This window comes from Anguilla anguilla, chromosome 7 (assembly GCF_013347855.1).
Source record: "Anguilla anguilla isolate fAngAng1 chromosome 7, fAngAng1.pri, whole genome shotgun sequence".
Taxonomy (NCBI): domain Eukaryota; kingdom Metazoa; phylum Chordata; class Actinopteri; order Anguilliformes; family Anguillidae; genus Anguilla; species Anguilla anguilla.
In genome coordinates, this window is record NC_049207.1 from 1,820,435 (window position 1) to 1,887,732 (window position 67,298).

Here is a 67,298-nt window from a genome sequence, read left to right on the forward strand (position 1 = left end):
GAATGCAGATGAACGAAGCCAGTGTCTAATAACAATGCTGTTATGGTTCACCAAAGAAGGCACTGTTTGGTGCCATCCTGATGTGAGGACTGAAATACTATGTACCTGGAGTCTCTTATAAGGTAACTATACTCTTGCCACCTCATTTTCACCTCATGTTTCCTTTCCCCTAATGGAAGAGCAGCAGAGGTAATCATAAGCATTAAAGCGGCTTCCCCCTTCATTATTCTTAAGAGTGAAATGATGCTGGTAATGTCTCTGGAAGCGCGTACATTGGCTAAAAATGTAAGCGAACAAAAGAAAATTTGTGAACGTTCTGCAAATTCGCACAAGTGAAAGCAGCTGGAGGGCGTAGGCGGCAGCTCTGAGGGCCACTCACCGCAGGCAGCCAGTGGCGTTGAAGAAGGTGTCCGGGTCGGCCAGCATGTCGTCTTTGGGGTTCTCCCCCTCGTAGATGCCGGAGCAGGGAATCAGAACGGACTTAGTGAGGGTCTGCGGGGCCTCTTTGGCGAGGTACTCCTTCAGGATGTCATTAGAGGACAGGTTCCAAAGGAGCCCTAGGGGGGAGGGGGGGGGACAGAATCAATGGCTAGAACACCACAGGCCCAACCAGTCTTCATAAAACACTCAGAGCTACAATCATGTCCTGACAGTTCCTACTCACTGCTCACTTGTTTGTGATCTGTCTTTTTGGACAAATGATCTCACGAATGAAATGTCTTTTGGATGAGACGTTAAACGGAGGTCCTGACTCACTGCGGTCATTAAACACCCCACGGCACTTGCTGCAGAGAGTCAAGGGTTCCCCGGTGTCCTGGCTACATTCCCAGCCTGGGTTTCACAACCTGCCACCAAATCATCCCCTGATTTAATTGGCAAAGACAAGAGAAAAACTTCTCTCCCACTCGACCTCAGCTGATGTGTTGTGAGCGTTCTGGTGCAAAATGGCTGCCGTACATCACCCAGGTGGGTGCAGATAACCTCTGAGGGAGAGATGAGCCCAGGTACCCTACCTTCACCACCCTGCACTCATCAAGCTTCTCCGCAGATGCCCCACCCTCTCCCCCCTTCTCCAGTGTCCCGCCCTCTCCCCCCTTCTCCGCAGATGTCCCACCCTCTCCCCCCTTCTCCAGTGTCCCGCCCTCTCCCCCCTTCTCCAGTGTCCCGCCCCTCTCTACTAACCAGTGAGCTGCTTGCGGATCTCGATGCTGCGGTTCGTGTTCAGGAGCTGCAGGGCGACGGGGATTCCGCTGTTATCCTTCACCTCCACCTTGTTGTCGTTGCTCTCGAAAACGACGTTTCGCAGGGCGCCGGCGGCGGCCGCCTGCAGCTGCTCGTTGTCGACCTTCAGCAGGCCGATGAGCTTGGGGACGCCGTGCAGGTAGAACACCTGCGGGCGCGGGCGACGGAAGACTTTCACTCAAAACCGCAAAACATGCCGCACATTCTGTCACCTTCTAATTTCAAGTACTGGCTTCATGCCACCGGAAAACATGTTGTTCCTGCTCGTTTTTTCAGCCGTGCAGCGTAAACACTGCAGGTTCAAGCCTTGGACACAACAGGCTTTGACCCACCAGCTGTGCGATAAGCGCACCTTCACCAGACGTCCATGGGATACAACTACGCAAGTCTCTTCAGACGATGCACCACACAGCTACAGGCTACCAGGTGTGTCAGTTGAGAGACACGCCTGTGACGCGGCTGAATTTAGGAGAGGGAACTGAGGCACTCTGGAGACACGCCTCTTGGCGAAGCAGGCACACACACCTGGGGTGAATTACCTGATCAGTGCCAGGTTTCAAAGGGTACCTCTTTTCAGGGTAGGCACTGAGGCCAGGAAACAGATCACACAAGAGCGACAGAAGAAATGTATCTTAAAAGTTCAGGGTCTGGCGGAAAACCAAACCTTTTGATTTACTTTGTTAAACTGTTTAAATATACTGATTTTTGAAATATATCATTTTGAGCCAGGACCCTACGAAAGAGATTTATTTATTTATTTATTTATTTACTTTTCTTCTTGTGTCCTCTTATAAACAGACAAATATAACAAATGTAATAAATAATTTGGCGCACTGTGCAGGTAGCTTCTGATGCCCCATCTTCAGCCATACCACTCTCATGAACACTCATAACAACCACAGCCTCAGGAATGGCAGGGATGGATCTTAAGAATCTGGGATTTGACGATCTGATTAATATGCACAGTCTGCGGTGTCGCTTCCGTGTTCAGAGTGTAATAGTCGCTCACGGGCGCGCTCTAGTTACCATCCTCCGGGCATCGGCGCTGCCGAAACACTGGTGCTGGATGTACTGGGCCGCAGAGACCTGCAGATCCGTGTTCTCCTGGTTCAGCAGACCCATGGCCTTCTCCAGGGTCAGCTCTGTCGCCTGACCCTCCGATTTCCTACCAGGAAGAGAACAGGTGCAAGGCATGGATAAGGGCATACAGTATAACCAACACCTTCACAGAAGATAATGAATATCAATGACACACATTTCTGCATTAAGGAATGAGTCTGGAGCTCACAGATATTCAGGTTTGTTGCGAACAAACTGCAAGCAAGACTGACGTTTGGGTTTTTGTAGAAACGCTGGTCTTGCCTGCGGTTTGTTCATAATAAAGCTGAATATCTGTGAGCTCCAGACTTGCTCCTTCATCTCAGTTTGCTGGCCCGTCTCTGAGAAGCACCGGATCATCGTGTTATTTGGCAGATACTCTGTGACACATTTCTGCATCCCTGATTCATTCTTGAAAAAAAATACCACACAATTCTTCCCCTTGACTTTGATTTGAGAGACACAGAGTTACTGTGTAAGAACAACAGTCAACCATCAACTATTCAATGAATGTTCCTGGATGCTTTAAAGTCTGTGAGAAGCATTGAAATGAGCATGAACAGTTTCCACTCTAGGAAAATAAAGTTTATGTTAAAAAGAAGACCATAACACAAAATTCCTGTAATCCTCTACGGTGGAGAATCTTGTCTGTTCTTCAGAACTCTTCAGTTTTTGTGTGGAATCTAAATGGGCTTGAGCTTCTGAGAAACAGAAAGCAGCTGTGAGTGAAGAACGGGCCTTTGATTTGGGAGAGAATTAGAGTCTGGTTTGCTAATCCTGGATGTGTGGGCGCGTGATGGGAAGTGCCTAAGGGCCCAAATCTTCGACAAAGGCGTGCTCCTTTGGAGACAATATGAGCCAATGGGACAGCCTAAGCCCCCGCAAGTCTGTGTGGGCACCCATGTGATAGGGCCAAGGCCTACGGCATGCATATTCCTGCATAAGACACAGCCGTCACAACAAAGAACTTACTGGAAATTATATTAAAAAACACAAGACATATTATAGATGTATCCCACCATCGGACCGATGTGTCATTTGGTGCCTCATCAGTGGGGACAGTATTAAAAAGGTAAACTGACCTCACGGCTCACGGATATGAGAGTTTGCCTTCAGCGGCCTTACCCCTGGACGATGTTTCCGTTGGCCATCGACTGCTGGGCCTGGAGTCTGGTCACCGGCTGTATCCGACCGGCGTCCACCTCCATGCTGGCCATGGACGTGGAGTACGAGATCGGATTTGTGGGGGGGTGCGAGTTCTGCCTCATGCCCTGGACTTTGGTCGCCTGGCGGACTCGTTGGAGCATGGCGTACCCCTCCGAATGCTGCCGGCTGAGGAAGAACTGATGCTCAGCCTGCCGGCTGCTCGCGAACGCCTCCTGGTGGTGGCTGTTGGCCATAACGGGGCTGGTCGGATCGAAGACCGAGTCGTTGAGGAGGACCATGGGCTTTGGGGCCTGCCCCAGCCTCATGCTGTGGATCATCTCGGAGCGGGCGGAGCTCTGGGACAGCCCCACGGCCTGGGACCGAACCGCCTGCGCGTTGCGGCTGCTGGACAGGCTGCGGACGGGCAAGGTGTAGGCCCCCCCGTAGGACATCCCGTAGCGCGCGCTCCCCTGGCACGGACGGGAGCCCAGCGAATTCGGCTGGCCAGCGGCCTCGGCCCTCACGGTCATCCTCTTGGTGCTCTCTTTCCACGCGAATCGGCCGGACGAGCGCTCCCTACCCCAGGAGCCCCCGTTCATGTGACCTGTGGAGGAACACTTCGGCACGGGAGGAAGAGCAGAGAAACGACAGCAGTCAGGAAGCATCTGAGGTTACGCTAGGAGGGACTCATAGGGGCTGCTGGGTGGCTCATCATAGTAAAGCACCGGTTAAGTGCACGGACAGGCCCTATGGTCTGGTATCAAATCTGGACTGAGCCAATCCTGACACATAACTGGCTGTAGCATTGCCCAGGGATAGAAGTGATTCACTTGGCTGACGTGACCACGTATCAGCATTCACCAGCAACCCCTACTGCTCAATTGGGCATCTTAAATCTGCCTGCTACACAAGCTATGCAGGAAGATATGTTTTTTTTTTTTTTTTTAATGTTTTGAAATTTTTTTTCCCCATTTATTTCAAAACTTGATCAATATGATTGGTAGACCTTGTGGAATAATATAAAATTGCTGAAAAACAGAGTAAGTCCAGGGCGGGAGTTCACCAGGGACTCCCGTTCATTACGGCTACCCAGTTGCACGTTTTCAGCTTCGCTGTGATTGATTTTGTATTCTGAGATCGAGCTGAAGTCATTACTAACTGGCAGGGCACCTGGAACCGATATTTCCGGTTTGAAACCAGAAGTACGTTCTCTGCTTATAATGCTACTCTGAGAAGCGAATCACGTTCGCCAAGTTAGGCACCGCATGGAGAAATTACTGCAGCGTATACTGCTTAACCTGCGTCAAGGCCTCACTTGGCCAGTTTAGATGTAATATAGTGCAAAGCCACAGTTCTAGTGCTAAAGTACGACCACAGGACAAACTTAAAAGAGAGGGAGCACCTGGAACGACTGACATATGAAACAATAACATATCAAACAACCATTTCCAGCCACTTCAAATGTATCTGCATTTTGGCTTCAGTTTTTCCCGGCCTTGGCACACAGAACCAATACGCAGTAAAACCAGCCATTACATTTTTTTCCCCAAGTGTCCCCTCTTTTAATTCTGTCTTGTTCTCCTAAGGGACCGTGCACATGCACATTGCTGTCTTCGAGTCCTCTGTAGCACCAAAGGACACTGCTTCTGTTTCCTAAACACGATCTAGCAGCCAAGAAGCCAGTGCACACTGTGGACGCTGACTCAGGGTGAAATGTACACCACGTTTTAGCACTGTCCATTCAGCTCCATTCCCTCCTGAGGTGATGGTATTTCCACCAGTGTCTCGCTAATTAATGTTCCTAGCACAGCAGCAGTCAGCCAGAACAATAAAGGCCCAGATAGAAAATGTACGAGAGCAGCTTCTCATTACCGATAACGTACTCTCTGGTAAAGATCACCGAACCATCAGGAAATGTTCTGTGAAGACTCCAAAAGCTGGCACCCGAGTGAGTTTCAGTCCCTGGCTTGTCCTGGGTGCCTTTGAGAGTACAGCAAGTGCCTAACCTGCATATACCTGCGGTACATGTGGTGATTGATGCATGACAGCACCTTATTAGCCGAACCACACATTTCAATGCCTCAAGTTGAGGTCATTCTCTTTTTGCACTCACTTATGAAAATTAATACAGAGCTCCCACCTTAAACTGGCAAAGAAAACCAAAAAGGAGGCGGGCGAGATGTGAGACATTAAAACAACACCTGGAATCTGCCACAACCATTTGACAGACACTAAGACACACAAGATTTTGTGACTTTTTTTTTTTGGCCCACAGCAGTAAACCGGCCATTAGTACGATGTATCTTAATATGACACATTTTTCCAGAAGACAACATAGAAACAAACTAACTAACAAGATCCCCACTAAAAAAACATTTACTATTATTAACCATTCAAATAAACGATTCAATTACGTACAAGCGGCGTGATTTCAGTTCACCATCAAGGTTACGAACATCTCCCCCATACACAAAGAGACGTGTGTCTCCCGACCCGGTCCCCTCTGCCCATAGGGCAGGCATATCATCGCTTGCTGGTGACACGCAACGCTCTTTGCGTTTCCTGTCCCTCGACTGACCCATACATAAAATCGATATGGCCACAGTGCACCCTGAATGAGGGAGAAAAAAAAAAAAAAAAGTTCCCAGTCCCAGCTGCTGGAAATAATCCTCAACATTAGTTTTTCGCTGCACATCAAAGTGCCTCTGTTTGGCAGACGGTATGACCCCATCCAGACAGCCTCGAGCTGTTGGCAGAGGGCTTGTTACTCCCCGCTTTTTTACGCGGTGCTCTCCAGCGTTCTTGTAAGCCAAACCGTGCGCCGACTGTTTACTGCTACATCGACCGGGAAGGCTGCTGGAACAGGAAAGTATTCATTAAATAAATCCTTGAGGTAAACTTTCCTATTCCTGTTGTGAATTTAGCTTTTTTTATTAGCTAGCTACATAGCTGTAAATAGTAGGCTAGTGTTGAAAAATAACTGTTTACTCTGAGGTTGACTTGCAATTCTTTGGTGTCATCTATCAAAAAGCATTCACTAGCGAGCTAACGTTAGTATAAATTGGCAAACTAGTATAGGTAAATAAATATACATCCACTATCATTTGTAACTTTTCAACTCATGCTTCCCCAACATTGCGTCAATAATAAGAGTGAGACTCTGGCAGGGCTGAATCGGATAACCTTGCCTGAGCATTCAGTCACTTAGACTTGTCTGGCTCAGGAACACTGGTCTACATGTAACTTCACCATTAGGAAATCCCTGCTTACTATATTCTTCCAGTGATACCCATATTGAGGGAAAGGCCATAGCATCTGGTCTTATTTTATTTTTAAAACTCTCCCACCAGTTAATCCCCCCCCCCCCCCCCCCCCCCCCCCCAATGTAATCAATGGCTCTCTAGTTCTTACACCTCCCCTTGAAGCATTGTACAAGGTAATCACTTGAATCCCAATTAATTAGGAAGAAAATCCTGTTTAGGCAGGGGGCGGGCAGGGGAGGGGTGGGGGGGTTGCTGCTTGCCAAGACTGCACTGGCAAATTCAGAATGAAGGGCACAGTACACAGCAGGAAGATTGTGTAGTGGTCCAGGAGCTAGGTTTTACAGGTTCTATTCTCATACAGGGAACTGCTGTTCTTCCTCTGAGCAAGATAGTATAACCGTGCACCGCTGCAAGATATTGTCAGGTACACTAATGGATTACAGTATCTAATCTATGGTGCTGGATGTGGGTATGGGCATTTGCAAAACAAACACTGCACCTTGAAGTTGCGGTTACAATGCCAGACTGCTAATGACGAACGTGTGGGTTTGAATCGAGGATGACTCTTTTTTGTACCGGGCTTTGGGGGTCCTTACCTTCCTGTACAGGAGTCCGCTTGCCGAGTCAGGTGCGGACGCGGTATCTGCTGACGTCTGATTTCTGGAGGGGTAGAGATTGCCTGAAACGACACACTTCCACTGTTAACACGACAAACGTCCGAATGAGCCTCTGCACACATTTAAACCTGTGAAACTTTTATTTTCGCCAGAGGACAGATGGCTGTCTACAAAAAAGAGTCAGCCGTTTTTGTTTATTATTGTTTTATTGTCAAGTCAAATAAGATTGGTGAGAAAAACGGTAATTTATCGCTTCATGACTGTATTTTCCAGAGGGTAAAGTTCTTAAGTCATACTTTATGGCAGTCGATTTCAGGATCGTAACAAGTCTGTTTTCCAATTATTTAAATTATAAAAGAATTACAAGGCCATGTATGTACATCCAAGGTTGGGGTGCTACTTCCCACTTCGTCTCCACTTATCAATATAATGACAGTTCCATGGAACTCAGGTTCACAATTACCTGTAGACTATTCTTATCACCTGCTAAGGCCAGTATTGATCCATGTGAGTTGTTTACCTCTCTGGCGCCGAAACGTATGACTAAAATATTTGGCATTATGTCAAGGCCATTAGAAATGTCTCTTGAAATCCTGCACACGGTGTCACCGAAACCTTGCTCATGTCCTGATGTAAACACGGCTTTTTACAAACCAGAAGCTAACAGTAAGAAATCATTAAGCAAGTTCAATTTCAGAATTAAAGTACTTTTGCAATGTGGTGACGCAACCATTACAATAAAATAAGTGATCGAAATGGAGAAATGTGTTTCATAGTTGTCAGAAATACTTGCAATAGCCAATGTACACCGGCATTTTATGGAACAACAGCAAAGCAAAGGTTTCAAATATTCACACTGTATTTACGATACTAAATCATAATCTATCTATCATCCATCTATCCATATGTTATTATGGAATTCAAATGGTATTGCTAAACAGACCCTTCATTACATACACGTGTATGCTGCAATATATTGCCCGTTTATGCGCGAGCGACATAGTCGGCAACTGAAACGATCCAGAACAGAAATTCCAAACATTCCTTAACGATTTGTCATTTACAAAGTGGTCTTACATTTCTCACAGGATAAGCCATTTGAATTTTAAGTTGGTCATAAAGACAAGGCTCGATAAAATATGTCAAAATGCAGTTCGGCGGTTCAGTGAATAGTAGCCCTTAAGTCAATCAGTCCCTATAGTTTATCAGTTTTTTTCTGGTTGCTGTGGGCTGTTTATACTATGTTAAAAGACAAATTGAAGTTAAAAGACAAATATTGCCTTTTGTGTCGACGAAGAAAATTTATATTTCTTCCGTTGCAATAACAGGCAAGAGAACAAAGCATGATTCACCGGTCATAAAAAGTTCTGTAGCCTACTGTCGCTTGACAACTGTAACACCTGGTAATTGTAATTAGGGAACACGTTGATATCTTATATAAACCATAACTGTCATCTAATGAGCATGAGTTTCGAGAAGAGAAAATTACAATAAAAAGCCCTATCAAATGTGTGGGTCCGTTTAATTTAACAACACGTTCATTATCCAGCTGAACGACAGGCTCCTCGCTCTGCACAGCGCATGCGCAGTACTATTGCATATAAGATTGCAGGACTGAGGCGATCACTGGGCACATTGGTGTACGTACGATGTCTTACCGTTTGATATTGTCCGTTTCCCCTTCCGCGCTAGGGTGAGCTGCACTTGCTGCTGAACTCTGTCTCCTGAGTGACTCTGCGACGTGGTTACCTGTCCCTCCATTGGCAACGCCAAACTGGTGTCTTCTACGTCCCTAAGAAAAAACTCTTCCGCCGGTAAAACCGATTTGAAAAAATTTTTCTTTTTTACTGATGCCATGTTTCCCAAATCCATCTCTAAACTCCTAAACTCCGTATCCTGTGTGTGCACGCGACGCTCAAAGCGCGTATCCGCTGAAGCGAAAGTCGTTTCCAGTGAAAGCGGTTGAATGGGCCGGACTTTTCAGCTGAGTAGGCAAAACAGCTTTGCCCCACATTCGCTTACACTTCGCTGAGAGCGTGAGGGAGGGAGGGAGGGAGGGGGATAAAGAGAGAGAGAGAGAGAGAGAGAGAGAGGTGGGTGTGGCCTAAACTGGTAAAACCTCACCTGCGGTCGTTGCGATGACCTCACCTTTTGTTGCAATGTAGGAAGTGTTTCCTCACAATAGACACGGGGATTTGTCCTAAACTGAGAAGAGTTCATGTTCCCCTGTTGTAGACTTGAACACCGTCATTATTGTATCAGAACAAATCATTATGCGTAGCTTCAACAGAGTGAATGAAGCACACTCCTGCGTGAAATATTTCTGTAACCAGACAGGAATTAATTTATGACCATAACAGAATAATTCACAGTATGTGTGTATTTGTTGTACACATGCTGAATGAAAAGGGTGTGGATAAATCACAGGTGGTTAACTGGTCCCGGGCCGGGGAGGGGAAGATAAGCTTTTTTTTTCTTTATTATTCTTCTTTATTATTGGAGTAAAGAAAAAGTTACTGTTTATTGTCTCGTCAATGTGACAGATTTTTGGGTGGCCATTCGTCTGCGATGAGGGAGAGTCTGTAAACATGCCTCTCAGTACACCCCGCTATTGACCGGCTTATTACTGTGAGGCAGCTGCGCTGCAGGTGAGCCAGTGCGCCGCAGGTGAGTCGGCGCTGCAGGTGAGCCAGGGGGCCGCAGGTGAGCCAGTGCGCCGCAGGTGAGCCAGGGCGCCGCAGGTGAGCCCGGGCGCCGCAGGTGAGTCGGCGCTGCAGGTGAGCCAGGGGGCCGCAGGTGAGCCAGTGCGCCGCAGGTGAGTCGGCGCCGTAGGTGAGCCAGGGGGCCGCAGGTGAGTCGGCGCTGCCGGTGCGCCGCAGGTGAGTCGGTGCGCCGCAGGTGAGTCGGTGCGCCGCAGGTGAGTCCGGGGGCCGCAGGTGAGTCAGTGCGCCGCAGGTGAGTCAGTGCAGGGGAAACACTGCGATGGTGGAGAGCAGATCCTGCGGGGAGAGAGACATTCGCACGGACCTGTCTGAGGAAGAGGAGGAGGGGCAGAGGCAGAGAAGAGGGGGGTTTCTGCGCAGAATCTCCTGCCCTGAGGCCCCACCGTTTTGCGCCATACTGCATGTGCACGGCATGTCATGGTTTATATCTTACTCATGGATATGTATGAACAGTGAGCTCCGTAACGTTTGGGACAAAGGCAGTGTGGTGCCTTGAGATGTCGGGGGGGGAGTGCGCTTTAACCACATGGTGAACTGTTTGATTACAAGCAAGTCACGTGTGACCACAAGTTGCCAGCCATTTTAATGAAACTCTTCATTTGTTGCCCGATTTGCAATTTTGTGCTATTAATTGCATAGTTTCAAATGATTTGATTAACTCTGTGGAACTGTCTGCCGTTTGTCATTTAGAGGTTTATGGCACTAGTGCGGATTAGTGCTTCCCTAATTGCTCATACCTGTTGAATGAGACGCTTTCTGCCGGGTGTGTCTTCATTTCTTATGCAGCAGAGATAAAAGCCCAAAGCTGGAACTTTTTCTTTTGTGCACTTTAACTTTGTGTGAATTCATTTGTTTTTTTCCCCTCATGCACCAACCAGTTATAAAAAAAAGGGGGGGGGGGGGGGGGGGGTGGCGTGATACCATTTGCCCCTTTGCATTTTTTGGAATTCAATATTTAATATTATACGTGTTCATGCTTCATAACTCAGGAATGAAAGTGGTGTTGTTTAAAATGCATTTGTTCTGTTTGCTTAAAGTTTACTGTCTGGAGTCCTTTAAGTGGAGAAATGCTTTATCCAGCTGGACAGACATCCTACGGGTGCATTCCTGGCCTGCCTGAGGGCTTGAGTTTAATTATACAGGCAGTGAAAAAATCACATTTTATACTTCCTGTGAATGTGGTTATTATTAGTGCTTAGAGTTGAGTGGCTGGCTAAAAAGACACTTGTGCACTTAGTGCCATCTAGCGAAAGTGTGTGAGAACTGCCAGTCTGTTAACTGTGGGATTACCCACAAGTACCCTTTCATTTCAGTGTAAATTATTACCTCCATTACCACTAGGCGGAGTAAACTTCTACGCGATTGCTCCTGTGCTTTATGTTTATGATTAAGATATTTCACAGTTTTGGCCACATTTGAATGAAAAATGTTTTAGAAGTTATGTCAAATTCTAAGGGTTGTGCCCTCTACTATGTTTCGGTCTATATTTGACCTGGAAGCTTTCTTGTTGCCTGGTTGAGCAGAACAGCTGCAAATATGGATCAGCTTGGGATGGAGTCGGCTTGGCCAGTCAAAACTGAGTAACTGCATTCCTAAAATGGCACCCTCCCCCTCTGTGATCTCTGCATCCTACCCCATTTTATCTTCCCCTCTGAGTAGCTCCGCCCACACTTCCCCCACGAATAGCTCCACCCACACTTCATCTGTGAGTAGCTCCACCCACACTTCATCTGTGAGTAGCTCCACCCACACTTCATCTGCGAGTAGCTCCACCCACACTTCATCTGTGAGTAGCTCCACCCACACATCATCTGTGAGTAGCTCCACCCACACTTCATCTGTGAGTAGCTCCACCCACACATCATCTGTGAATAGCTCCGCCCACGCTTCATCCATGCATAGCTGCGCCCACGCTTCATCCATGCGTAGCTCCACCCACATTCCATCTGCAAGTAGCTCCACCCACACTACATCCACAATTTATTTTTTAATATACTGATAGTGAATTGTTTTATTCAAAGTCGTCAAAAATTGTTTTATGTTTTATATTGGAGTTGATTAGAGAGCCTGGCAAATGGTGTGGGTGCAAGTTTTTGTTTTGACCCAGAACTTGTAGCACTGGGCTGAAACAAAAATCTGCTCCCACTCTGGCCCTTTGGAGACTGGACACACCATGGGTTACACCAGGTGACATGGATGGAATGTCAAAAAAAAACAAAAAAACAAGACTTAGCAGGTGCAACAGTACCCTCCTGGTACGCTACACACTGCGAAAGTCAATATATTTTACAGTTTACAGGGAATCCATACAGGCACAAAGACTACAATAGACTGGAATTTATAGAGAGAAAGATCAATCGCAGTCTGAAATAAACAAGGAGGGCAGAAGCTCTGTCACTGACAAGCACATGACAGCCCAGCAGACAGATGCCATCTGAGGTTTGATTGATGTGTTTGTTCGCAGAAACATTCCACTTGAAAAAGCTGACAATCCTAAATTATGCGCATTTTTGAATTGGCATGCAGCAAATGATGGGCATATTCCTTGAAAACAATTTTTGCAGAAGTATATGCCGTGCATGTTTTTTTTCAGATTTTATTTGTTCTGCAAGGAAAACCAATTGCATCTGATTTAAATCTTTTTTTTTTTATTGCCTACAGTGTTCCTTGAAGCCATAAAACACAACTCAGTCAAATCAAACAATGCCTATTATAGGCTGATTTCAGCAATGTACATGCATTTGTCTCGGATAAAGCAAGTCACATACAGTATATGTTTGTTTTTTACATTTTTTATTTAACCTTTATATAACCAGGAAAAACCCCAATGAGATTGATTGCTTCACCGGCTTGGTATCTGTTGCGTTTATTGTTTTAACATACAGCCCCCCTGCACCCCATTATTTTCTTGTTTTATTTGGTTGTTTTTGTCACTATAAGTGTAAATAATGAAACAGAACTGGCTGCTGCTAATGCTGTTCTCCATGTACAGCCTGCAGAGGGAATATTGTCCGATGATCCACGAGCACCGCTGGCATTTCGTATGAGTTCCAGCTGAGGTCCTGTTCATTCGGGCGCCATGTCGTCTGGTAAGCTCATTACCAGCTCCACGCAGCCAGCTCATATCTGGGATTTTGTTTTTTTTTTACTAATTTATGCCAAAGTATGCCATTCCAGTGAGTCCTCCTGTGAGATTATGTGTGCGCAACAAAAGCACAGAGCCGAATGCCCTCAGCGTGGCACTTCGTAAATGGCATTTGGACTGGCAATTTTCCATAAGGGGGCACGTTCGTGTAAGTAACTTTTAAAGTTTTACACGTTACCCAAGCAGAAAGTTGTACTACATGGTGCTTCTCAGGAGCACAACAGAGCAACGTTCAGGCTTGACCGCAAAACTGCACAACACTGCACAACACTGCACAACACTGCACAACACTGCCACTGGGTTCCAGGAGTCCATGAGCACTGTACTTCTTAACTGGTGCATGAGAAACTACAAGCACACGCACGAGGCATTGCACAGACATTCTGTGAGTTCTGGGACCGCCAAAACAACTCCAAGTATTGCACAGGCAGCAAAACAATGCTTTGTCCATTCCAGCTAACGGAACTAGCCAAAGGATGACAGAGGAGACTGACCATGATGAAACTTAAGCACATAGTTTAAATCTGGCATTTGTTTTGTAATTTGAGTCCCTCTGTTCTAGCCATCTGTCTATAAGCCTACACCACTGCAAAATATTATGATTAGATTAACAATCTGTGCAGGTGCTGTAATTGCAATTTGTATGTTTACTTCCCAGTGCTTACAAAAAAATATGTTTCTGTCCTACACTAAAAACATGTCTGCAGCATGCCTGTGGTGTAATGCACTTGGGGAAAAAGTGACACCTGACTGACCAGCAGGCTCCATCAACCTCTATCCAAGGGATGACAGAACTGCATGTGAGAAAACTGCCCTAGATCTACAGGTGTCTGTATTATTATAAATGGTTCTTTGCACCTATTAAAAAAAAAAAAGATGATTTCAATTACACAGGATCTATGAGGTCCTTCCTATATTCACCAGGCGTCCAGCTCGGACATTTTGATGGGGAAACGTGTTTCCAGCTGTCGTCTGAATGATTCTTAACATGGCGGAATTGAGCCTCTGCTGTTTCCATGGGAATACCCATATGGGTATGGCTGGGGCTAGGCTGGAATAGCAGGGGTAGCTGTTTCCATGGGAATATCCATATTGGTATGGCTGGGGCTAGGCTGGAATAGCAGGGGTAGGAACTGCTGGGAACTGGCCCTCACATTCTTTAAATTAGCATATGCTAATCAGGCGGCGCGTGAAGCGGCTCGTGTCACTGGGGAAGCAACCTGCTGACTGACAGCTGAACATCCAGGGGGATTCTGATAGGAGCCAAGCAGGGGGTTAATTAAAGGTGACACAGCATGGGGGTATAAGTGAGTGGGGTGGGGGCGGTTGGGGTGGGGGGTGGGAGTGGGAGTGGGGGGGGGGGGGGGGAGGGCGGGGCAGTCCGGTGCAATAATCAGAGCAGCTTCCTGAACAATGAAGGAAATTGTCAGTTGCGGAAAGCCACAGACACGGCGGGTGCGGTTTCTGAATGGAAATAAGATTCCTTGTGTGCTTCTGAAGCGCAAGAAGTCGAGCCTCGTTAAAGTGCTCCTGTTCCCCTGCAGAGCTCCCCCACCTCCCCCGAGAAGCTGAATGTGGAAACATTTTTCTTTCCCACCGATGCCTGAAGGTCAGCTGTTGATAAAACAAGCTGCCTACATATGCTCTGTTAATTCCAGGGCCTACACCTCCCACAACCCCCCACGCCCAGTGCACTGGCAGCCATTTTAATAATAGTGAGAATATACCACAGCAACAGGAGGCCCTGTGAGTTGTTTAATTTGATTACGTAAGAAAATCACAGTTGTGTACATGGTTTCCAGCGAGCCGTAGTGCTAACAACACACCTGTACCTGGATTAATGCAAGTGAGGTTTTTCACTTGGAGATGGCTGATATCATACAGGTATGAAGTGGCAGCAAAGGCACCATATGGATCATTTGGTTATATGTTATATAAACGCTTCCTGCTGCAGAGGCTGACATCATTTGTTAAAAAGTATTTTTTTAATCTTCACGTCGCTGAATCGACACGCTGGGGTTTCTGTCTCCTCCCTACCAAGTCAGCTCGGCGGGAAAAAGCGGCGGCCATCTTGAGAGTGTCCTGCCCCCAGCGTGGTGCTGCTTTTTCACGGGATTAATGAGCCGCAGAATCGACGCCTCAATGGGGCCTCGATGGCTTTTCCGAGTTTCCTCCAAATAGTGCCTTATGATGAAGACCCTCCTCCTTAACCATGCTGGGTGTACCGCACCTAACCAGCTGTAATTATGTTAGGTTCGATTTAACACAGCTTGCGCTGCTCTGTGTGAAGGGGAACACAAATTAAAGGTGTGGGACCACTCCTAGTTACAGAGATCAGCGGGGCTTTGCGTCGAGGACGACTGGGATCAATCTCCAGTGCTCTCTAAGGGCTATTACGGGTTCCAGAAACACTCAAAGTCAGAACATGATGTTGAAACCTGGCTCCGGAACAGGAGGGGAGACGCCACGAAACGAAAAAGATTCAGATCTCAAGACGACTCGGTAAAAGAAGTGACCGTACTGTACGTCGCTTTGGATGAAAGCGTCTGCCGAAGAAACGCAATGCGATGCATAGCGATGAACAGAAAGGGGTATGAAGCCGGCCGTGTGGACATCAGCAATCAGCCAAGTAGCTGAGCGTATACGCAGAGCAAAATTACAGGCCTGATTTATGACCACGTCTGCTATGTCACTATGTCAGCGTTTGTTTTACAGCGGTAGAGTAGGTATATATGTATGTATATTGAAATAATTTTTCCCGCGTAGATTTTTAATTATTTTTCTTAAGGAGTGAGAATAGCTTGGGTGCAGGCCCATAGCGAGACCAGACCGCGACTGAACTCCAGCTGAAGGTGCCGGCCGCGGTCTCCTCAACCGAAAAATAAATCGGCACATTTTATTTAAACCACGGCCGAAAATTCATGTGAGATCGGCAATTCATTCTAAATGTATGGCAAAATTACTTTTTAATAAACCTGTCCATCAGATAATTTCTTCAGACTTTTTTGGAGTCTGAAACTAGCCTTTCCAGTTCACATTAATTTTCAGTCTCCCTCATTTTGAATGATATATTTTGTCCCCTATCTGGGAGCTTTGAGGCTGCAGATGGGGAATTTCTGTCTGAGTGGCTTTACTTTTCATTTTCATTTTCTGATTCATTATATTCGACAGCCAGCCTTTTCTGTTGGTTAAAAGAAACTTTTCTTCAGCCACCATGTTGATGAACAAAAACCTATTTTACATGATTCTGTTTCCTGAAGATTTTATAAAAGGGCCCAGGATATTTGGCACATGCCCCAGGAGATGCTTTAGGTCGCGCAAAGCACCTGCATTCTGCCATATATTTAAAAATTTCGAACCTGCTCTGACAACGTATCAGTGCTCTATGAGCCACAGGGTAGCAGTGAGATCGTGGACCAATGGCACGACCGAGCCACCAGGGTCGGCATGTTCACCGTTCACGCCGCTAAGTCTGAGCGTGTAGAAGCAGATGGGGAAGCTTATTTTGCACAGCCCTGAAAGGAATGGATGCCGCTCCATACCCTGGGCGCTCTGAAGCGATATTATTAGCGGCACCAGGCCCCAGTGTTTTGGGCCTTCTGGAACGTTTTACCGGCCCAAATTCAGAGTGGAACCTGACAGGTCCACCCCAGGGAGTGCTAAGGCTGTGTATCAGCTGCATCCAGATATCTCCACTGTCGATGCTGAGGGATAGAATCAGAGAAAGGAGCGGCTAACTGGCTAAATAGGCATCACGGGTGTATATATATATATATATTTGTTTATTGATGCAAATAATAGTTGGCTGGTGACCAGCAAATACCTGTTAGCTTCTATGCACCTACAGCTAGTGAGGACACCGCAACCAACAGGGAGACCTGGAGAAATATAGTCTGTAAAGGAGCTGCACTCTATGACTCTAACGACCTCCGCTGTGCTGCACAGGACAAGCGCAGACTCAGAAAGGAGAGATCTTCCACCAAAAAGGCCCCAACTACACACACAACTACTACCACTCACCCCTGCCCACACTGCACCAAAATATGTGGTTCCAGGATCGGCTTCGTCGCCCACCTGAAGACCCACAAGGACCCTGAAGGAGGACAGTCACACTCGACCCCAAGTGATCGCCGATGATGGCAGCTGGTGAGTGCCGTGGCAGTTCAGCCCTACTACAGAGACGTCAAAGGCCCTCGCACACTGAATCTGCGGCGCAGAAAGACGCACTGGGGGACGCTTGTCTCTGGGAACGCCGCCTGTCAGACGGTGTTTAGGAGACGAACGACGTCCGGGCTCCTGAAGAGCGTGGACGGCGCTGCTGGGTCCGCTTCCGCCGCGAACGGAAATTGAGCTGGGATCAGGGCCCGGCCCGGCAGGATAACGCGGGCTTAGCGGCGCTGACAGGACACCAATCCCGCCGCCGCCCGGGACGTCTGTAACGGCTCCGCGCACGTCCCGTAGGTCCCGCTGCTGGAACGCATGTCCCCCTGATATGCATTTAAAACAAAATATCTGCTTTCTCTGAAGCGGGGGGGACACTGATCAGCTTTAACCCTTTCAAGAGCAGGTCTTCTGGAATGTGGAACAGGCTAGATAGTATCTAGCACTGCGTCAAGCCTGGTCTGGAAAACCCCCAAAGTTTCTGCCTCTGCTACGTGACCTGGCCATTCCACGCAGCGACTGCTTTCTGTGTGAGGAAATGCTTCCTGATGTCTGTGCGGAACTTCGAATGAATTTGACATCACGTGCTCAGGAAGTGAGCATGTGCTTGCCTGCACTCGACTGAACAGATAGCTGAGGGCCCAGGTTTTGGCACTGCTATACGATTGGTTATTCCAAGAAACTAGGGGGGAAAGTAAAAATAAATGCATTAAAAGCCTAAAATCACATACGCAATTCAGACAGATGATGTGGTTAAACTGATTGCTTGGTAATAACAGTATTGCAACAGATTTACATCCAATAGCATCTACACTTGGCCAGAAAGACAGAGGAGTTGCACATATTTACATCTAACAGGTTACATCACCACTGCTGCCACCACCACCATCACACAGCTGACAGAACAGGGGGGAGAAAAGGCTGCTTGAAACAATTATAAGAACCTGGGCAAATGGCTGCTAAAAAACAAAATGGAAACCAACTCACAAATGGATGCGAACACAACAAGCACATTATGTTTGAAAATGCAGAGGATTCAGATTAAGATTCAGATTTACCAGTGCTGCCCATATACAGTTCTACTTTAATTTTCTGCAGCTTAAACTTGGAATGATCTTTGACTGAAAGAGAATAGACGCAGTCTGAGACTCAACGACCAATCATAAAAAGCAGGTAATGAACCTTAATGTGAATTCACATGCTGCAATGTGACTGCAATTGGTGTAACCATAACAACTGTGTGTAGCACCAAACAAATTGTGTTTGCTGCAATAACTGCGCTCATCGAACAGGTTTTACTGGACGTTATTTACCACCATTTCATCCCAGATGTCTGATTATTGGCGATCACAATGGATCGATCATGCCGCTGATGTGAATTACCTTGCAGAGTTTAAAGTCTACATGCTATAATTAATTCAAAATTTATTTCATTGCCAGAAAAGCAGCAACCACAGCGGGCCTCTTAGCCAGCTAACATCTTAGTCACTGTTGTTAATTTGTTTGTCTCATAAAATATACACTCGTGTGAAGTGTTCATGGGACCATCAAACCTACTGATGAAAATGCTATGATAATGTAATGCCTTGAAGACTACAGATTACATATATTAGGCAGATGCTTTTATCCAAAGCGACGTACAATAAGTGCACAACGAAGGTCATTGGGAAATTGGTCATTACAGCAAGATCTGACTGTTCTTTTACCAGCACTTCATGTCTATTTCAAAATGTCTTTTTCTTAAGTGTCAGACTCCTGCTCTTACCTCCAGGAATCCCATTACGTGAAGACCCAATGGTGGCCTTCATTTCTGCAGACGAGTGAGAGATGGAGAATGTATAAATAAAAAAGTGGTGAAATTAAGAAGAGGAGAGATTATATCCAGATCTAGTAATAATAATAATATTAATAATAATAATAATAATAATAAAAACTTTATTTATGTAGTACTTTCAAAACATGGCACTCAAAGAACTTTCCAAAACTATTGAGAAAAGAGACTTAAACCAAAATGAACTAAAGTAACACAAGCAGGTAAAATTTGTCCAACAAAACATAGACAGCATTGAAAAGGATCATACAAAAATAATAAAATACACAATAAAAATAATTTGTCCATGAAGGCTTCATGTCTATTTAAAAATGACTTTTTTAAAGTGCTAGTTTCCTCTATCTTGGAGCAGTTAAAGCATTTACATTTTTCAGGCCCCAAACTTTAAGCGATCGGAACTCACGCAGGAAATCACACCAGTACTGTATGTTGCTCCAATTACTGACATTAAGGATGAGGACATACATAGCTTGCTCTCCCACAAGAAGAACAGGGTTGTGTAAAACACAATGGTACTGATGGAATATTGTCTCCAAGTAAAAGTCTCAGGATCCACTCAACTGACAAGACAACAAAACATTTTGATTTTGTGGAGGTTCCTGCCGTTGCCAATTAAAAGCTGATTTGGTTAACGGAACAAATTTGCATTTCACATGAATGTTACATGTGCTTGTTTCATTCTTGTTTTGAGAACAAAAGTTATTACAGCTATTTTTGGTTCAGCATTTGTTATACAAACACGGTTAAGGCTAATTTTTTTTAGCCTTTGCTAATGCTTATTTGGAAACAATGAATAAATGTTACCAGGATTCTGGTGAAAACCCGAATGAATAAAAAAACATATTACAATGTTGTCCAATGCATATATTTTGAGATGTTATGCAAACAACATGACATTAAATTCTCATTTTCTCCCATCTCTGTAGGCTGCAAGTGATCATGTCATTCTGTTACCATTATTCCATTACCACAGGATACTTTTGTTAATGAGCATATACTTAACTGATAATTAAGTGTAATTTAAAAGCACTAATACTTTTTTTGTCAAATACTAGGTGTCATATTATTGCTTAGACCCCAAGCCATCAATAAATAACTTAAAAATATAGATTTTTTTGTTTGCTGGGAAAACACAGTCTACATGAAAACCCCTTGTCTGTTTCTGAGTCATTCTGTTAACTGAGCTATATATTTTCTTACCAAAAAGTGTTTTTGAATGAAAGATTTAAGCTCAGGAGTAATGATATACATATATATATCCAGTATTTGCCTATATACATTTATCTCTATGGGTTTCTTGACACTGCGGTCAAAATCCTGGTTCTACAAATGTTTGAAAGTTTAAACTGTGCTTCAGCATAAGTCCATTACTGTGGAACTGGCCTCATGTGAGCGCTGCTGTGTGAAAGGACTGCAGTGGGCATATTGGCTGTATGGGTGGTGGTGGTGGTTCTGGTGTTGCCGGGGGAGAGGAATGACTGTGCCTGATGGGTCGGGCGGAAAGGTAGAATGCTCTAATCAGTTGGCTCCTTTGGTAAGTTAATGTGTACTGTCAGCGTGACCTTCAGACGCACAAAATGCCCAAGGACATGAATTTCTTCTAGAACAGAATGCCGAACAATCAGTCTCCCCCTGGATGACCCCTGGCTGGCCTCTATCGGAAGGTGGTTTGCAGGATTTTTTTTGCCAGTCAGAGCCGGGGAGCGCTAGCTTCATTAGCCTGCTGGACATGCGCGAACAGGCCCGGAGGCCCGGCGGCCCGGCGGCGGTAGTGAGAGACTACGGGACGATGGGACGACGGGGGGAGGAAGTGCGCGCGGATCATTGAGAAAGCGCCCACGCGATCGATCCTGCTTGATTAATGCCAGCATTAGGATTCACACGCGCGCCCCTCACATCCTTCCCCTTCCCCCTGTGATTTATAGTAATGGTTCCACCTCCCTGCGTGACATAAAACAGGACAGTGGTAAAAAATTGCTGCGTTTTTTTGTCTCAGCCTGTACAGGCAGATGGCTTTCTTTGCTCTGGTGTAGTGTTACAGTGCCCTCCGAAAGTATGGGAATGGCAGAGTGAAATACGTTATTTTAGCTACATACTTAAGACATGTGGGTTTCAGGTCGAAAGGTAACCATGAGACAAAGGTACAGACAATCACGCTTTAATGTTGGGGAATGTACACATGTATGTGTTTCACCATTTTACAGAAACAGCTGTTTTTGTGTTGAGTCATTTTGGTTTCACCATGTTGACATTCCCCCGCCCCCCCCCCCCCCCCCCCCCCACTTGATTCACTTGTTTCAGGTTTGGGCATGTATGGCTGCCACAGGTCCTGGCTCACCTGTCTTCATTTATGACGTAACTGCTGATAGCAGCAGCAGCAGAATGAATTCTGAGATGCACAGGCACATCTGCTCAAGTTACAGCAAACACCTCCAAGCTCATTGGACTGCGCTTCATCCTACAGCAAGACTATGATCCCAAAAATACTGGAAAAGCAGCAAAGGAGTTTCTTAAAGACAATAATGGGAAAATTAGCATTAAGGAGCAGGTGTATGTAATAAAGTGGCAACTGAGTGTATATGTGGACAAGGAAACCTGAACGTGGAAAGATATAACGCATTCTGCACTTCCGCATATTTGACATGCATTTATTTGTGACTGTTTATTCAACATTAGCACACTTTTGTTTCAGTTGGTTTTGCATGATTTCCATTAACTTATCATTACTTGATCATTAAGATATTCATTTTTAAGTGACCATTTCATTTAATCATATAAGTATGTAATGTGCTAAAAAAAAATTATTTAAACATTGAGCGCGAAAAAGTAACTCTTCATTTTGTCTTTGAATATGCAATTAGCATTTTCAAACACCGTCTCGATGGAGTTAACATCGTCTGCACATCTGAAGTGCCTGGTATGTTGTGACACATGTCAAGATGAATATCTGCAGACAGAGGTCTAATGAAAGCTGATTTCATTTCTGAGTCCAGGAGGTACGACGTCTATTTTGAGCCGGTTTGCATTGATGCATTTCCTCCAGCATCAATCCATTATTCTGATGAATTATTCTGACTTGCAAACCCAGCTTAATCCAGAAAAACTGGTTTTACAGCAATATAAAACAGCAGAATTTGTCGACACAAAAAATTGTCGCTGAGTCTTCACAATGCAGTTTACTTCAAGTTGTTGGCATGCATCAAACATTTTACAAAAACATGTCCAAGAACACATACTGGACCGTTTTACATACCATTAACATTAATTAGCCTGTTTCGTATTTTGATATCATTCACTTCTAGATGTAATTTGCGGTTTTCACACTGGGTGGTGTATTGAGAAAGGTGTATTCCTATTTTGGTGAGCTCACAGGAACAGGAAGTGAGGTGTTGCCGAAGCGAAGTTTAGCGAACAGTTTTTTTTAACGTCGCCGTGCTTGCTTGTGGATGTACCGCGCTACCGCGCTTGTGTTTGAAAGTTTACCGCACTGCCGATTGCATCGGACCGCTACAATATGAATGTACAGCCTGGATTTCAGCTGCAACTTTCTGCGGTGAGCACTGTAAGTAAATGGACACAGCATCCAATAACACGCGCTGTTTGGACACTGCTCATCTGCTTAGAACGGGAGTCCTAAATCTTATCCAGAAAGGGCCGGTGTGGGTGTAGGCTTTTGTTTCAACCAAGCAGTTACCAGAGGTGGGTAACCCGGCTTCAAAGAGTAAAAAGACTGACCATGTATTTGCGCCACCAACATGCACTAAACCAGCTGATTACAATAATTCGTTCTCCTACCATGTTGAAGAGTTATGCTAATTAGAATCAGCTGGTTTAGTGCATGGTGGTGGAGCAAATACATGGTCAGTCTTTTTACTCTTTGAAGCCGGGTTACCCACCTCTGGCAGTTACACGCCTGATTTTGCTAATCAACCACTAGAGCTAATGACCTTGTTCATTAGAATCAGGTGTGAAACTGCTTGGTTGCAACAAAAGCTTGCACCCACACCGGCCCTTTCTGGATAAGACTGAGGACCCTTAGCTCATTAGCACATTCACCAGAACATTTCACAGTCAGTGTTTTTCTCTGGTTTATTTGGAGGTATGAAGGTAATTTGCAAATACGTTTAAGCATAAGCGACACTGTTCACAGATGAGTTGCATTAAGAATGGTGTCACAGTTATTTTTTTAAGGATCACTGTAAAACCAAAGTGCAAACCAACGACACCCAGGGTGCATGAAACACATTGCGCAGTGCACTTTGAGGTGCATTGTGCATGTATATTTGGATAGTATGGCAAATTGGTTTATTCTCAGATCTACAGATCTATCTGCCGTTCCTCAATGTACCGATGAGATTTTTCTTTTGGAGCATGTGGCAATGGAACTGATCCCTTGTTCTATGTGCAGCGATATGCCCAATTGAGTCATGAGCAATCAAACTGACAGGACATATCAGTGATGGACTAATAATTATGAGAGGGTACAGGGAACAGAAAGAACTGTTTAAAAAGACAGTTGGCTCTATCACATTTATGTGCCTGTCCTGCTCTTCTCAACAGATAAATTGTTAGCAAACTTGTTTGTGCAGCCATCTGAGTGCCATTGATTAACTGGCACATGGTGTTCAAAGACTGCTAACACTCATGACATGAGAATACAAAAGACAAATACTTCTTGCTTGTGTGAATCGGATGATTGCCCCGGGGAACATGTCGCATAACACACCGCTACTCGGCATGTGAACAAAGCCACAGAATCATCTGATAAAAATCTAAACACTCCAAAAAAAAAAAAAAAAACCCTGAGGGCCAAGGCACAAACCAACACAGTTGACCATTTAAGGCATGAGGTCACATGCGTGATTAGAATGTTCCTTAACCAAGCATTCTAATGCTGATGTCACAATCACTGCTGGTGACTGAAAGCAGTGGAGTTCTAGAACACTGGCTTAGAATTATGAAGAAAACAAAAATCTCTTCGAAGGGTTAAGAAACGTGCCATTTCACATTTGTTCTTTTCCATCCATCTGTATAATAGCTCTTATTTTTTAATGCACTTCACATCATGTACACCCTGGTTCTCATTGGTCCTCTGTAATGTGCTCGGTGAAGCACACAATTACTTTGAGGCTGCTGTGCATTGTCATGCTCGTTTCAAACCACACTGTGAAAAGCCTTTCTTTAATTACAGAGTGCCTGGATATGCTCATATTCAGCCCAACTCTATTGGTCTGTAAACAAACTTGTCAGTCTCCACTCAGCCTGAAGTTGAATACATAAATATGTAAATAGCTGTGTTTGAAAATGCCATTTTGTATGTATTTTAAGCACTTGCATGAATACTGCCCCCAAACAAATGCATTATACTTTACATTTACATCAATTGGCATTTGGTGATTTGGCAAGTGCTTTGAATTATGACAAGATGCACTACATGGCCAAAAATGTGCACACCCGACATCAAACATCTTATCTAAAACGATGGGCGTTAATATGGAGTTTGTCCACCCTTTGCTGCTATAACAACCTCCACTCTTCTGGGAAGGCTTTATGTGGAAGCACAGAATCATCTAGAATGTCATTGCACGACGATTGCATGATTTTCCATTACTGCAACTGGGAGGCTTAGCCGAAACCATTAAAAAACAGCCCCAGACCAAAGGGTGTACAGTTACTTTTGGTCATATAGTGTAGCTTTGTATCCAAATATTACAATGTAATTCCTGTCCAAGCAATAAATAGTAAGGTTTTTAAGACTAAGTGCAAGGCCTATGGTGCTATGCTAGCAAAAAAAGAAACTTATCCCTGAGCGTCAGCTCCGTTCTCGTTATAAGGGTATTGTAGTTCAGTTTTCTGCTTGATGAACCTTAACTTTTATATTTTGATACTATTAGTTTGCCATCACTTTTATGTAGTTATATTATTTTCTGTATGTGAAGTGTATGTTCTTTATTACATTGTTTACAAATTTTAACATTATTTAAGTGGAGGCTTTAAATAAGCCCACTGTGTTTTCTGCCTCTCCCTGCACTGTGTATTATTTATGTGTCATTTTTGTGTATTTTTTAAATTGTGCAAAAATAATAAAACTGAAACTAAAACTAAACCCTTAGCTGATATGTACCACCACAGGCTATCTGTTCCCAGTGCAATGCAGCAACATTTCAGTGAAAAATTGCCCCAATTTGTTCTGCCAGGAGATTAACCTTCTCAGGAGAATGAGACAGTGCAGGGCCAGTCACAGGCCAGACCACTTGTCTAATCATTTGGGACTGCGGGAATGGGGGCATTGGGACTTTGGGAATGTGACACTGGGACTGTGGGAATGCGACATGGGGACTTTGGGAATGGGGGCATTGGGACTTTGGGAATGTGGCACTGGGACATTGGGAATGTGGCATTGGGACTTTTGGAATGGGGGCATTGGGACTTTGGGAATGTGGCATTGGGACTTTGGGAATGTGGCAGTGGGACTTTGGGGATGGGGGCATTGGGACTTTGGGAATGGGGGCATTGGGACTTTGGGAATGGGGCATTGGGACTTTGGGAATGTGGCATTGGGACTTTGGGAATGTGGCATTGGGACTTTGGGAATGTGGCATTGAGACTTTGGGATAGTGGCATTGAGACTTTGGGAATGGGGCACTGGGACTGTGGGAATGTGACATTGAGACTTTGGGAATGGGGCACTGGGACTGTGGGAATGTGACATTGGGAATGGGAGTGCTGTCTACGAGCTTGATGCCATTGTCTTTGCCCTGTTCTGCGCCTATGTGTCCCACAGGAAGGCTTTGAGTCACGCCTCTCAAACACACAAGATCCGCTCACCCACTCTTGCCTTGACGCATCCTACTGAGTCACTGCAGATCCAAATATATTCACGGATTTCAAGGGCACAGGACCAATCTTTCATGCTTTGGGTACAAAAGCTAAAATAAGGCAATGCGCTGGGAAGTGAGAGGCCTGATCAAAGAACACCGAGGACTGAGGATGTCTCAGACAAAAACATGTTGGGCTTCCATGTCCACAGATATGTTGCTAAGATACTTACTGTATGATTATTTTTTATTTTTTGGTTTGAGTGCAGACTCCCGTCTTTCTATTTATAGAATCACCTTGAATAGCCTACACACCGTGTAACTGCATTTATTTAATTTGTTTCTTTAGCGTAGGCTGATCACTTTCATTGTTTTATTTGTTAACCAAACAGTTCAGAGTGCCTGGTGTTCTAGTTTATGCTTCAGCTGTGACTATGACACAGTTTATTTGTATCCTGAGGATAGATACTGTTGCATCATCAGGATGGTGATATGGATCTTCGGAAAATAAAAGCAAAACTGTGCGTAGAAAGATTGAGCAGGGTGGAAATCGCAATACTGAAGTTTATTTTTGATGTTCTCATTAAAATACATAGGAATTAGGTACATTTAAATCATATTTCAAATGCTTACTTGTTACAAAAGTTATCACAAACTGTACACTTTTGACTGCTCTTGCTGCTGCTCAATATATTTATATGACAAATATTCACACGATACACATCAAGAAGCAGAAACTTCAGCTTGGAATGTCCTGTGTGGCATAGTGCAATATACATTTAAAATTCAACAAATTGTTTCTCTATAATGTTCACAAAGGCGACAAACTGTGTACAAAGTAGGTCCAAAAACACATGGCAAAAGTTATCATTAAACAATCCAAAGAAAAACAGTACAGGGTACATACTGTTCATGAACAGAACATTTTCAATGTTAACAAATTTTAATGACAATTTTCTTAAAAGTCGCTATTAAATACATATATACATCCATTAATCTATGACTATATGCATACAGTACAAACACATATTGGCATATGACATGAAATATGTATCCTCTCATTGCACATTGATTTCACTGACCAGGAAACATACTCAGTGTACTTAAAGTACGTGCTACATTTTTAAAAAATAACAATCTTTTAAAATTATTTATTTATTTATTATTAATAGGGACCAACTAGAGTTATACAACAGCCCTTTTGAATTTGTCATGTCTGTTTTCTCAATTAAATTTTTTTTTTTTTTTTGCATAATTACTGTAAATAAAGGACTTGGATTAATATTTTGCAAAAATGAATGTGTCCAGATGACTGAAAGTAAACAAAACTGAGCAATAAAGCCATTAACTCTGGGAGCTGTGGTATGTGAATGCACTGCCTGCATTATGGTATTAGTCTCAGTGCCTTTTCATCATCAGTGCATATTTAAACCACCCTGTTTTGCTTTTGGCCAATTTTTTTCACTAACTACTGTTTATTAGTACCTTATTAGTATATGTTCATTTTCTCTTTGTACACTTCCTGTTATCATTGATTGGCTCAGTCAAGTAACACAGAGGAAAAAAAAAAACATCCCCCCCATTGGTTTTGTACCACTGTGTTTATTCTTATTTAATGTTTTGTAAAAACAGCGATAACACCGGTTTCAAAGCACGCAATGTACCCTGCTACATTTCTTGGCTACTATTTCTTCCATATTGCTTCACAAAAAAGCAGTTGAGTGTAAATTTAGTGTTAAAAAAAAAAAAAAAAAACCAATTAAAATGTATAGAAGCATCAGCACCTGCCCAGAAATGCCTGTTTTGCATATGGAAGTTTAACTACAACAATCATAAACCAGAATGCCAGTTCTGTATTGGTAACACTGGAAGTTCTGTTTCTATAACACTGAAGGACAAAATCATCTGACTTGCTTCTTTATTAATATATACAGTGCAGCTCATAAGACAATCTTTGTGGTTTTGGCCCTGTACTCCAGCACATTGGATGTGAAATGAAACAATGGGTACGAGGCTACGCTGCAGACAGTCAGCTGTAATTTGGGGTATTTACAGCCAAATCAGGTGATCTGTGTAGAAATTACCTTTTGTAAACCATTTGTAAATGTAGTCCCCAATTTTATAGGACCAAAGGTAATTGGACAAATAAATATAATCTGAAAAGAAAGTTTCACGTTCAAATAAAGCCGACAGCCTATATTTTAACCTCATTTCCATTTAACCTCATGTCCGTTTCACTTCAAATCCAATGTTCTGGAGTACAGAGCCAAAACAAAGAGAAATTGTGTTACCGTCCCAATGTTTACGGACTGCACTGTAGGCCTATATACATACACATCTATATCTTTACAAGTTAACAGATTTTACAAGGGTTGTAAATTTCCAACGATCTACAGTTTGAGTAAAAATAGCTTTGTGACTCAAGGAGTAGGTACATAGAAGGGTAAAAATATTTTAGGTGGACTAAATTGTTTTCCGGACAACCCGGTACTGAAGGTTAAATCAGAAATGTATAGCATAAATAGGCACACTGCTTAAATTAAATATACCTTTACTTTCATAATTATTATGAAACAAATCTAAACTAAATCCAAAATTTAGACTTTGGTACATACATATGAAACGAATCCACAATAACTGAGCTTTGTACAGTCCACACACAGTAGCACGTTATGCACTATGTGCAATGCATTGAAGATTGTGCAACAACCCAATCTAAACTTCTGCTTCAGACAACTTGTATTAAAAATATTTTCCAATACTTAAATATTTTAACTGGAAACTCACTGAGAAAATAGGAGAAACCAGACATTTGTAGGGTTTAACTCTGCTCAAATATAGTTTCTCTAGATACATAACATTTAAGATTTGCACAGATTACCAAATAAACATGCACACTGAAGTGAATTCAAAGTTACATTACAATGTCCTGTGTAATATAATATCTTATTCATTGCAAGTATTACAAAGAGAAATAATTGAATTCCTCGCCCCATCAGCTACAGTACATAACTCAATAGCATGTTACCTGAAGATCTTGAAGTAGATGTCCCTTATTTACCGTATTATGTCCACATGTGTAGGACATGTACACACGTAAGAACTCTTTATCTCAGTCGCTTATGACAACTGATATAAAATGTCATGATGCCCAAGGCTGACCAACATAATTAATTTAGTCCTATTGACCATAACCGGTCGTCATGAATGGTTATGAATATTCATATTCTTTCTTTTGAGAATGTTCTGGAAACCACAACCCAAGTTTACACTTTTCTTGGATGTAAAACGATATAATTCTTGTCGCTGGAAATGCTCACTTTCCTCTTTTACAACGAGAAATCAATAACACACACTCCCCAAAGGAAAATCTGTATCAAAATAACATTTATCTATTTGTTTGATAGGGACAGTGGGCAGCCATTTTGCTGTCCCAGAATTAGCTATCAAGCTAAATTTCATCTGTTGTCCCATCACACAGACGGGAGGCATTCTAAACTGCTGTTGCTCACCTCGAGGTAACAGTCCAGCATTTGTAATACTTGAAGTCGGTCGATATTTTAGAACCAGCAATGCGATTTCAGCCAACACAAATCGAAAGTAAATAGTTTGACTACCACCAAGAGAATATCAGAGTTTTTTTGGGAGCAGCGGTATGGTTCTTGCTTGAAGTTATCTTCAGATGGTGCTATGGTGTCAGTGGAGGTTTGGGAGATGGACAGGATCCCTGACTGTCGAAACTGGTCGCTCTTCCTGCCCACTGTATGAAACAAAACGCAAACCAAATTAGCGCACAAATCACCAATTTCGGGATTTCCTGGTTTTTTAAAAACTCTTGTCTTCAATGTCACAATGTCGTAGGAAACATGACTGTAGGCCAGTTATGTCTAATCAGCATATGCCACAGCCGTGGTGTCCACACATGGGTTCGAGATGCAAGGCAAGAGACAAACTGCTGAACATGAGCCGGCAGTTTCATAAAGAACAGCTCGTTGGGAGGTATATTGTGGTCAGTGTTTTACCATGTAGCATCTTAAAATTTTATCAGTGTAACCTTTTGACCGTTACAACCTAATTGGATTTTGTAGACTATCAAATAGTGGCACTACTGTATGTGAACAGACTGTGCCTTGTTTTTTTTTTAACACTTCCAAATTTTCTGAAAACAAAACCCCCCCAATTTCTGTTGAATATCTCAGCCATTGCTGACCTTTCCCTTCAACAACAACCACACATGGTCATGGCTGATCAAGGCGGGAACATCCTGTGACACCTCCACAGTACGTCTGGAAAATAGTATGGAGGATACATTTTGCATACTGCCTACACAGAGCACAGTGTTCTTAGTAGACAGTACACACTTTGAGGACACAGTGGCTAGCAGGCTGCTTCGGACACATCCAAGGTGAACATTATAAAGTTTCAAAGCTGTAGGAAATTTAGGCTGAAGGAGAATAAGCCTAATAAGTATACAAGAGAACAGGTAGTGTGTTGCTAAAGCAACCACACTAATGAGGTACCAATCTAACTCTCATACAGCCTATAGACTGAATAAAAAGCACATCCCTAGTGCTGCCTGAATGTTTAGTTTTCATCTGATTGGATGTGCTTGTTTTGTTTACCTCTTCACAATCTCACAAGCTAAAAGCAAGCAATCTGAAATCAGCTCGTAATTGAACACTTTCCTAGAAAACCAAATTTTCTCCATAGTTACGCGGGCAGGACTACTGACCTAAAAAAAAAAACTAACAGAAACAATGCCTCAAAGTTGTCAAAAAGCACTCAAAGCTCAGTGGAAAATACTGCTCTGATAATTATTTATTTATTTTTTTTACATGTACTCTAGCACTTTAGGGCTTAACTTTGTCCCTCAATATATTGATTGTTGAAGAGGCTGCTGTGTGGCTTATCTGTCTGGAGAAAATGTTTTGGTGTGTGATGCACAGTACTATCTGTTACTGATGTCATGTGATGCCTGTGAAAGCTGTAGCCAACAGCCGCACTTCACTTCTTCACTATTCATTTTAATACATTAATTAACTCATTTGTAACTGGCCCCATGTTTGCGTTTGACTGTATGCTATGGCTCTTTTCAGCCGGGGTCGTATCAGTAGCTTGTCCTGTTCTCGTCAGCATCGTCGGCAGTTAAGGAGTTAGGCAACAGTCTGGGCTCCTCGCTGTACTTTAGCCCAATATCCGTCTTTTCACACTTAGGCTGTGAAGTGATTTAGGACCATTTTCGGTTTAAGCTGAATTGGTCCCGCACTTACGTTGAAGAACTTACGATGTAAGTTTTTTCTTGCCATGGTTTCAGGGTTTTTCTCCTCACTTAGGAGTTTTTTTTTTTTTAAATCTTTAAAAAAAATTTTTTTAACCTACCTCATGTTCTTGCTATTTGGGAGTTCAGGCCTGGTTTTTACACCTTTATGCTACAATGTAAAACATCTTTGTGGCAGTTTTCGGTAAAACAGCACTATAGAAATAAAATATATTTGATTTGATTTAAGACCCCAGACGCCGCCCTTCACACGGGGGGGTCGTGCGGTGCTGAGGGAGGTACGGGAGCCCGCGGTACCTCTCCGAGGGCGTGCCAGTGCGTGATTGGCTTGCGAGGGTAGGCCAGCATCTCGTTCCAGTGGTCACGCCCCAGGCCTTCCGCATCCGGGCCCGTCCGGCACACGCCGATCACCTCGTTGTGTCCCACCCTGTCACAACACAGAGGCCCTGCCCTCAGCGCACGGCGAACAGACCGGACCACGTTCACCTCTGGCCCGAGAAATAACTTCAGCTAACTGGCGCAGAGGACGCGTCTACATGATAGACCAGACGGGTAACGAGCAATGCAGTGACAAAGTATGTATGTTAGGACATATTTAAAATCAACAGTACATTGTGTGCTAAACTACAGTCACAAAGCAGATACGCATCATTAGCTCTCTGTTACCTGATGGGTTGTAAGATGCAGCATAGTAACGGGTATATAGCTGAAAATGCTCTTGTGTTCTCAAAACAGAAAATATTAGGCACATGCTGATATTAAAAGGCAATAGTATGCTTTTATTGGCCAACATTTACGCCATATACAGTATTATCTCAATAATTACTGAAATTGAAAATTGAGTTCTTGAAGTTTTTGAAACGGCATTAAAACATACTTCAAACATTCCTTTCAACAAAATAACATGCAACTTATTGGAGTAAATGTAAACACAGTTTGGTGAATTCAGCCAGCACTAAAACAAAGCTTGTGAAACACTTGCATTTATAAATCAAAGCAAAGGATGTATGTGCATTGAATACAGGCCCAAGTGTGTTTGATTGAATCTAGCCTGCAGGTTCTGTCACTCAGAACAGAAGGAGCTGGACCACTTCAGCAGATCTCCTAACAGCAAGCTTCAGAGACTCCATACGTCTCACTCAGAAAGACAGCGGTAGACCGCGGGAATTGGCAGAACGCCAGGGCACGAAAGGGAATGAAAAGAGGCCGTTCTATTGGCTACGATTTAATCCAGCCTGATGAGTTATAAAACTGGTAAAAATCTGGTTGTGCGCTAAGACACACAGCTGCTTGGAGTTTGTTGGACTCACGGTTACTTGTAGAACATGTGGATGTTCACAGAGAGCACTGGTCATGGACGTACAGTCACATTTGGGCTTGTGAAATGGCTGCGTGGCATTAGGGTTTGTGGGAGAGCTGTGTGAGGTCACGTTGCGGTCGAGGTGCTCACCGGTCGTAGTCCATCACCATGATGGACAGGCTGACCTGCTCCACGTTCTCGGGCGGGATGTCGAAGATGATGGCCTCGTTGTACACGGGATTGAGCGTGCTCTTCTTCGTGGTCGTCTTCCGTTTCTTTAGCCGCCGACCCTCGCATATCAGGGACACCTTCACATACGGGTCTGAGAAACGGGAATCGGGCCGAACGTTACCCAGAATCCTCTACTAGCAAACATGAAACATGTCTACATGCTGGTGTCCTGTCGTTATGCAAGAAAGAGGCTTCACAAACCCAAAAATGTGAAAGTCTAACTTGAGTAATTGTGTAATTACTTAGTGTTGCTTGAACAACTTTTCGTATTAGACTTGGATATGTTTTCACTCTTGGAGATAAGTCTGTACTCTGCATTTTAATAACCTCCACTACCAAATCGAAAGATCGGTGCAGTTTGGCACGGCAGCGGTTACCTGAGGAGCCGGTGATGTCCATGGCTTTCAGGTTGCGGCACTTTATGACGGTGAGGGTCATCCTCCCGGCCGTGGGCAGGTAGCACAGGGAGTACATGATCTCCCCCAGGTCCACGCTCTCCTGCTGGACAAAGGAGCGAGAGCACTGGAGAGGGGCCCCCGCTACGTACTGCATCTCAGGGCAGGGGGTCCCCACTTTAGACCCAGTACTAGGGCGGAGGGGGAGGGGGTCTCACTTTAGACCCAGTACTAGGGCAGGGGGGTCCCACTTTAGACCCAGTACTAGGTCGGGGGGGGCCCATTTTAGACCCAGTACTAGGGCAGGGGGTCCCATGTTAATCCCAGTACTAGGGCAGGGGGTCCCCACTTTAGACCCAGTACTAGGGCAGGGGGGTCCCGCTTTAGACCCAGCACTAGGGCAGGGGGGTCCCGCTTTAGACCCAGTACTAGGGCAGGGGGGTCCCGCTTTAGACCCAGTACTAGGGCAGGGGGGTCCCACTTTAGACCCAGCACTAGGGCAGGGGGGTCCCACTGTAGACCCAGTACTAGGAAACAATTTTCTCCCTCTCAAATTCATAGAAGTGTTGAGAAATCGAATTCTCTTTTAGACCCTACATGTAGCCCGAGAGTAGTCCTCTCTGGGCTGTAGGCGGAGATTCTGAGCAGACGTTCGCGCAGGAGAACTCCGACTCACCGTCGTGGCGCAGTGGATGTCCTTCCACACGATGGCCTCCCGGGAGAGGTCAGACAGCTCGAACAGGTTGTCCACGACCACCTCGCCGATCATGTCGTGGCTGGTGAAGCGGTCGAAGTCGTAGACGCTGAAGTGCAGCTTGCGGTTGCTCAGCTGATCGTACTCCACGGGGAACTGGAAGGTCTCGTTGAACACCGGGTTCAGCGTCTTGCGGTGAACGCGCGTCTGGAACTTCTTCTTCCTCTCGGGCAGCAGGTAGATCTTCACGTAGGGGTCCGAGGTGCCGGTGAAGTCCTTGGCCGGCAGTTCCAGGGCCTTCAGGATCTCCACCAGCAGGGCGCCCTCCTCGTGGTCGTAGCGCAAGGAGAAGCTCAGCTTGCCGCAGGTCTCCACCTTCTCCTTGGCCTCCTCCTCTGAGTCCACGGACTTCTGCTTGTAGAGCTCGGGCTTGATGCGGCCGATGCTGGTGGACGGCTGCCGGATGGGCAGGCTGTCCATGCTGAAGTCCACGCTCGACACGTGCATCTGCCGGGGCAGGTGACGCCGGAACGAGTTGTGCCTGTGCAGAGAAAGATTGGCAGGCACTCAAAGACATGCATGTTAGGTGCGCCCCTGCAGGTGCCCTTGACGAAGGCACTGGCCACAGAACTGGAGTTGGTCCCCGGGCACAGCACAAGAGAGGCAGCTCCCACTGCTCTTAAGTAACAAAGGATGGGTCAAATGCAGAGGAAAAATTACCGCATGGGGTTCAGTAAAAGTGTATCTTATCTTAGCCCTGGGCCCAGTTACCCAAACTGTGGGTTGCAAAAACCCACGTGGGGCCACCTGAAAATTTTGGGGGAGAGTCTTCCTCCAACTCATGTCCGTGCAAGCTCAACTAGTGAACTGCAGTGTGAAATAAAGCAGAAGCACAACCTGACGTTTTTTTTTTTTCCCAGAAAGCACAAGTTCTCCAGCTGATGGGCGAGACTGCCGTAATGAGCATGCCTGGAGAACAGGGCTGGAAATTGCACATTTGGAGAAAAAGTTTAAAAAAGAGAACGCATTACAAAATGTGTGCTTCGTGAATAATTGAATTTGAATGGCAACAAAAACATTTCAGTTGAAAAGAAAATGGTATTGTGGTACTGGAACTGTCTGCCTACTGAATGATCAGGGATGACAGCACGCCATTGTTTGACAAGATCTTCGGAAAAAGATGCCAAGGTGAGAACATCGTTATCAACAATGATTTGGACTCTTTTATCCACCCTTAGGGTTTTACTTTGTCTTGAATTTTTCCAGAAAGGTTCGAGCTCTTCTTTTACTGATCAGAGCGGACCCACAGTCCAACTGCTTATTTCAGTGATTATGTTGGATACCCAGCTTTCCCCTCTCCTTCTCCCAAAAGACCTATGGAAATTGAGGCACACAGTCACTCTATAGAATATAGCACACTGATTCACTATGGTATATGGCGCACACTGAGTCATTCTATGGTATATAGCACACTGAGTCATTCTATGGTATATAGCACACTGAGTCATTCTATGGTAAATAAAAAATAATCTGTTCTGGTGGCCACTGTTTCTGAAGAGTTTAATTATAATAAACACTAAACTATTTATAATAAACACTAAACTATTCAGATTATGACTGCGTCACCTTGCCATTTGGAATTACATTCTGAGTGCCGTTGGGCAAGTCACACATTTTAGGGTACGGCAGCTCGAGATCCAGCTCTCTCTGCTATTAATTATCCCCTCTTAAGCCCCCCCCCCCCCACCGCATTTAAATGATGTAAAGGAGAGGAAACAGCCCAGACCTGTATGCTTGGATAAGGGTCGCAGTGTAGCTTTTAATTGCCTGAGGACATTCCCTTTGATGCTGAGAGAGTGAGAGAGTCTATTGTCACGGAAACCAGAGAAGGCCACGTAATAACAATGTAATACTGCGTGGACCACGAACAAGTTCATCATATCGATTATATCGTCTCTCTCTCTCTCTCTCTCTCTCTCACTCTCTCTCGAAGGCCATAATGTGTACACTAGATCTTTCATCTTCAGTGCCCTGAGATTGTTACAGAATTTTTAAAAAGCTGTGACGTTCAACTGAAAATATGAATCGAAGGGCAAGGGCTTTTGAGAATTCACAGTTTAGAAATTGCATTTTCCAGATAAAAGTGGTGGCGTAAATGCAACAACTTTCCTTGAGACATGGTAGCCATCTTCTTTCCCTGAAAATAGAGATTTCAATATTGAATTGATTTCAATAATGTGATTTCAATAATGTGCTTTTATTTATTAAATGAATGATAATTTTATGAATGAATAATTATTGATGCAAGACATTTAGGAATCTTCTTTAATACTGAAAAACAGCATTAAAATGGGCAAATCGGCGTTATTTGGTCATGTTTTAATTTCAGCATCGTGTTTTTATCCGATGCTATTTTTGAGGACCACGTGTGGGTTTCTATCTGAATTCCACAGACTGATTCAGCGTGGATCTAATCTCAGATTTCACCCCCGCAAGTCTTTTGTGTTTATTTGAACCAGCATTTTGCTCTTAAATCCACACTTTTTTGAAAAGAGACCAGCTTCGCTCGAGGACACATACAGGTTCACACCAGGTCCACTAACACAGTTATTATTTTGAAACTCCTGCGGTGATATTTAAAACAGCCTGAAAACACACCTTCAAGCAAATACTCAGGAAACTGCTTGAATGTGCAAAACACTTTTAAGTGTACAAAGCATTTGAATGATAATCCTTGATTTTCTTTATTCATTTATTTTTTTTGCAAATCCACCTAACACATCCCCTGGGGTTCTTGTAAAAATACTTTAAATTGTTTTTTCTTTTGCAGTTGATGGCATTCAAATGATGCAGATATAATGGATGCAGGCTTTGGAAAAACATTGGCAGCAATGCTTTGGAAAACGACGTGCTTAATTTCAGGGAACTTTGGTGAAAGCTCAGCTGTAACTTGGCATCATCGACATACAGAAAGAGAAACACGAAACAAATTCTCAAGTTTATCCACAAGCTGTGCGTCGCACCCAACTTAATTACACCAAAGGAGGGTTTTGAAGAAAGCTCCCCTTTGCCTGAAACGGCGACCGCGCAGACGATGCTCAGTTTTAGTTGCGGCTCATAATTGTGCTGAAAAGCACAGCCCAAAATTCATTCTCTATCAGGGCTGAATAGGTTCCACCAGCAGATGGTTTTCATTATCCATGCTCCGCCAAGAACACTGTGACAAGCACTCCTGACATTAACGCCAAGACTCTTTAACACTGCGATCCACTTGACTTCTCCTGCAGTTGTGCATGCAATGGAAATAACCCAAATGACTCTGGTGTGCTCTGAGCTTTATTGAGTTTCAAAACCTGGATGATTGACATTTTTAGCTCCTGTGCAGTAAAGGTTTTTTTTTGTTTGTTTTTTTTTTCCCCCACTCTGAGTTCCCACCGATGGCTGAACATTTCCTAAAGGGCAGGATGGTGTCATTTCAGCTCCGCTTCATCGATATGGAAAATCCAAATGAGAAGCCACAGCTTAAGGACCCCTCCATATCATTCAAGCTGGCATTTTTCTGAAATCAGGTACTTCACTGGCAATACGTGGAACATCCCAGTTCATCTGAGACAGCATCACCTGAATGTGCCTACTGTGACTAGAAGAGGGCGTGAGTTTTAAGCATATGCATACCTTTAATCAGACTACTGGTGCAGCAATATTGAGCATCATGCCCTGACTCCACAGTATTAACAAGCACTTCATGCTATGAGGTTGACATGAATGAATGAATACAAAAACAAACTCAAGCTCATGAAACAGGGCGCTGTTACTGGTATCCAAATCAAATAGCTTCTATGTGTACAACGCATTTAACAGAAAACTGTCACCAAACGCGTTTGCAGTAAAAAGAGCAAACAGCATTGCGCAATAGCAGCACTCCAAATTAACTTGCCTGCAGCTTGATAGCAAGCTAAAACAGATGCTTGTTCTTGCCTGAAAACCCTTCAGAATGATATGCGCTATTGCTACGCTCATAAGAATCAATTCTGCTGCTGGCTTTTGGAGATCTGGTGATCGGGCGAGTGCGCATGTGGTCCGCTACCCAGATGACACGCAGATCCAGAGACGTGCCGAACCAATGAGTCGACCCTTTAAATGGAAGCCTGGTACGCCCCTTTCTAATCACTGACGTCTCGAATAGATTCGTGTGCCCTTTGCCGGCGCCCGGCTGAAGCGCAGATTACGCCGAGATCTTGACCTTTAAGAGGCCCTAATAGGGAGCTAAAAAAGGTGTCTAATGGGCCCGCTCTGGGAGAGGGACGCAGCTGTTTGGCAGGTCCCCGTAGGACGCACATCAGTTCCACTCGGCCCCGTCTCTAATTGCGAATGTCCTCGTTAAGCACAGCCACCAGAACAAAGAGATAAGGCACTGATTGTTTAATTACTGGGGTCGTTTACAATCGTTGCCATGGCAGCGCGGCTCGTTTACTTTAAATAGAGGGGGCGGCCTTCGCAGATTATAGGGGACCCGTGGCAGCCCTGGGGCTCTTGTCTTCCTCTCCCCAAACGTAAGACGTAAAAGACCACTTGCATCCTCGAAATTCCAAGATACCAAGTGACTTCTCAGAGCCATCTTGATGGTGAAATTGATGGTGCGTTTTTTTTTTCTCCTGTAGACAAATTAATCAGTGATTCTAGGGACGGTTACATCAGAATAAAAGTCTTTATAGTCCTGACTGTGCTGTTCTACAAAGAAGTACTGGATAAATCACGTAAACTGAAGACAAATAAGGCAGTAGGTTCTGATAGCATATACCCAAGGGTACTCAAAGAGTTAGCAGAGATCATCTTTAAACCACTGTCAGGTATTTTAGACTGCGCTTAGAAACTGGAGAAACACCTGAGGACTGGAAGCAAGGTTATATAATACCAGTATATAAGAAAGCGGACCGTACTGATCCAGGAGGCTACAGGTCTGTCAGTTTAACTTCCATCACATGTACAATACTGTAATCTATCATTATGGACAAGTTAGAAGTGTTTCTTGAAAATAACATCCTAAGGGATAGCCAGCATGGTTTTAACAAGGGTAGGTCATGCCTGATACACCGTCTGGTATTCTTTGAAGAAGCTACCAAGTGTTTTGATTATAACAAGGCTTATGATTTTATATACTTAGATTTCCAAAAGGCATTTGATAAGGTACCACATGAGAAACCTGTTAATGAAATTAAGACCGTAGGAATTAGAGGAGGTATTTCAGAGTGGATTTGGAACTGATAGGAGGGATATTATCTGATAAGGGAACTGTGGGAAGTGGAGTCCCACAAGGATCGGTGCTGGGACCACTGCTCTTCCTCATTTATATCAATGACCTCGACAGGGACATAGAAAGTACATTAGTCAAATTTACAGGTGATACAAAACTGGGAGGCCCAGCTAATAGTTTGAAATCTTCTAAAGTAATCCAAGGAAACACCACTGTGGGAAAACACCACTGTGGGAAAGCAACACACACACGTGTTCAACACAGATTCACGCCTAGTGTCTGTTTCCCAGAGACGTCGCAGCGCTGTCTTTGAGCTCTTCTTTAATGAGCCGCTAAATCGCCCAACTGGTAACTTGTTGCAAAATGTTTTTCGGACGCCCTTTTCACACCCTTCCCTTGTTTATACAGATGTGCCCCCGGTGCTCCAAGTCTGTCGAGATGTCACAACTCTATTTGCACAACGGACTCATTCGATCACTTTAGGTATCAAACTCAAACTTCATTAACCTAGGAATGTTCTTATGAGAGTAAAATGCCCTTTCTGTTGCCTCTGTGCTTATTCAAATTTAAAATGACCTTGCAGAAATATTGCTGTCAAACAGCGCTTTTAAAAGCAGCCAATTCCGTTTAATACAGGCAGACATAGTATCGCTTTTTATTGAGCACATAAACAACATACCATTCTAGCAGAGACAACCCGGTTCTCATGATTTTTCACTGGTGTTTGTGCATTTAAGCCAACCAGCAGATGACTTTTAGGCTGGCTGGTTGCATCCTTAAAAGATTCAGGGAATAATTATGAACGTCTAGGCGACATTCGCCGGGCCAAAGCATTGATTTGCATTTTGTCTCTAAGATATAGTTTGCATTAATGTTTATTGTACAACACTTTTTACCCTGAAAAAAAGGTTCTGTACTAGATTTTAAAAATGCACGCATTTCTATGGTGTGGATTCTGTGCATTCAAGCCTGTTCCACATCCTCACCATCACTCAAAGACACCATCAGGGCATAAGATTATCAGATTCAGTTTCAGAAAAGGTAACAATGCTTCATCAGTCAAAGAAGCTGGAATACCTGCTGCAAATTGTACGTATGTTTTTTTTAATTTTTACTTTACATTCAATTCATCATACAGCAGGTATAGCACCAAACCATATTTTTATAAAAACAATGTCCTGAAGATTATCCAGGACACGAATGTTGAAAAAAATTCAACATTCAGAAAAAAAGAAATTCATTAAAAAAAATTTAATTAATTAAAACATTTTTAATGTTGAATGTTGAAGGCAGCTGTCAAAACCTCAATTCCCAGGAACTGATTTAGAAGCCATATGGCATCGGACACCATGCTAAATCTTTTAGAGAGTCTGAGATTTCTGACAGAGCGTCTTTTTTTCCATCTCTAATAATCTTATGTTTGATAATTTGTGATAATTTCTCTGTACGGCTCATTTTGATGTTGAACATATAAAGGTACCATTAAATCACTGCGGGATAAAACAATGAAAACCAGGGCGTTAGTGGCGTGGAGGGTTACACCTTTGACTTTCATGCATGTTGTACCGAGTCATGATTTATGACTGTTTGTCTTGGGCCCACCAGACACAAACTCCAGTTCACTGGGCAGCTCACCCCAAATTTTTCCACAGGTACCTCACCCCAAATTACCAGGGCTATACGTTCATAGTCCATAATGAAAACGGCTGTGCTGGGTGTCTGTTAATGGCGGGGTTAAATTAGACAAGGTATCGCCCTGCTCATAACAGCGCAAGGCGGTGAACGGATATGCTTTAGAGACCAGGCCTTCAGCCTGCAGCGTGTGGACTCTCTCAGCTTCCTCACCCTGGAGCTCAGAGCCATGTCCGCTGCTATGAAAATGCCCAAAAAAAGGGTTCACCCCCCCCCCCCCCCTTTGGAAACACGGCCGATCACCAGCATTCCACCCGTCCCTACCCACCCCCTCGTGCTACCCGTGTTAATGCTATGCTGGAAAATGAGAGGGTGGAATAGATGCAGTGGTAGGCTACCTTTCAATAAGAGATGTCTGAGTACTGTATTAATGACCTTTTCGTTCTGACAGAGGCACGCCCGAGATTCAGCCCTGAGGAACTCAGCAGCCCCAGGCTTGACCCTTTTCACAGTGTGGCGGTAGCTTCGGTGTACAGGAAAAAAAAATTTCCTTTCCACACCATCTATTCAGTGGCTGAAATATTTGATTCAGAAGGAAAAGGTTTCAATCGAACCTGCTTTGAATCAGGCCAAATGTGTGCTTCGCCTATGAAGTTGCTCAATGTTTTTATCAAGGATGTCTGCAGTGTTTTTATGCAAACACTGTTAACCCATTAACAAAACCGTCTTGTGGTTCCACGCATACTCTACAGCTGCAAGACATTACAGCCATGTGTTTATAGGGGCCTTTGCCCCCACTTATGCCCAGCTCGAGCTTTGTTCTGCCATGGATAAATTGTGAGACAAGGGCCTTTATCGTGATACTGATTCTGTACTCCTCGTGAGTCGACCACGTGACTTGACCCCTCGTATCAGTGAAAAACACCGACCTTTGCCCTCAGCCGCTTCCTCCTCATTACAGCGCCTGCTGAGCTGTGAACTACAACAGCGAGGGGTCATGCCGGGGGTCAACAGTGAGGGGTCATACAAGGTCAACAGAGGGGGCATATGCGAAGTCAACAGCAAGGGGTCACTTGAGGTCAACAGTGAGGGTGTATGCCATGTCAACAGTGAGGGCGTATGCCAGGTCAACAGTGAGGGTGTATGCCAGGTCAACAGTGAGGGCGTATGCCAGGTCAACAGTGAGGGTTCACATGAGGTCAACAGTGAGGGTTCACATGAGGTCAACAGTGAGGGTTCACATGAGGTCAACAGTGAGGGTTCACATGAGGTCAACAGTGAGGGTTCACGCCAGGTTTGCAGGTTGATGATGTACTTGTTGGTATTGCATGATCTGACCGTCTCACCACTAGAATCATGCGACTTCATAGCTCTGTGACCCTCGAAGGAAAAGTGTGTTCTGCATATACGTCCGCAGTTTTTACTCAGCTTTGATTTGAAAGGCCAGGCATTTGATTTAATTCTTTACTGAAACAGGCTTTTCAATAAAAAGATTTACACCTACGGTCCTTCATTTTGCAAAAGGCAGTTTAGCAGTAGTGCCAGATATTTGGTATACCTGAGAACCCTTTCAAGGATGTAAGACCATAACAGTGTTGGTCCTCAAGGTAAAAGAACACGTCTTTTTGAAAAGACATCACTCTGCACAGCACTGACTTTTAACAGTGGCTCAAATCTCAATCTTTTTTCAATCAAATCTTTTCAAACTGTGTCTATAGAAAAGCCATCTTTTCCGGCAGACCTAGGCCAGTAGTGGCGTCCTTTGCAGCCTACAACATGGTAAATGTGGTTTTTAAAAGCTATAACAGACAAATAGCAATGCATGTTGTGTTCTTGCTTATACCTCACAATGCAATGTTTCAGTTTCTTTCTTAAAATATACCTCTTAAGACATAAAACCTGCACTAAGTCTACCATTAGGATTCTGAACTATTTAAACCACCTTTTATGGTCATCAAACCACTGTGTCTGCGACGTGCACCACACAGCCTACAACACTTCTCCTCCCCCATTTTTCAAAACACCCAACATCGATGTAAAATGTCAGCCAGCCCATTAGCAAAATCTCAGTCTTCAGCAATATAACCAGCATATGCCGCTGATGCTTATGCATATGCACACCCTTTCTGTCCAAATATTTTAATTGTTACTTCATAATAGAAGATGAAAGGCATATAGCCAAAAGCTGCAGCGCTGTCTGTGCAATGCTGAATAATTATCTGAAAACAAACAGCATACTGTGGGTCAGAGGCAATAGATCTAATCACTCTCCCTCTGTCCTGTTAGCCGACAGGCTAGACATCTGCATGCAACATGACGAGGTTTCAAACAAAGGTGTCTCAATGGCTGCAAAGGCAGGAAGCAATGAATAATGCAAACCTGTTAAACAGTGGCCTGAGAAATGTGCTGGTTTTGGTGCTGGTTTTATGCCATGATCCATACAGATGAGCACATCAGAGTCTTTAGGGTGAGGCTGAGTGCACGATATGAAAACTTATCCCAGCCCAACACGTCCATTGCACCAATCAGAATGCAAGAAGCCTGGGCCCAAAAGTTTTTCAGATACTCTTTTCAGCGAACTAACATCTGGAATTGAGATTTATAGCCAACGAGCACCTGTTATTGAGATTTATAGCCAATGGGCATCTCGTATTGAGATGTATAGCCAATGAGCATCTGGCATTGAGATGTATAGCCAATGAGCATCTGGTATTGAGATTTATAGCCAATGAGCAACTAGTATTGAGATTTATAGCCAATGGGCATCTGGAATTGAGATTAACAGCCAACGGTTGCAGCTGCAGCTGCATATAAGTCAGAGGGGAAGAGGAATATGAAGAGGAAGAGGACCAAGCAGCTGAGTTTTCTGTCTGCTCAAACAATATTACAGAGTATTTTACAGCACATTACATTTTATTTGGCCAACGCTTTTATCCAGAGAGATGTACAATAAGTGCATACTCTGAAGGCCTTTGAAAAAACTGCAGAACACAGGTCAGGCAAGGTAAAATTCTCATAAAGTCTCAGTTTTCCATAGCCATGAACATCGAGTCTACTTCACACAGTAAAGCAAAGGCCAAGTCAGGAAAGATATGGCAAGTCCTAAACTAGAAGTGAGGCATGATTACAAGAGATATGAGAAAGAGCTACAACATCAAGATGAAGATGCAACATGAAAGTGCTAGAAGATCAAGATACAAGTGATACATGAGACTGATACTAGAGCAGGGTTACCCTGCAGAAGAGTAGTGTTTGAGTTAGTCAAGGCACAGTCTGAATGTGTCTTCAGACCACGGCGGAAAATGGGCAGTGACTTAGCAGTTTGTAGTGGAATGGGGAGCTCGTTCCACCACTGGGGAGCTAGGGTAGGGGGATGCTCTTATGTAAGAAAGATTTATGCAGTTATCTGCTTGTTATTTATTTGTTTCTAGCTGTGTCCGGATCTGTGAAGGTCACCCTCCCGTTGTCTTGTAGCTTCTGAGAGTTCCTTGCCTTTTCCCATGGTGATGGACGACACATAAATTTTACATGTGTATTACCTCATTTCCACACCCCAGTGAAATAGGAAGCAACAGAAGGCCAAAATACAGCTTGAGGTTGAAACAATCTTCAAAAGGAGGATGTCAGTGCAATTTATTTACAATTATTATAGGGCCTGTGAATAATTGCAAGACGTAGCTTTTTGAAAAAAAAATGTCCGTACAGCTGTGTTTATATAAGAGACCATACAACATAGTTCATTACCTTCTTGCTCATCTGTACCAAGGGTGTGAGTAATTTTGGAGGCCACTGTATCTTTATCTGTATCTTTCTGTGTATTTAGAAACCTGCTTTATGAATGGAAAGGCTCTGTACTGAACATCTCGCTTTGGAACACATTTACTAACGCTGCTGATTCTGTGGTGTTGTCTAATGTGTGACACCAGGCTAATTACATGCTTTCAGTGTCCCGTCTCCATGACACGCTGGTTAAATAATCTCCTACGGAGCGTTACAGAACCTATCAAACCACTCCGAGCGAGCTTCCTGAAGCTCACTTCCCGTTTGAAATGGGACGGAGCACATTCTGCCTGTTGAAGCTGCTCGTAGTGAAACGCATCATGGTCAGCACGGCCATGTTGTGGAGTGGAGAACACTTGCCCAGCTCCTCCACACTCTTCCCTCGATCGTTTCACCGGCCACGGTTTGCAGCCGAGACCAGCTCAACAACAGGGCAAGCGCGCACCGAACTCTTCATAATTATTCAGTCATTGGGAGAGAGCTACCCTCTCCAGTCCCTATGTACACTCTATGGCCTGGCTCCTCCTACCCTCTCCAGTCCCTATGTACACTCTATGGCCTGGCCCCTCCTACCCTCTCTAGTCTCTATGTACACTCTATGGCCTGGCCCCTCCTACCCTCTCTAGTCTCTATGTACACTCTATGGCCTGGCCCCTCCTACCCTCTCCTGTTCCTATGTACACTCTATGGACTCTACTGGGCGATGGGTAGTCCCTATGTATGCTCTATGGACTCTACTGGGCGATGGGTAGTCCCTATGTATGCTCTATGGACTCTACTGGGCGATGGGTAGTCCCTATGTATGCTCTATGGACTCTACTGGGCGATGGGTAGTCCCTATGTATGCTCTATGGACTCTACTGGGCGATGGGTAGTCCCTATGTACGCTCTATGGACTCCTGGGCGATGGGTAGTCCCTATGTACGCTCTATGGACTCCTGGGCGATGGGTAGTCCCTATGTACGCTCTATGGACTCCTGGGCAATGGGTAGTCTCTATGTATGCTCTATGGACTCTACTGGGCGATGGGTAGTCCCTATGTACGCTCTGTGGACTCTCCTGGGCGATGGGTAGTCCCTATGTACGCTCTATGGACTCTACTGGGTGATGGGTAGTCCCTATGTACGCTCTATGGACTCCTGGGCGATGGGTAGTCCCTATGTACGCTCTGTGGACTCTCCTGGGCGATGGGTAGTCCCTATGTACGCTCTATGGACTCTACTGGGCGATGGGTAGTCCCTATGTACGCTCTATGGACTCTCCTGGGCGATGGGTAGTCCCTATGTACGCTCTATGGACTCTACTGGGCGATGGGTAGTCCCTATGTACGCTCTGTGGACTCTCCTGGGCGATGGGTAGTCCCTATGTACGCTCTATGGACTCTACTGGGCGATGGGTAGTCCCTATGTACGCTCTATGGACTCTCCTGGGCGATGGGTAGTCCCTATGTACGCTCTATGGACTCTACTGGGCGATGGGTAGTCCCTATGTACGCTCTGTGGACTCTCCTGGGCGATGGGCCGTACCTGGAGGAGGACGTGGGCTCTGTGGTCTGCCTCTGGACCTTGGCATGCTTGACCAGCTTCTCCTTCAGGGCGGTCTGCACCTCCGCGGGGATGTCCGGGGAGGTCTGGCTGATCTTCATGGCGGCCTCCAGGAGCTTGACCGTGCTGCGGCCGTTGGCCTTCACCTCCACCGGCTCGGGGGGCTTCTTCTCCTCCGGGGGGGGCGCCTCCGGGAGCAGGGGGGGCGAGGCGTCGGGCGGGACGACGCCGCTCGCATGCGCAGAGAGCGCCTTGCTCCTCCAGAGGGGCCAGCATAGCTTCCAAAAGACAAACAGAGAGACTACCAACAGGGCCAGGCCACAGAACGCCACCACCACGGCCAGGAGGCTGACAGAGATGTCTACAGACCGCCAGAGCAGCCCCCCCGCAACAGACAGACACGGAGAGACAGAGGGAGACACAGGAGAGACACAGGAGAGACACAGGGAGACACAGGAGAGACACAGGAGAGACAGAGGGAGACACAGGAGAGACACAGGAGAGAAAAAAGGAGCAGTCAGAAGAATGAGATGAAGATGCTGTCTATAATCCAGCACACCCTAGGTTACCTCATGCTGTACCTGGAAACACAGTGATAAGACCCCGCCTTCAGAATTTCACTAATCCTTACAAATGACTATAGCGATTTGTACCACAGCTTTTGTGTTAGCATTATGTCTTAAAATAAATAAAAAATGTTTGACTGATGAAAAGCAAAGCTGCTGAAACTCTACTGTTTGTAACATAATTTCAATTAATGCGTAATGTAACATGGAGTAATACTAATAAATATTAATAATCGCACAATTATTATTATGATTGTTATTAATATTCTAATAATAATAGGTTAATTGAAGCAAATCTTCATATTGAAGAGTTGCATAGAATTTACTTGCGATTTGTAAATTCTGTGCTACTCTTCAGTTTAAAGATATTTGTTCACGTTTCTGTGCATTATGCAGAAATTAGAAGAATATTTACTGTTTCACATCCAAAACAATCGATGTCTGGTTTTTGGTTAGGGAAATATTAACCAGCCAAAGTGGGGCTTATTGGGAAAAATTACCGTGTGGTAAATCGGTGCAAGTGTTGTGAGAATTGGATGAAGGGTCGATGGGTAATGACCATTAATGTGATGGGCCACACCAAATCTGATCTCTGATTGGCTCACACCTGTCATAGTTACTCTCCAAAATAGCTGGTTTATGGTTACCTAGTACACTAAATCTATGCATCACATTTGGTACTAATTGTGAACAAAAAAAAGCTTGGTGGAAAAAACTGTTTTACAATATTATGCAAAAGTTCATTATGGTGGACTTTCATGCTCCCTGGCCTCCTGGTATGTTCAAGTCATTCCAAGCAACATGCTGACCAAATTTCAGAATTTGTTGAAGGGATTACCAGCCACAGAAGCTGTCAAGCAATCAACTACAATGAGCGTTTATGGGAAATGGGTTCTTACGGAATACACCATGCCCACCATAAATTTCAAGCAAACGTAAAAATTGTGACTCATAGAGGGTCCTGGAATATATATATGTCTAGTGAATTCCATAAAATTTTATCAAGCCGTTATAGAGAAACACATTCAAGTTTTATGGCACCCCCTGTGGCTCAGTCTCAAATTCATTGTCTGGCTGCCCCCAAAGTTATTGTCCAATATAGCTGGTTTATGGTTCGCAGGTATTTTTATTTATTTATTTATTTATGCTTTATTTTTACCAATGAAGTCACATTTACATCTCTTCTGCAATAGAGCCCAGGCCAAGACAGCACCATACATTAAGTCATCACACTATATTAACGTGAAATACAGACAAGACAATCAGAAGACTTAAAAGTAGAACATCATTAGAAGCATTTACAGGTATGGTTAGGTGCACAAATGCTATGTACCACGTTCAGTACAAGTTGGCCAAGAAACACCTTAGCGCATGAAAGGCTATAGCGAAATGACAGATTCATATATTATGCAAATTAAAAAAAAAAAATAAAAAAAACCTAATGGCAGACATTTTATGATCATTATCGTGCATGAACAGGTCCATCCAGGAATACTTACTCCAAATCTGTCAGGGCTATATCTGACTAATGAGATCATAGATAACGCTAGGCTAGAGAGCTTTATCTATGATCTATGAGAAACTTACTTAGCTTACGTAAAATCCATGTGTAAAACAGATAGTGTATAGGTAGCATATTTTCCTTGAATATTACTCAGGTGTGTAGGTGTCAAAATTCACAAATGATAGCAAAAAAAAAGGACCAGTGCTTCAATTTTTTAAATCGCAATGGTAATACATTCTGCCCAGATATTGGTGAAATATTGAAGCAAATATTAATGGAATGAATGTGGTAGGACAGACACTTAGATATTTCTCATTAAATGCTCATTAAACTACTTTAATTTCAAGTGCCATTAATTCAGAGATGTGACAAATCCCTTTCATGCAGCATTTAACTGGTTTGTGAAGATGTACGGTCACAGGAAACTCAAACAAACAACATGAGCAAAGCGCTTTTAAGCCAAACTGTATGCACAGACCCACTGGCAGAATGAATATGACAGATGGGTATTTGACTTTCCAGAATATTAGTCAATGTTTAATTTTAGTATTGAAAAATACACTACTGAGTTCAGCTTTACATTATGTTCCAGGGCTACGCATGAGACACTTCTTGTTTTAACCAGATGTCGACCTCAAACACTGCTGAAATATAATCATTAGCTACAGTCTTGATTTCTTACAAGTAGCCATAGGTAACATGTTAAAGGGGAAGTTCACCCAAGCGTGAAATTAAGGTGTTTCCACTTACTCTGTGTCGTATCTGCAGAAGACGGAGATCTACATGAAACCGTGCACAAATTAAGCTCTGTGGATGTTCTTAAGTGACCACGACATTATATTCAGAAATTGACGTTGCTGTTGAATTTTTTTGAATGTGATGTTTTGGTGCTTTGATGGCACACAAAGACCCGCGAGGTGTGCGTTTATTAGGGTGAGCTGCAGTGAAAAGCTACAAAACTCAGTACATTTCAGCAGAACTATCTGGATGGATAGACACTGCTCCAGGTAAGCGGAAACATCTTAATTTCATATTTGGGGTGAACCGCCCCTTTAAGTCCGCTCAGTCTGATGTCAGAGTCGAACTAGTGAATAATACCAGACCGGGGTAACCAGCCAAACAGATTCTGGCATGGCATCAAGCCATTTAAGCAATGAACTTTGGCAACACTGCAGTCTCAAGCATCTCAAATCACCTGCTGTTTTGCACCAGCCGCCCAAATTAAAGGTGAAGTTGGCGTTTTTCAGCTTAATGAAATATCATTATACTGCCCTTCCTTTCAACTGCGTTTTTTGAGTGAGTGCTTCAAGCAATCGACGTCAGTCACTCCTGCTCCTAGACCTATAGTCCTGGCACTCATCGCCACGGCTGGCTCAACTGCTGCCATTTTGGGCTCATAACCTTAGTTAGCTAGCAGTTTTTAATGGGCATGTTTGCATGTGGCGCTCACAACTTTCGCTAACTTATTTTAGCTACAGTGGCTGAATCATGACTGACACTTGGCTGTCCAGGACACGTTAGGACACGTTACCATAGCAACACATCCAGCAGGATGGGTCAAAGCTCAATCTGTTTTAACTCGAAATGTCGTTGTCAGAGACCGCTACACAGACCGCTACACAGACCACAAAGAAAACTGCTTAAACAAGATGTCATTTGATCAGCAACGTCATCTGTATTATTATGAGTATTATTCAGCCTTTGGATTTCCTGCCAAAATTCTCAGTTACCACTGTAATTGTTGCCAGTTTGGTAAGTTACCAGAGTTTGACTAATGTTTAGTCAACTGAGACCTTTTTGTGTAGGCTTTATAGGCGAAAAAAAAAGAAAAAAGTTGCACATTGCAAAGCACAAGCAGAATGGATGGGGAAGATTATGGTAATGAGCGTTGGTATGTTTAGCTTAAAGACTGTAGAGGACACTAAATCCAACACGAAAGATTTGCATTTTTGTAAAAAAACAATAGTAGTTGCCACAACGCTAAGCAAGCCAGCTAATAAATTAGGCATTAGAATTTCACACATTAGTTAAATTCCACTTCCTTTCATTTTAATTCAAATCCTCAATTGTGTCATCATTTGCAATTCAAATTCTAACCCAAATTCAAGAACTCATTTTGAATTTATCCGTAATTTCCAATTAAATTCTCCAATTGACTCTTTCTGGAGGGTTTGGCTGAACTGCGAATGCCCTAAAAGGGTTAAGTGGAGTTGATTGAAACCCCCTGTTATTCCTCTTTTCGTGGATGTCTAATGATTCCTCAGATAAACTGCGTTAAAAGGTTTAGCTCTCCTCCCAGCAATGCGGCTGGCTAATGTGGTGCAAGACGACGCGCGGTAGGAGAGGGGCTGTGGTGTTGTGCCTTATTTACAGACAGTTACACTCCACAGCGTGGCACTCTGTGTTCGGAACTAATTTTAGCCATTTCAGTCACCGTGGATAAGATGTCTGCCAAGCAAACAGTGCAAATATTTGCTACCAGGAAAATTCAAGAAGGAACCAATATAATCTGATCGGGCACTTCTGTGTCACTGCAAATCTGTCATGCGCAAATCTGGCGCATCACCTTTATTTAGAGTACAACGCAGCCGGAGGTCAAATAGTTTTGCACTGATATACCCGTTAGGTGGCTTCTGTGCTTTATGTCTGTCACTTTGGGTTTACATGGAGAATGACATTTAAGGAGTTTACGTAATAGTAGCCTCAACCGCGCTCAAGGTTTAATACTTAGTTAACCTTTGGTGTTACTTGGCCGAATTGCTTAGGCGTTTTGTCTCTCTTTTGTGGAATTTAATTAACGCTACCCAGATTTTAATGCGTTTCATGACTTTAATGTATTTAGATCGTTAATTTGTATTAGCATCTATGCTGAGCGCTTTAAGATCAGTCATTCACGGCCAAGGACAAAAAATGATTATAATAAATGTCACCATTAATCAGTTCAGCAGTTGTTATTATGCATGGAACGCAGTTTTCGCGAACATGCTGGTCCTGTCATTATTGCGAACGGTATATAACAAACTGTAATGTTTTCATGCACGGTGTAAAAACAAAACAAAACACAGGAACGGACACTGCAGCGATATGTACATGATTCTATGAATGAACACCCACGCTCATTCATATATTCTTATTGAAACAAAGAGGAAGACCGTTCGTCGTTTCAGGAATTCGAGTGGCTGACAAGAGCATCAGTACGCGTAAACAATTTAAAGTAAAATTCTAGTAAAACTATAGTTAAAATGTATATTTTTACATGTTAGATATATTTCCAATTTCCCGGCACAAGTATTCTCTCATGCTGTAATATGATACTCGTTTTTCTGATACCTCAGCAAGCATACGTCTTATAAACAGCCAAATAAAGCATGCATGTACAGGCGTCCAGACACCTGTTGCGTAACAGCCGTAAGTTCCGCTGTATCTCATATTTGAATATAATACGGTATGAAAAACAAAGGATAAAATGTTCCTTTATCTCTGCACAGCAAAACCAAATCCCGCAAGTTTGGATAATACAAAACTGACAAACGAAGAAATCGAGCGATATCAAATAAAATGTTTTTCTCATGTATTCTTTAGATAATATCAAGTTTTGAGCTTAATTAAAATTAAGGAAGTAAAAGCTACATCCGCTGCATGATGTCTTCCGATTACCAACAGACTGGCATTTTGGCGTAGGTATCCCGCCCCCCTTAAAAAACAAAAAGTTATTAAACTCAGATTTTTTGAAAGGCTACTCCAGGACCGAACGAAGTTCGTCTTTGACGCGCACATTACCTTCTACAGAGTAAGAGAAAAGCAGCAGAAATAAGAGAAAGAAGCAGGGGTTAAAAGGCAAACATTCTGTCCAATTTACCTTTTCGGCCTTTACCTGGTATGGAGCTCTCCAGAGGAAAGATGTCCGCGCATTTCTCGCGGTCTACGTGCCCCCCGAGACAAAGCTCCGTGACAATCTGGAGAGCCTTTTTGCACAGGCTAATACTGTCCTCTGTGTGGATACTCATGTCTCTCCCGTTACGCCATGGTTTGCTGGAAGATTCGTATGGTAGATGACTTTACTCCATATGTGCGGAGTCGCATAGCATCCGCTCTGTGCAAGAGAAGACAGCGCGCAACGCATCCACATCCATTACTCGCCAGAGAATGCGCGGCGCACTCGCCTTCGGAAGCCTGTTCTACACTAAGAGACGTTTGGCACCTCGCGAGCTTCAACACCACCGCCGTCCAATAGGAATACAGTTCTGGTGATGGCGAGACAGGGGCTTGGTGGCTACTCAACTGAGGCCTTACATTGCCGGCGGTTTTATAGTGGTATAGCCTACAAACAAGCCGGTTAAGTTCTGCTATTTAAGCGATTTAAGCTTATTAGTCGTTTATTGAGCATCATCTGATGTTCTGAACAACACTTTTGAAGTTATTTTAAAATACATATAACACGATGCATAGAGATAATTTAATTCTATTTCCAACTTTTAATTTCATAAATCTTAAAGTACCTATCACAACATAGCTATGTTCAATCTCGTTTTAACAAGAATCATGGAGTTCCTCAAGTTTGGATGTTTTAAAGGTCAGCCAGCAGCATACACCACTGTGGCATTTAAACATACAGAGGGAGGCAGGGCTATTACAAAGTGAGGTGCAATCACGACTGCATCATTAAAAAAACAAGAATGGGCTGATCTGTGCTCGTGCGCAAATATAATGTGGTCATTGTAAGTCAAAGTGTTATTATGTGAATTATGGCGATAGCACTGTGATTACAACCCCCCCTCTCTCTCACACACACGCGCGCGCGCGCACAAACACACGCAGGCACAAACACGGATATATATATGCGAATGTTGAGCTCAGGAATGAGAGAATTACGCGGAGCCAGTGGGTTGCTTTGTAACCGGACATCCATTCAGAGTTTCCGTCACTGTCCACCGCTCCGTCAATTCCTGTTACAATATTTGTACTGATAAAAGCTGCAGAATTTGCATGCACCATGATTCAGTCCTACGAACCCCTTCGGTCTAAGTTTTGTAAATGCTTCTTCGTTTTTGTCTCCTGAGTTTGGAACGTCAAAGTGCATTTATCAGAACTCCATGGCCTCTGCAATCGATTCAGGAGCCTGCATAAAAGTTCAAGTTTAAATTCTAGTTCAAGTTCAATTATTTAGCACATTTCATATACATGGAAATCCAATGTGTTTTACACAAAGTGCATGCTTGAATATACACACATATAAAATAAAGAGAAAAAAATAAAGGGGAAGAAATGCATAAATTATACATTGGAAAGCAAACACACTAGTCAAAAGCAAAAAAGAAAAAAAAAGCAAAGTTTTGAGCCCCCTCTTTAAAAAAAGGCAAGAGTTGGAGGCCAGTCTTACAGTCAATAATCCGTAAGGCTGTTCCAGCACTTGGGCACATGATAGCAGAAAACATTGCATTTCATTACATTTAATTGGGAGATGCCTTTATCCATGGCAACGTACAATAAGTGAATTCTGAAGGTCATTGGAACATCCACCCATCCACAATCTATACTCGCTTATCCTTGGCTGAGTCATGGGGAGAGCTGGAGCCTATCCCAGCATGCATTGTGCAAGAGGCAGGAATACACCCAGGACATTGGAACATTGGGGCCATAATAGCTAAACATCATAAGCCTAAAAGCCTAACTTTCTGATTTACATTACATTACATTTATTTGGCAGACGCTTTTATCCAAAGCGATGTAAAAAAAGTGCATTTCATGGTCATAGACAACTGCTAAACACAGGTTCAGTAAGGTACAATACTTACTTTGTACAGCTATTTCTAGCCAAGAACACAGTTTAGTTCACACTGAACACTATTCAGACCTAACCTCTGCAAAGCCAACTAGGCAGAAGAATAAGCTACAGTATTAGGACAAATACAAATTACCAAAAAGTGCTGGGATGGGGCAACATGTAACAAGTGTCATGAAAGGGGGGGGGGGGAGGAGAGATTTAGAGTGAAATATACAGCGTGGTGGTGGTTAGTCTAGGTATAGTCTGAAGAGATGAGTCTTCAGGCCACGGCGGAAGATGGGTAGTGAGGGGGAGGTTCGGAGGGGGACGGGGAGTTCGTTCCACCACTGGGGAGCTAGGGTGGAGAAGCTCTGTGATCCCTTTGGGCGGGTGGGAGGGGTTACAAGGCGTCCTGCTGCCGCAGAGCGGAGTGATCGAGCAGGCACGTAGAATCGAGTCATGTCCTGCAAATAGATGGGGGCTGTCCTGTTGGCAGCAGTGTAGGCAAGTGTCAGTGCTTTAAACCGGATCCTGGCAGCGACCGGTAGCCAGTGGAGTGATCGCAGCATCAGCAGATTTAGGAGAGGGGCCTGAGGCTGGAGAGGGGTCTGAGCCTGGAGAGGCTGGAGAGGAGTCTGAGCCTGGAGAGGCTGGAGAGGGGCCTGAGGCTGGAGAGGCTGGAGAGGGGCCTGAGGCTGGAGAGGCTGGGGAGGGGCCTGAGGCTGGAGAAGGGCCTGAGGCTGGAGAGGCTGGGGAGGGGCCTGAGGCTGGAGAGGCTGGAGAGGCTGGGGAGAGGTCTGAGGCTGGAGAAGCTGGGGAGAGGTCTGAGGCTGGAGAGGCTGGGGAGGGGCCTGAGGCTGGAGAAGCTGGGGAGAGGTCTGAGGCTGGAGAGGCTGGAGAGGGGCCTGAGGCTGGAGAGGCTGGAGAGGGGCCTGAGGCTGGAGAGGCTGGGGAGGGGTCTGAGGCTGGAGAGGCTGGGGAGGGGTCTGAGGCTGGAGAGGCTGGGGAGGGGTCTGAGGCTGGAGAGGCTGGGGAGAGGTCTGAGCCTGGAGAGGCTGGGGAGGGGCCTGAGGCTGGAGAGGCTGGGGAGGGGTCTGAGGCTGGAGAGGCTGGGGAGGGGCCTGAGGCTGGAGAGGCTGGGGAGGGGCCTGAGGCTGGAGAGGCTGGGGAGAGGTCTGAGGCTGGAGAGGCTGGGGAGGGGTCTGAGGCTGGAGAGGGGTCTGAGGCTGGAGAGGCTGGTGAGGCTGGAGAGGCTGGGGAGGGGTCTGAGGCTGGAGAGGCTGGGGAGAGGTCTGAGGCTGGAGAAGCTGGGGAGAGGTCTGAGGCTGGAGAGGCTGGGGAGGGGCCTGAGGCTAAGGGAAAATTGGCTTAATGCCCTATTACCTGTAAAGAATATCCTACCAGTATTTCTCATATTCATTGGCAGTTCTGGACAGAAGCGGAGAAAGCTGCATTTGTGTGGAAGCATATCTTCCCACACTTTTTTCTTGGCTTTTGAAATGATTCCGACTTAATACAGAGTTTCCCCTTAATAATAGCCTTCCTTTCATGAACCACTTGGGTAAGAAGTAAAAGCTGTTCTCACATCCAGTTTGGTTTTCATTTCTGTTTGCAGGCTGATGGAGCCTCACACTAGTTGCTGTCACAGCCATGGGTATTCCAGCCTGATAATTAAAAGGCTGTTCAAATGCATATTCGCTAATTATTTTACAAGCTTCCAGACATCAAAGAGGCTGACAATCAGCCAAATATGTACTTAACTAGTCAGTATATTATTTTTGGTGTCATGCTAAATCAGCATCACTACATAGATACATAGATTTAAAAATCTTTATTTGAAAAAAGCAACAGGTTTTTATTATTATTATTTTTTACAGGCTTTTATTTGCCTAAAGACATTTCTGTTTATGCCTGCGGAGAGGTAGAGAGAGCCACGTTCCTACAGTCAGGTCAGACAGAGCAGGTCACTGGACAATAATGTAATACTACGTGGGCTATGAGAAAGTTTGCCATTTGACAGTCTCTCTGTCAAAGGCGATAATCTAAAAAGTGAACATCCGACAGGGGGTTTGCTTTGGGTCATGGGCTGTTTCTTCAACAATTTTGCTTTTTTCCCCCCATAATTTTGGTTAAGGTTTATTTTGGTCTCATCTGTCTACAAAACTCTTCTGGCTCACCTGTTTGTTTTTTTGGTGAATTCTAATCTGGCCTCTCTACTGTTGCTGCCAATGAGAGGTTTGCATCTTGCAGTGTAGCCTCTGCTATAATTCTGCTCCCAAATCCTGCTGCGCATGGTGGATTGTGACATTTTCACTCCTGCCCTCTGGAGACAGCTGTTGATGTCACTGACTGCCGTGTCCTTCACAGCCTAAGGTTCATCTGGCATCAGCTGCAGTTGTCTCTCGTGGCTGACCTGTATGGAGTCCACCAGTGGTTTCTTCCTTTTTCAGGCTTTTGATATACCCAGTTTCTGTGCTTAGTGGATTAACTGCTAATTATAGATAAATGTAAAATATATAAGAAATATAGCTATGATAACTTTCAAAAAGTCTTCAAAATTCCCGAGGTAAATACGTTTATAAACAACTACAGCATAACCAGCCAGCACCTAGGTACAGCTAAAACAAACTAGCTAGCTAACGTCCAGTAGGTATGCTACTGCATCATTTGAATTAGCGAGCCACATTTGAATTGAACTCATTCCCAATTCGCTAGTTAGCCTCGCTGACGAGCAGGCGCAGTAAATTGTGTTGAGTCCTGTTGGCGCCATTATACGGAAACAGCCTTTTTAATGCTGGTGCAGGACTCAACACAACAAAACGGCGATTTCTGTAAAACGGTAAAAACACACATACATGTAAGCACCAGGAAATGGTAAGAAACTGTACGTGTGTCATATGCATTCTTTCGCTTAAGTACGTTCCAGAAATACCTATTTTCACTCTAACTTTCCTGACTTTTTGGAGGGCAGTGTACATTCTGACCCATAAAAACTGAAGTCATTAGCAAACATGAGAATGCCCATGTGTAGACAATGCTCTAAAAAGAAATGTAGCATTTGGAGACATTTTTTTTTCTTTTTTAGGAACAATAACACTTTATCGATGCCATTCAAATCTGCCCTAGGGTGCACAGATTTTCAATCCACACAGAAAATGTTTCTTCCAAAACTGTTTCAGTAAGCCGAAGTGAATGTCATTGAATCACTTAGTAATTTTTAATATTTATTATGGCGGAGATGGCGCATTAAGCAGCGGTTGCCCTGAAGTCATGCACCACCAGAAAGTCATGTTAAGAGACCCCACTTGATTCTGCGCGCTCAGATATTACCATCCATGCTGTCAACATTAGTGTTTCCTTCGCAAACGGGCCGACCTTAACAGAAGCACAGAGCTGACCTTTAAGACAGTGCTAGTGCCAGCAGTGTCTAGCACAGCTTCCGTCTGACACGGTCCACCGCTCTTCACATTTTACACAGACCTTTTTTTACATCATATCGTATCAGAACAAAGGGAGAAAACACAGAGCTTAATGGGATCCCCTAAAATTAGGCAATTCCACAGATCCCCCTCCGCCTCCCTGAATACGTTTTTGTAGTTCAGATCAGGGCTGAAAAAATAACAGCGGGTCTTAGACTGTCCAGTTAAATAAAACTTTATGTGCGTTACACTTTTTTCCACTCTTTATAAAAGGGTAGGACACAGGAAAAAAGGGTAGGACACAGGAAAACTAGGACAGAATGACTACAATCCCTACCCAGCAAATGTAATAAAGACAGTGTTTTAAAATAAGTAAATGCATAAAGTAGTTTTTCATTTATCTGTCATGTATTCAGAGATGTTGAGATGCTTAGGGACCAAGCTTGACCAGTTTGACATCGATTCACTCAAACTTAATGGTAGGTAATACATTGCCTCTTTTTGATTGGATGCAAAAAAAAGTGTTGATAAAGAGAGTAAAACTAACACAAAATTAACTTGCAGTGTTTAGAATATCAAAAACACTACACCTGTCTAACTCCAAAGGTAACAAACAGAAGAGATGCTGAAATTGCTAGTATTATTATCGCACCATAGCGTGTGCTATAGGGCTGTATCCAAGCTTCTGCCTCAGTGATAGGCTCTGTAAATCAGCAACACATCACACCGTTGTGGAATTCATCACAGGGGGAACATATTTTAGACCGAGCCCAATCCTTGCTCAGCTGTGTGAATTATCTCTGACATAAAAAAAGTAATTTTTGCTTTGAGAATAAATCCTGGACTAACAGAACAGCAAACCAACTGCTGAATGGAACATTCTTTTTAAACACATTCTAAAACTTAGCTCACTTTCCAAATACTGTTGTTATTTTTCAGAACCTATATGCCAAATCACGTATTAAATAAATAGGCAATATGTGTAATGCACAGTTTTTTTCTTCTCTGTTAAATATTTTGAAGTTTTACAATAGTGGAATGGAGTACATAACTGGACCCCACCTTGATTATTAATAAATTAATAAAATAAATATAAAATAAAACCTTGCTTACCCCAGAAATGCCCTTTATGTAGCCGTACTGACAGCCTGATTAATCTCAGGTGTGCTCAGTCACCAGGCATGCAATTCCCTCCACTGCCAGAGGGGGGAGCTCACAAAGCTGCTTGTGGGGCTGAAGTCAGGTGATCAATACACACAGAAAAGGGGCGGAGTTAATGACTAGTTTGGAGACAAACAGATCCCTTATTTCATTAAATACGCTTTAAATTTAATTTGAAATTTTATTTGTAAGGTATTGGGCTCTTTCCAATCGCTTATTTTATACGTCCTTGTCTCCTCTGTCTTCTACTGACCTAGAAATTGACCGAGGTCCGCCATCTTTGAGGACATTTCAGCCATGATTCCAGCCCATTAAATGCTCCTTGCAGGAGCTAGGAGCTCGGAGCTAGGAGCTAGGAAGCTCCAGAAGGATGCTTGGGCAAGGAAACAAGCATGCATATTTACATCTATTCAGAAATAGAGGTGTCAATGCTCAGCATGCACAAAATCACACAAACATGCACTACAAGTGCCAATATCAAATAAGAAGTAAATTAAAACAGCATCCTTTGCGAGATGTACAGTACACCAGTTTCCATAGCGCCTCTAATTCTCGTACTGCAAGGAGGACCAGACATTCTGAATTCATTAGCTTTTCAGACTGAGCTGTTGTCACGGCAACTGGACGGTCAATAAAGGGATTGACTGATGGAAGCCTGCTCGCCAAGGCTATAATTAAAGGCAAATTTAAATTATTGCCATTGTTAATCTCAGAGACAAAGACCGTGCAGCTGCCATACAGCGACGGCTGAAATGGACACATCTGAGATTTCAATGGCGATTGTCAAAAACAAAGTGCCGTGATAATGTGAAATAAATTGGACCCCCAAAGCGCCCCCCCCCCCCCCCCCCCCCGAGTCACATAAAAAAATAACCTATAATTAAAAGCAGTTACACCACACATTTTAACTACGTGACTCTAATAACAGCGAAAAGTATTTACATTTTAGGGAGTCTTCACACAGATGTCATTGTCCATTGACGGTAGGGAGGTACACTGAGGGAAAATGATTACACCTTGGTCCACTCTTACCCAAAGGCAAGACAGCCCGTGTTTCAAAATGGAGGAAGTTCACAATTACATTCCATCAAATAGATTGCAATTTGAGATTGAGATTTCCCTGAGCCAAACCAGTGGTCTGTTACAGAATGTGTGTTGAAATGCAATTTCTACAAAACAGGTTAATACAGATGACGTTTTAAGCCACCAATAGAAATGAACATGATTCTAAATATAACACACAGGATGGTAGATCTCAAGGAACAGGGTTGGTTACCACTGATATACACTGATTATTGAGGAAAGCAACTATTTGTTGATTGACTGATGGGAAAGTGTTTTTACTTCTACTGCGTTCAGTGTGGGTTCCATGGCTTAAATGTCGATATCACACGACAGCAAAAGTATGTATCAGGAAATGTAGAATATCAGTCTGAAATTGCTTATTGAATGTAAACTGAACTCACTACTTTTGGGCCACCAGTTTGCATGGACTTCAGTCACCAGCCAACAACAGGCTGACAGCCTTTTTTCCCCTCTGTCAATTATCCTGCTTCTCCACCTCAGTCAGGGACAAAGTAATTACTGCTAATCAAGCACAACCAGTGATTGAGCGATGTTTACAAGCAAGACTTCAACACTTCAGTCCGATTGTTTAGGACTTCGGACATGTGGTGCTATTTTGAAATGATGTATAGGGGGACGTTAGTAGAAGCAGTAGAAAATACACAAAAATAAATAAATAAATAAAAGCAGTTATATAACAGCTTAAACTGCAATTAAATAAAGTTAAAGTGGTGAATATCACATACACCGTTCAAATGAAAACTCTGTGATTAAATCTGATGACAGTCGATTAATCAACGGTTTTTTCTGGCATTGATTTACAATGCCGGGTAAAAACAGGTAAGTCCAGTTGAAGAGATGCTTCTTTATGGCGTGAACAGAGTCTGTGGGAAAGTAACCTGGAATCAAGTGGGAGGGCTGTGACATTGAGTCTATCTTTGTACTGGTTTAAGGAATGACTGCTTTAAGGAATCTGTGCGCTGGTTAACAGACATGTAGCTGACCACAGATCTAGCCACTGTCTCGAAGAAGTGAAGTCTGCGAAATGCTGAAGGGATTGTTATGAGGCTTCACATAGTTGGTGATATTTATTCTCCCATCATGCAGTTGATCGCCGGTGGTTTCAAAATCAACATCCTGTAGGCGGAGCTCAGGCTGCTGGGTGGCTCATCCCGTTAAGGCACCACGTGCGGAGGAGCCCCCCCCTGCAGTCTCGGCTTGAATCCGGACCGCGTCAGGGCCGACTGCGGCCAGAAGCTCCACAGAGCGAAAACCTCCTGTAGGTATTGCGTTCTGCACAAAAGGTAGGCTCAATGATCAATGTTGTTAGACCGGTGGATGTTAGCTTACAAAAAAAAGTGACACCAAAATGTAATTTTCCTTTTTCCAGCAGGAGCTTTTAAAATTTTATTTATTTATTCTTGTTCTATTGAACTGTTATTGTTGGGGATGCGTTCTGGAGTCGGAGAGAGCTTTCAGAAGTGCTTTGAAACATATTGCTCAAAAAGTGTGTGGGGCGTGATGTTTCAACCTTAGATTTCCTCTCCCTGCTTTACGAGCTTTGTAAAGCACTCAATTAAACCATTTTTTAAATCTTGACTCTATCGATTAACTTGTGTGTACGTGGGTGTGTGTGTGTGTGCTTGATTTTGTGTCTGGACATTTGCGAATGGCTTATCATCTCATTAATGCAGTTGCCACGCCGACAACTGCAACAAACGGGAGTAAAGTTTACGTTGTTGGTCGAGACGCCACAGAAATACACACCGCAGCGTATAGAACATCCTACCCGTCCAGCGCTCCTCACTGCTGAGGCTTCTCCCCACTGTTCCTTCTGATCTCTGCATGGAGGAAGGAGCTCGATCTAATCTTCCAAGCCTTCACTGCGCTTCCAGAGGTGGGGGCAGAGGGGGTCATCAAGTCCTTCGATCAGGATTATTTATGGCTTCACCACCGGGGGAGCTCATCAGCACATCTCCCCCCCCCCCATCCCCCACCCCCCCCACCCAGAGCAGCTGTACAAAGGTACTGTCAATCTGTTTCCCTCTTACATAACACCTAAGATAGATGTATCTTATATAAAGCTGCCAGCGCCGTTTCTTAGAAAAAAAGCAAGTCTCGTCCAACACCCTGCGCACCATTTATCGCAAAATGTATTATTTTAATCATTTTCTCATTATGCATTTCAGCATTAAGCAGGCAACGTGTGCCTTCGTGAAATGACATTTATACAGGATCCGATCAAATCCTGCACAGACACTGATCCAGATTCCTGCTCACTGGTGATATAGAATAATATTTAATTACATTCTTTTTTACAGTATGCTTTATTAGCAGTCATACTCTGTATTGAGTCATTTACCATGCCAGTCAGTTAGGTATTACAAAAGAGCACAGAGAGCTATAGCTGTTTACATTACATTACATGTTTTTGCCATATTTAAAATGGCTGCCCTCAGCAGGTAATTAATTAATAGTAATCAATAAGGTTTTTCAAACCCATTTCTCATATTTATTTCAGTCATCCCTCAGTAGGTCAGTAGATCCTTCTTTGATGACACCTGCAGTTCACATTAGACCTCCATTGATCATCCACATTGATAAGTCACTGCATAATGATGACTGAACTAACAGCTTCCCTTCACCAAGAACATCTCAGCAGTGTGTTGAGCATGCAGATTCTTCCTGTACAACATCTAGAGAAGCTATCCCTTCATTACCACCTACTCAACCCAGCTCTTAGTCCAGATGTTGGTTATCTCCTGCATGTGTTACTGTAACTCCTTCCTAACCACCTACTCAACCCAGCTCTTGGTCCAGGTGTTGGTCATCTCCTGGCTGTACTACTGTAACTCCTTCTTTACCACCTACTCAACCCAGCTCTTGGTCTAGGTTTTGGTCATCTCCTGTCTGAACCTCAGTAACTCATTCCTAACCACCTACTCAACCCAGCTCTTGGTCCAGGTGTTGGTCATCTCCTGTCTGACCCTCAGTAACTCCTTCCTAACCACCTACTCAACCCAGCTCTTGGTATAGGTGTTGGTCATCTCCTGTCTGAACCTCAGTAACTCCTCTTTACCACTTACTCAACCCAGCTCTTGGTCCAGGTGTTGGTCATCTCCTGCCTGTACTACTGTAACTCCTTCTTTATCACCTACTCAACCCAGCTCTTGGTCCAGGTGTTGGTCATCTCCTGTCTGAACCTCAGTAACTCCTTCCTTGCTGGCGTACCTCCCTCAGTCCTCCTCTGCAGCTCATCTGTACCCACCTCCCTAGACTCACAATAAGAGCTTGCATAAATCCCAAATCTTTGGTGCTCTGGCAGAGTAATTTAGTGATAGGGTGTTCAACTGGCGACTGTAGAGTCCTGGTGGGCATATAGGGATGCTGATTTGTATCAGATGAAGTTGTGTCCCTACAGATAGAAAGAACTCTGCTGTTGGGCTCTAGAGCAAGACCCTTAACCCAAAAAACTGCTCCAGACTGCTCCAAGGGACATTGTCGCTGTTCTCCCCTTCCCCCCCCCCTCTCTCTCTTTCTCTCTCTCTCTCTCTCTCTCTCTCCCCCTCCCTCTCTCCCTCTCTCTCTCTCTCTCTCTCGCCACATCTTACTGCATTGACGAAGTCCGCTGGAGCAGACACGTATTGGTTTGGCCTTCGCATTTTTTGGTAAGCTTTTCTTGCCTCTATCCCAGCGCTCCCCCAGAGTCCCTGCGGGGCTGGTTTGTAATTGATGAGCCCGGAGGTCTGCTTCTTGTGAAATCCCGAAATTGCGTCCCGAGGGAGGTTTGATAAGACGACTGTGTCGACCCGCTCGGGGTGAAAAACCCAAACGGCCTCCAGGAATTTTGTGCGCTGCTTGACAGAAACATAATTTCTTTTGGCGTCCGTCGAGGTTTCAGTGTGTTGTCTGTTCCTCCACGCCTGCCCTGAATGTGTAGGTGCACTGCCTGTGTTACACACCTGCAGAGCCAATTAATCATTGTCAGCAGCTCAGACTTATTGTGTGTCACGTGCATACAGAGTTCTCTATTTTCTATCCAGTGGATGTCACAGGGCTACTCAAAGCTGTCCTGTGCGCTGCAGGCAGATGATTGTCGTTGGTCTTGGTACAACAATAACAAGGTTTTTTTGGGGTTTTTTTGGAGACGGTATTTTTTTTCTGTACATGCATGGAAAAAGTGTAAACGGTGCTAACTACATTGAATCAATCTGTGTTCATTTTTACCAGGTGAATACTGGTGAATTTGGTCCCTCTCCAGATTTTTTTACATTTATTTATTTATTTATTTTTGATATTCCTATCCATGCTTACTTTCCTTCCTCTCCACGGAGAACTATTTGCCTTCGTGCGGGTCACAATTAAGCACTAATTGCATGATGGATCAGGCGATTGAGCCAATCGAGCGCCTAGGGGCACCCCACAAGGATGTTGATTGTGATGCAAATTTAAATCCCTGTGAGTCGTGTGCTTTTTGAAAAATGATGGACCCTGCCCTTTTCAAAGCCAGTGCAGGATGGGACCCACCTCACGACGAGAGTTAGGAAATGATCATCAAACAAATAAAGCAAAATAGTTTTGTTGAGTTTTGTTTTTTTTTAATGCGGGAAGTTATACTAAAAAATTATAAACATTTTGTGTCTTTTGTGTTTTCCTACATTTTATATACTTGAAAGTTTATAAACATTTTATGTCTTTTGTGTTTTCCTACATTTTATATACTAAGCTTAGAGTGGCTGGTGGCTTCCCTGAATTGGGCCGGCACATCATAGGCTCAGGTTAGCGCAGTTTTAGAGAACCGAGGTTCAGTTCCTGACTAGCAGGCTTGATCGGCTGACCCCTTGAACACTTACGGAACCTGGGAAGTGAGTTTTAACTCGTGGCTAGCAAATCTTGCTAGTTGCTAGGTAAAACTAGCGTCCTGCTGTAGCTGCTGTCCATGGCTGTCTCCTGGAACACTGATGGGAGTTAGGAAGCTAGGAAACTGGAGCGTCAGTTTGGTGCAGTTCTAGAGAACTTCAGGGCCAGAATGTGCAGGCGATCTGTCCCCACGGTGTCAGCAGTAGGAAGAGGAAGTAAATAAGGTATGTGTGCGTGGGTCACTTGTAGCGCACTCTTGTGTACGGCTGCAATGAACCTCCAAATCCCGACCAGCCAGACCACCGGAATGCCAGGCCACACAAACGCCAGGCCTTAAGCCCCTCTTTCTGTAAATATTTCAGGACTCAGATCTCGGGAACCTTCAGGATGCGTAATGACCTGCGATTCGGCTGGGAGTGCGGATGTCAGTGTGGTCTGTCGGCGGTGGTTTAATCCTCTCTTACAGCAGTCTCATGCCGGCTGTCTCACGCAGTCCTGTCCCGCTGATTTAGTGCCGGGCGCGGAATCGCCAAAGGCCGCCAAGCCTCGCTGATCCACTCAATCTCTGCCTCTGCACAAAGAGCAGCACAAAGAGCAGCACAAAGAGCAACAAAGAGCAGCACAAAGAGCAGCACAAAGAGCAGCACAAAGAGCAGCACAAAGAGCTACAAAGAGCAGCACAAAGAGCAGCACAAAGAGCAGCATAAAGAGCAGCACAAAGAGCTACAAACAGCAGCACAAAGAGCTACAAAGAGCAGCATCCTCTGCGTATTTTCCCTTTGAGAACGCAAATACACCGCACGCAATGTACAGCTAGCGACATTCAGCACCATGAAATAGAGGTGTTTATCATTCAGGCGTTATTACATTGACGTGTCACTTCGCCTTAAAATGATTTGTTTGATATTTAATCCGTCTGCCCACTGATAATAATAAGAAAACACCCCACTTCTACTGTGTTTGAGCTTCTGTTGCTTTCTTTCAGAAACATTTAGAGTAATTTTTGACTCTTGGAAAACAGATTCCCAGGGGTTACCTTTCAGAAGAAACCAGAATTATGCCTCCAGTGCAGTCAGAAGGGACAAGAATAGTAACAATTTTATTTTTGACATGTCATTTTCAGACCTTGTTTTTAGAAAGATGACAAAACAGAAGGGGTTGAACTAGTCTTTTACTGAATTTTACTGATGCATGTATGTATGTAGAGGAGATTAGGTAAATAACTAGCAGTTTTTGTATTTGGCTCAATTCTGAAAATATTACTAGAGGTAGAATAATCCGTTTTAAATACATTTTTATCTACATCCCTTGACTATGATTACATACCATAATGAAATTTCTGGCACATACAATTCACTAGCAACTTAGCGGACAGTACTCGGAGCCTATCCAAAACTAACTAATCTGGCTAGTTTTCAAATGGGCACAACTCTTCCTGTGCAAGCCTAAGAATGGGAATCTGAAACATGTTATCCAGCATATTTGTTGTATTCGATTCTCTCTTTCAGTTTGCCAAAGGTTTGTGTAAGGTTAAAAACTGAAATCTAAGAAAATGCTTCCTGAGGTTTGATTAAGATGACACACGTATTATCAAGAAATTTGATATGCATGTTAACAACAAGAAATATAGTATGCTATATGTATTGTTTTGTGAGCCTGCTTCAGAATTCAGTAGCTGATCAGCTGATCCTCTGATCCATAGGTCCAAACAACAAGGCGTGCGCACGGTTATTGTCTTGTTCTCAGAAAGGCAGAACTGTACACAGCTCTGTCCACAAGGGGTTAAATTCTCGGAAGCGGTCGGTTGCCTTGGTGTTGCCAGACAGTTTGTTCCCACTGGAACCAGGGGGTTACCTTGGTTTACACCAGCAGAGAGAGATGATTTAGCCTCAGCTTTCTCTCCAGATGAAATTTCACGTATTAAAAAAAAAAAAAGCCCCCTCCAAATCGCATTGGATCTGTGGGGCTGGCCGCATGCAGCAGATCTCTGTGATCAGTTTATACCTGCCCGGCGCATGGGGGGATTTGGGAAGCTCTGGCCGTGTCTGCTCAGCCCAGGGGCCCAGAGGAATGGCAGTGCTGGTTTTGTGCAGTTCTTGGAGATAATCACACATGAAAAGGATCACCTGTCTGACATGCAGACTGCAGGAATTAGATTTCCCTTTAAAGAGGGGACGCTGAGACGCACACCCGGCAGAGCTGTGATTCCACGGTGAGGGGCAACGAAACAGGAATCGGCACCGGTCTGCTTTCATTCTGCAAACACATCCTAAAGGGTGTCTTGTACTGTAAATACTAAACCAAAAAAAAAAGACCCTGGTCTGTTTGAAAGGTCAGAGAGATGGTAAGGCAGTGTCTTCCCATTTTAGATAAGGCCACAATCACCCCCCAGTCAACAGAATAGTTTCCTATCTGTAGGACTTGGCGGACTGGAACAATCAGTCAGAAAAGGTAAAAAGAAAAAAAAAGAAAAAAAGAATTGGTATAATTTATGCATGACGTTTGTGTGTAGTGATATGAGCTTCTGTGAAATAATTGAGGTTTAGATTAACAGATGTTCTAATAATACACCAGATATTCAACTCTGGTGTTCTGCCCACTATCGGTTGAATTTAAGTTACTCTGGGCTGTAAATGAAGCAGGGCCAGAATAAAATGCAACATGTCCGTGTGCTGAAGCCAAACCAGAACTAAGCAGTTCAGCAGAAAGAGTTTATTTGCAGGAACTGCATTTACATTAGTAAAAATGTTTCAGTGAACATGACTGCTCTAAGTCACCATACATTGCATCCACAATATTTTTTATCT

The 67,298-nt window shown here is 44.0% G+C and overlaps 2 protein-coding genes across 5 annotated transcripts in view; both read right to left on the reverse strand.

The window, feature by feature from the left end:
- pkp2 (plakophilin 2) overlaps positions 1 to 9,400 on the reverse strand; it is a 21,281-nt gene extending 11,881 nt beyond the window's left edge. The window contains exons 1-6 of the mRNA XM_035424349.1: positions 9,025 to 9,400; positions 7,346 to 7,428; positions 3,466 to 4,103; positions 2,269 to 2,407; positions 1,183 to 1,390; positions 380 to 557 (exon numbers count right to left, since the gene is read on the reverse strand). Of these exons, the coding sequence (XP_035280240.1) occupies positions 380 to 557; positions 1,183 to 1,390; positions 2,269 to 2,407; positions 3,466 to 4,103; positions 7,346 to 7,428; positions 9,025 to 9,238 (1,460 nt within the window). The 5' untranslated portion in view covers positions 9,239 to 9,400. The remainder of the gene's footprint in view (positions 1 to 379; positions 558 to 1,182; positions 1,391 to 2,268; positions 2,408 to 3,465; positions 4,104 to 7,345; positions 7,429 to 9,024) is intronic.
- Positions 9,401 to 26,588: 17,188 nt separating this feature from the next.
- On the reverse strand, positions 26,589 to 52,730 carry syt10 (synaptotagmin X). 4 transcript variants are annotated; one of them, XM_035427050.1, is made up of 7 exons: positions 52,082 to 52,730; positions 46,135 to 46,513; positions 33,925 to 34,483; positions 33,231 to 33,354; positions 32,773 to 32,944; positions 31,620 to 31,749; positions 26,589 to 29,804 (listed from the first exon to the last, which is right to left on the reverse strand). In XM_035427050.1, the coding sequence occupies exons 1-7, from the start codon at positions 52,227 to 52,229 to the stop codon at positions 29,733 to 29,735; spliced, it is 1,584 nt and encodes a 527-aa protein (XP_035282941.1). In that variant the 5' UTR covers positions 52,230 to 52,730; the 3' UTR covers positions 26,589 to 29,732. The 4 variants fall into 4 exon arrangements, with proteins under 4 accessions (XP_035282941.1, XP_035282942.1, XP_035282943.1 ...); XM_035427051.1 differs by having other exon boundaries at positions 33,231 to 33,351; positions 52,082 to 52,729; XM_035427052.1 differs by having other exon boundaries at positions 52,097 to 52,727.
- Between the last annotated feature and the right edge of the window lie 14,568 nt (positions 52,731 to 67,298).

Coding starts and splice junctions, on each gene's coding strand:
- syt10 (XM_035427050.1), bottom strand. CDS start 52,229: ATGAGTATCCACACAGAGGACAGTATTAGCCTGTGCAAAAAGGCTCTC. Junction 34,484..46,134: donor GAGCCCACGTCCTCCTCCAG/GTACGGCCCATC, acceptor TTCTCTGCACAG/GCACAACTCGTTCCGGCGTC. Junction 33,355..33,924: donor ACATCCACTGCGCCACGACG/GTGAGTCGGAGT, acceptor TCCTTTGTCCAG/CAGGAGAGCGTGGACCTGGG.